Source organism: Panthera tigris, chromosome C1, assembly GCF_018350195.1.
Source record: "Panthera tigris isolate Pti1 chromosome C1, P.tigris_Pti1_mat1.1, whole genome shotgun sequence".
Lineage (NCBI taxonomy): Eukaryota > Metazoa > Chordata > Mammalia > Carnivora > Felidae > Panthera > Panthera tigris.
The window spans coordinates 19,366,638-19,432,719 of NC_056667.1; the positions used below are offsets into that span (position 1 = coordinate 19,366,638).

Here is a 66,082-nt window from a genome sequence, read left to right on the forward strand (position 1 = left end):
TTGGCTTTGAAAAGCAGCCTGTTAATTACCTAGGGTTCCAAGCAGCCTGACTGCTTTGTAAACACTTGCCAAGCTGGCCTGTCGATTAACCCCTTGGCACCCAGGACTGAGGTGGAGGAGTCTGGGTGTGGGTAGCTCTGGGTGTGGGTCGAGGGAATGAGGCAGCTGGGCATGGCTTTGGAGCCTTCAGAGAGGGAATAATTCAAGGGAACCACTCAGGACAGTGGAGGGGCGCCTGGGTGGCTCAGTCCGTTAAGCCTCCAACTTTGGCTTAGGTCACGATCTTGCAATCTTGCAGTTCGTGAGTTCGAGCCCCGTGTTGGGCTCTGTGTTGACAGCTCAGAGCCTGGAGCCTGCTTTGGATTCTGTGTCTCCCTCTCTCTTTCTCAGCCCCTCCCCTGCTCACACTCTGTCTTCTCTCAAAAATAAACATCAAAAAAAAATTTTTTAATAAATAAATAAATAAATAAAAACACTCAGGAGGATGCAATGGAATGACTATGACCAGGGTTTGATATTTCCTTCTCTAGGCCTGTCCAGTCCTGGCCTGCCATCCCCCAGCTCCTACCCCAAGACCCCTGTCTCAGGAATACAAGCCCCAAAGGAGTGGCCAGGGCTGAAAACTCGGCCTGAAGTTTCAGGCAGGGACAGTGTCCTGTTTGTGAGAGGCTGGCCCAGAATGTCTGCTCACCTCAATCCCTTGTGGCTTTCTCCAGCTAATAGACACCCACCCGAGGGAGGGAAGCAGAGACCCACCTCCCAGGAGGCAGAGGACCCAGACCCTGGGCTGTGTCCACGTGTGGCTGGTTAGAAGGTAGCCTTGGCTGATGAATCATTCTGTGAAGCAGGGGTTCAAATCTAGGCTGTTACTCACCAGTTGTGCAGCCTTGGGGCCATCACTTCACCTCTCTGACCTTCACTAACCTCACCTGTTCAATGGGGAGAACAGACGCCCATCCTGGCAGTTTCACTATGAGGCTCCAATGAATTCATGGATCCAAAGAGCTCGGGTAGGGTCTGGCACATGGCAAGCAAATGTACCGGCCCCTCCCTTGAAGTTCCTTGAATTCTTCCCTTGAATTTTACAGAAGAGTAAAATGAAGTTCACTGAGCTACCAAATTAAAGTCTTCCAAGTGCTAAAAAACAAAACGATCCTACCAATGCATAGCGAGTGTGTGTCAAAGTTGTATTTCACTTATTCGTAAGGAAACTATAGGATGAGAGAGCTGGTTCCAGCGACTTACTGAGGATCGGAGATGAAGCACAGAGAATGCTGGAAAAAGATTGCTAGTCAGATTCTAAACTGGCAAATACCCTGCAGGGCATGACTTATAACCTTTGGAATGATCTCTATTGGTCAGAAATCATTTGTTTCGCTATTTGTATTGTATTCGTATCTTACCTGTTTTCTACAACTTAGTGTCTTTGCTATCATGCTTATAAAATGTCTGGGTCCAGGGGCGCCTGGGTGGCTCAGTCGGTTAAGCAGCCAACTTCGGCTCAGGTCACGATCTCGTGGTCCGTGAGTTCAAGCCCCGCGTCGGGCTCTGTGCTGACAGCTCAGAGCCTGGAGCCTGTTTCAGATTCTGTGTCTCCCTCTCTCTGACCCTCCCCTGTTCATGCTCTGTCTCTTCCTGTCTCAAAAATAAATAAAACGTTAAAAAAATTAAAAAAAAAATAAAATGTCTGGGTCCAGAGACATGACCTTTGGGGGCTTCTAGGATGATGTCTCAGGGGAACGATGATGGTTCATGCAGTCTCCTCATTGCCTCAGCTCCAGGTTTTGTATATGTTTCCTTACAAAGTCAAGTGTTCACCGGATGGGAATTCCAAACTGCCAGAATTACTTCTGAATAAGAATTCCAGATCTTTTTGCTCTAAACAGCTAGTCCTATTCCTATGTTAGACTGTTCGGTAAGAAACTGAGGTCCGGGGGCGCCTGGGTGGCTCAGTCATTTAAGCATCCGACTTTAGCTCAGGTCATGGTCTCGCAGTTTGTGAGTTCAAGCCCCACGACGGGCTCTGTGCTGACAGCTTGGAACCTGGAGCCTGCTTCAGATTCTGTGTCTCCCTCTCTCTCTCTGCCCCTCCCCCGCACGCACTCTCTCTCTGTCTGAAAGATAAACAAACACTAAAAAAGATTATACAAAAAATAAATAAAAAAGAAAAAAGAACAAGAAGAAATTGAGGTCCAGGGTATGGACTTGTCCAAGGTCACACAGCTATACCTGGGGGAGTGGCAGAGGCCAGCTCTCACTGACTCCCATCCCCAGGTCCCCTGGGCAGCTTCCCTGGCCCTGCCCCAGGTCTGGGTTCCAGGTCTGAGTTCTCCACGATAGGCAGGAATTGACTGTATGCTGGTGGGGCCTGAGGGGGAAACCCACTTTAGCTGGAGCTGGATGGGTATCATAGAGTCCTGAGGGGATTCACCATGGTTTGGGGGTTATCTGTGCTCAAGCAAGTGAGAGCTGGGACCCTAGAGCCTCTCGTGGCATCCATCCCCCAACACTTGTGAATTTTGCAGTGAGACACCCAGAAAGCTCAAGGCTGGAGGAAAAAACAGCAACAGACAAGAAGCAGCAGATGGGTTGCCATGGTGATCACCTCCTGGAGCTCCAAGTCTCTTTCTTTCTGAACAGAGATGGGGGCGCAGGGGAAGAACATGGGCACAGGAGAGAAAGCCCAAGTCCTGGCCCTGATCCACCCAGGAGGGACAGCTTGGTGTGTGCCCACTCACCTCCCCCTGGGTTGGAGGAGGACGGAGGAGACCATTTGTCAGCTGCCTGCTTTGTGCCAGGCATGGTGTGTGGAAGGTTGTCCATTCATGATCTCATTTAATCCCCTTCCCAGGAAGCCTTTGAGGAGTGTGCTATTATCAGCATTTTATAGAGAGGGAAACAGCAGCACAGGGAGGTGAAGCAACTTACACAGGAACGCACAGCTTGTTAACAGCACCTGAGCCAATGCTCCAGACCCCTTCCTCTTGGAAGACTAGATACATCCCATCTAGAAATTTCAGGTCCGTTCCAGAGAAAGAAAGACGGGAGGGAGGCAGAAGCAGGGGGCAAAGAGGGAATGCTCCAGATCGAACAAGGTGGTGCTAGTCCCCACTTTCTGCCTGGGCACTTGGCCAGTATGTTACCTGGCACCTCGGGCAGGAAGCAAGCCCACGCTCAGGCAGCCCCCAGGCAGCGTGACACCACCATATAGCTACAAAGCAAACACAGCAGTGCTCCAGCTCTGGGATGCCATCCAGAGCTCGCTTCGACTCCAATCCACATCAAGGTCTGCTTCAACCCTGCAGAAAACAAGACTTCTGCCTTCTCCCAGAAGCCTCCCCACGCTGAACCAGAGCGCAGGCCTTCTCCCTCTCCTCCTCCTCACTGCTGTCCCTTCCCTCCTGCCCTGTCTCACCCCCCATCTCCCCAAAGTGTCGGCCACTGTGCCATTGACCAGAGCCCAGCTATGGGACAGGAACTCCTGGTGGCTTCGATGAGCTCTGAAGAGCTTGGTGGAGGCCCCAGAGCTTTTGGAAGAGCCCAGCAGTATATTTTTAGCATGAGCCCAGCTCAGTCCTGCCTGCCAGGATGCCCTGCCTTCTCTTCCTCCATCCAAACTGCAGGGCGACCATGTGAATCGCAGGCCAGACGAGCCCAGGGCCCAGCCAGCCTGCGAGCCTCCCTCGTAGGGCCGAAGGTAGGGGTCAGCTTGCGTGTGTTGGCAAGTGTGGACACAGGCAGAAGCCAGCCAGGGTGCCCGGGCGGGGGGAGCAGGAGCAGTCGTCCCCTACCGAGCCCCGCACCAGCCGGCCCTGACCTCCTAGCCCTGCCAGCTTTGTCCGCCCATCCATTCATTCACTCATTCAACAAGTATTTGTTGGACATTTATTACCTTAGTGCTGGGATGAGGAGCATGAGTGAGGCTAAAGCCTCAGAACTGAACTCCTGACCTTTTCCCCCAGATTGGCTCCCCACTCAGTCTTCCCCATTCCCGTTGAGGGCAGCTCCATCCTGCTCATGGCTCAGGCCAAATCTCATGTCCAGTCCATCACCAAATCTGTCATTTTGCCCTAGCTCGAAATATGCCCAGAATCCAACTACTTCTCACCCCTGCCACCCTGGTTCCTAGCCACCGTCAGGGCTCCCCTGCGTGGCTCACCTGGGCCACCGGGGCTCCCCGCTCCCGTCTCTGTCCCGACGCCAGCTTCTTCCCTGAAGTCTGAGAGGTGTCACAGAGACAAGTCAGACCATGCCTCTCACGTCGCATGTACGCACCCCGCCCCCACCCCAGAACCTGCGCCCTGGCTTCTCTCCTGCTGCTGCAGTGACCTGACCTCGCACACGCTCTCCACTCACTCCCTCACAGATGCCAGCTTTTCAGCCAGCCTTCCCTGTTGGTCCCATGTAACTCTGCAGCCCCTCCCTTTCTCCATATTTGTTGCCAAATAACAGGAGATATTTCTTTTCGTTCATTGCCAATCTCCCCACCCTGGAATGTGAACTCCATGAGGGCAAGATTCCGTCTGCTTTGTTCCCTGCTTCTGGATCCTGCCTGGCCCGCAGCGAGGGCTCCTTAAGTAGTTGTGGAATGAGTGAATGAATGAACCATAAAAAAACCAAAAGTGGTCCCTGCCTCCACTCTTGCCATTTCCTGTCTGTTCCCATAGGGGTAGCCACAGTGGTTTTTCTAAAAAAACATATTTCGTCTGTCAAGTCTTAGGGTAGGAGTCACTGCCTGAGATGACTTCTCTGGCCCCGGCATTTGGCAGCTCCTCTGTGCACTCCCTCAGTCCCCCCTCCCCTCGTTCTGTAATTGCCTGCATCCTGGTATTTCTCAGGGAAGGTGCAGTTCTGCAAGAATGGGGGTGTACCTGTCTCACTCAGGAGACAGGTACAATGGCTAAAGGAATGGACTGACTGGATCCAAAGCCTGGCTAAGATGTGGGAATTTAGGCACGTTACCTAACTGCCCGGGCCTCTGCATTCCCATCTGTAAAACGGGGACAATAGCAGCACCTTCCTCAGAGTCCCCCTAGGAGAGGAGTAAATGAGCTAACACACTTGCACTGAGTTGTGCGAGGCACAAAGTAAGCATAATATGAATGTTAGCCGTTATTGTTCTTTGCCTGGCACAAAACCTGGCCCATGTTTAGTACTCATTAAGTATTTGTTCGATGAATGAATGAATGAATGAATGAGTACGGGGATAGAAGGATGAAAAGCGGCATGAGAGCCTAGAGTAATCAGACCAAGCCCCAGGAAAGTCAGGAGGCTTCCTGCAGGAGGGGAGCCTTTGGCTGATTCCTGTAGGATGAGATGGAGTTAGCTGAGTAAGGTGAATGGCAGGGGCAGCAGAGAGCAAGAGCAAAGGCCTCTCTCCTGTGGCAAAGCCTGATGCGTGCAGGGAAAGTCAGTCCATCCCTAGGGACAGACACTGTGGGCAAAGAGGCCAGGTTTCCCCTGTGCTGGCCATTTTGGGGAGATTCTTGGGTGAATGAACCGTGTTCTTCCCTCAGACCGGCTGCGCATGGTGGCTCTCTGGTCAGATCGGTGGCCCTCTCAGATCAAAGGAAGGCCAGCAAGGAAAGGAGGCTGCCACTTGCGGAGGGACCCCATGGGATAGGCCTGGATTTAACCTGCCAACCATCTCATGGTGAAGATCCTTACTTTCATCTAGAGATAAGGGGACAGAGGCCCCGCCTCATCCAGCTGTTGAGAGGTAGAGGCAGAGTTCACTCCAAGTTGGCCAGTTCCCTGTGGCCTCCCTCCCAGAGGGTCAGCCTGGGGTTCCTGGCAGCCAGGGGTTCCTGGCAGCCAGGGTCTGTGTCTCCCTCTTCGCCTCGGTGATTCTTCAGTGGGTGACATCACCCATTCCTGATTCCCCTTTCAGAGCACAGACGAAGAAACTGAGCAAGGGAACCCCTCAATGGCTGTGGACTAACAGACAGTCAAGTTCAACCTCAGGTAAAACTTACCATATGGACTGGAAGATGAGCACCAAGACCTCTCCTACAGAGCTCTAGACAAAGGCAGACCTGGGCACCTGTGAGAGGTGCCAGGAGTGGGCCCCAAAAGGCTGCAGCTAGATGAGATTGAGAGGTGGTGCTGAAGGAGGAGGGACCGATCCTGGGAATCCTTGAGAGCATCTTACCCAACAACACCCACCCCTCCCATCCTCCCCCTGCCTCCCCCCACCCCTTCCTGCTTCACTTTTCTCATCTGTTGACTTTCTCATCAGCTGATTTATAGACTCCCTGCAAACATACCCCCCAGCTGGGGTGGCCAGGGGGAAGCTCTAAGGAGTAGAGTCAGGAGTTCAGGGTTCAAATCCCTGCTCTGCCACCTCTTAGTTTAGGAAGACACCACTCTCCTCTCTGAGCTTCACTTTTCTTCACCTGTAAAGAATGACAACCTCTTCGACCTCTTCCTTGGAGGGGGGATGTGTGAATTCAGAGACTCAGGCTGTGACAGCCTGAGGCAAACTGTGAGGTGTGGGTCCTGCTGCTGAGGATTATTGGCCATTGAGGAAACCGGGTTGGAAGGGGTTAAGCCGAGACCCTGCCTCCCAGGCAGGAGCGAATCCAGGCTGGCAGGGGAGGAGCCAGGCTGGGAAAGAGATCTAGTCGGGGCCAGATGCAACCCTGAGAGGGACCGGGAAAAGACACCGGCAGGGCTGCTGGGGGGCCATGGAACAGGGGCATGGGGCAGGGTCCCTGGCCTCTGCACCAAGATAGCTCCAAGCCAGAGGGTGCAGGACCGGCTGCTAGGGGTGGGGGAGGAGGAGTCGAGCTCCCTGAGCTGGGGGGGACAGCGGCAGGGTGGGAGAAGACTAGGACCCAGAGCACTCCCGGCCCCCCAGGCAGAGGGCACTGCTTGGGTCGGCCTTGACCTCAGTTGACCCTGATAGCCCACATGGGGCGCAGGGTCTAATTTTAGCTCCAGCCACTAGGCCCACAGCCCAGAAGTGCCCGCCAGTGGGCACAGGGGCGGCCAGGGCTACTCAGGGGCCACTTGGGCAAGGGGAGGATTGGGGAGGCCAGCCTTGCATGCTGGCCAAGCCACCTCCTGTGCGAGCCCCCACGGGTCCCCCATGGCCTGGCAGACTGCCCGCCTCTCCTTTGAGGCCAAGGTCAGGGGGTGCAGCCAGGAGGACAGAAGGACACGGCCTTGCAGTGCGGTCAGGGTTGCATCAGCTGAGCAGTGCCCAGGGGCAGGGGCCCTGCTGAGAGGGCAAAGGCTGCCTTGGCTGTCCGAAGGCCAACGAAGCAGATTCCTGACTGTAGGAAGGCAAGGCCAGAAAGCCGGGTCCTACCTGGGCTCCTTGTGCCTGGCTGGTGACCTGCTGTTTGACCTCACACAGGCAGCCTGCTCTCCACGGGCCTCAGTCTTCCCATCTACAACAATGAAGACGCTGAACTAGAAGGCTGATTCCAGCTCCACCCACAAGCCCCTGCTCCTGATTTCCCCCAGCCCTGGCTGCGGGTGGCCACATGCAGTCGTGGAGAGGCAAGTCCCTCTGGCTGGCACTCTCGGCCTCTTGGCTCCTCGTCCTCCTGAGAGTCTTCCCCCTTCTCCGCCTGGCAGTGCCTGCCAGACCTTGGGCAAGTGCCCCCCAAGGCTGGCCCCGCTGGCTGGATACAGAGCTCCTGCCGAGTTTCTCCCAGCCTGGGGAACTCCCAGAAGATGCCCCTCAACCTCCTCAAGCACCCCGTGGTGGCGGCTGCGACTGGGGGGCTTGCTTTGACGCCTCGAAGTGCAGGACTGGTGGTCTCAAGGTATTCGTGCACCCGGTGGCTGGACCCATCTCCGCCTCTCACCGCAAGATCCTGGCTTCCATTGAGAGCTCCCGCTACCACACGGCCAGCCCTGAGGAGGCCTGCCTCCTCCTCTTCCTCAGCCTGGAAGTCCCAGCTGGAGAGTGCAGCCCAGTGCCCCAGCAATGGAATGGGGGAAGGAACCATCTGGTCCTCGATCTCCACCCAGCCCCCTGCCCCCAGACCTTCCAGCTGGGACGGGCGATGGTGGCCAAGGCCAGCCCCACAGTGGACACCTTCCGGCCTGGCTTTGACGTGGCCCTTCCGCTTCTCCCTGAAGCCCACCCATTGCGAGGTGGGGCACCTGGCCAGCTGCGACAGCACAGCCCCCACCCCGGGGTGCCCCTGCTAGCCCTGGCAGAGGAGAGGGGCGGGTGGCGCACAGCAGGCACTGACCCCTCTACCTGTCCCTGGGATGGGCGCTGTGAGCAGGACCGTGGACCCGAGCAGTAAGTGGACCTTTACCCTTGGGGGCTGGGTGGGAAGGGTCTGCAGTGGGAATGAGCTCAGAGGGCAGGGTGGAGGGCAGGATTGAGATGGGATGGGAGAACCGGACTGGCCTCAGCTGCAACAGGAGGGGATCAGGTTAGACAGAGAGAAAACACCACCAAGAGGGTGCTTTGCCGTAAGGGGTGTCCGAAGTGGATTCTGGAGTCTCCCTTGGGGGAATCTTTAAAAACAAAAACATGACTCACTCCTACTTACTCTTTTTCTCTTACTCCGGTTCCTCCTTCCCTAATATTTTAACATACACATCTATAGCGGTCACTCTGTCCCAAGTTATAAATAACAGTTACAATAAAATAATACTAACTGCTGTCATTTGTTTGTGTACCAGACGCTAAGCTCAGAGAGGTTAAGTAACTTGTCTGAGGCCATCCAGACAACAAGAGCACAGCCAGTGTTTACATCCAGAGTTGCTTATTTCCAAAGCCTGAAGCATTAGAATTCGGAGTTTTAACCAAGAGTTTATGATCAACCCATCAAATGCCTCAGAGCCGTGGAGATTAAGAGCTGGTCACAGATGGAAGTTGTTCCTGTGTCTAATTTGGGGGATTAACCTCTTAAGGAAACAGCTTTGGGTTACAACAAATATGAATGGGGTCATACCTCCAGAAGAACTTGCCACCTGGAGACGTATAAGGGGCATGGTGGCCTATGGGACGTGGAGAGTTGTTCAGAAACTGCTCTCTCCCTGGGCTAGTTGGGGTGACACGCTTCAGGTGATGGGGCAGTTAACCCCTAAGCACCCTACTCCTCCTGCACCCCCAGGAGCCCAGCGGTGTCCAAAAGGCTGGTTGAGCAGGCAGGAACCAGAGCCCTTTGGAGGTTGTCCGGGGCCCCTGGGGCAGAGGGTTCCTTCTGCATCTCTGGGGCAGACCCGATTTGGAACCTGTCAGTCTGGTGTCCTTCTGTCGCTCCCTCCCTCAGGTATCTCCCTGTTCTCTGCTAGAACAACATGGGCTATTTTCAGCTCTACCTCCCTCCTAGGAATTCTTCACGTGGCCAAGCTCCATTTTCGCCTCTGCGTCTCAGGGGGTCTCATGGGAATGCAATCACTCTCCCTCCTGAAGGCACATGGCCTCCAGGGAACCCCACAGCCACCAGTAGGAATGGAATTGCCTTTCTGCCTGGACCCATCCCTAGCAGGCATCCTCAGCAGTGACCTGAAAAGTTGGGGATTCCCCCCCCCCCCCCGCCGCTCCAGGCACCTCAAACTCAGAGCTCAGACAGAGCTTACCTTCCATGAACAAGTTTCTCTTGCTCGCCAGGGCCCTGCCTCACTTTCTGATTAGGCACTTAGCTATTCTTGATTAGAGGAAGTTCTAGCTGACTTTAGTTACTGCTGTATGCAGTTGCTGACTGGTGAATCTGAAAGCTGTTTCAGTCTGAACTGCGTTGAGAAACCGACAGTAAAGGAGCTGCATTCAGTAGGTGAACTGTTGACTCGCTGAATGTTTACCGATTGATCCAAAATTGGCCAGAACTGGTCAAGGCTTCCTAATCAGTGGGGGCCACCCTCTAAGTAGCATTGTTGATGAGCGTGTTCCCAAGGTGTGATGGCTGGCAGCCTCTGACTGCCCTCTGAACTTCCAGAAGTTCTCTCTTTGGCCTCAGCCCACCTGCAGGGGACGGGACTTAGAATCTCCTGAGTAGCTGGAGACTCAGTTTCCCTGAGGTGCCGCGCAGCTGCCTGAACCAGCCAGACAGTATAGGGACGGAATGAGAGAGGGAGGCCACCAGCCACGGGGCAGCCCTCAGAGGGTGGCCTGAATAAACAAGTACTGGCCAGAGAAAGAGGCAATTCATAGTCTCTGCCACCATCCCACGGCCACTGTCCCACATTCACTGGGCGGGGGAGGGGCGGAAGCCAACACGTGGGGAGAGCCTGCTCTGGGCCAGGTGCTGCGCCAGCCACTTTGCACAAGTCGTGCCCACTCAAGTACCCTTCAAGGGAGGTATTATTATTCCCATTTCAGGGAAAAGGAAACTGAGGCTCCGAGAGGGGGGAGGGAGCCAGCCGAGGCTCTTTGGTGACCAGCTCCTCGATTCACCACGGCCTCCCTCAGGTTTCTGATGGGACGGCTACAGCGTCAGCGGCAGCGGTGGAGTCTGGGGTTAAACCGTGCACTTCTGGCCACAAAGCCCACATTTTTCCACCGTCGCTGAACAGTCTTCTGTTCCTTTGGAATAAGCCTCCACCCATTTAAATTGTTACTTATTTATTCTTATGAATAGGGAATTCATTCACATGGTACCAAATTCCAAAGGCACAAAAGGGTATACAGCAAAACTCCCTCCCACCCCTGTCTCTGGCCACCCAGTTTTCCTTCCTGGAGCCAAACACCGTTTCTAATTTCTCAGGTACTCTGTGTGTGCACAAAAAACACGTATATGTGCTCTCCCCCATTTGGTTTTTTTTTTTTTTTTAACATAAATTCAATTCATGTTTTCAAGTCCCCTGGCCTTTCTCCTTTGGATATCGGAGGCGCGGTGCCTAGGGCCCATGACACTTTTAGGGACCCGTGAAAACATTTTCATTTCTTTGAAAATCAGAAGAAAAAAATGCACTTTTAAATAGAAGAACATGTTTTGGGGTGCATGGGTGGCTCAGTCAGTTGAGCATCTGACTCTTGATTTCAACTCAGGTGGCTCAGTCGGTTAAGCGTCCAACTTCAGCTCAGGTCATGATCTCCCAGGTTGTGAGTTCAAGCCCCACGATGGGCTCTGTGCTGCCAGCTCAGAGCCTGGAACCTGCTTTGGATTCTGGGTCTTCCTCTCTCTCTGCCCCTCCCCTACTTGCACTGTGTCTCTCTATCTCTTTCAAAAATAAATAAACACTTAAAAAAAATTAAAAAAAAAAAAAAACAATTCATGTCATGATCCCAGGGTCATGGGATCAAGCCCTGTGTCAGGCTCTGTGCTGAGCGTGGTGCCTGCTTAAGAGTCTCTCTCTCTGCTCATCTCCCCTGCTCATGCTCCCTCCCTCTCTAAAAGAAAAAAGAAAAAAAATAATTTAAACAGAATAAAATGTTTTAATATATAATATTAATATTTCTTTTTTTAATTGTTTTTGAGAGAGAGAGAGCGTGTGGGTGGGCATGCACGCACCAACAAGCAGGGGAGGGGCAGAGGGGGAGAGAGAGAATCTTAATTAAGCAGGTTCCACGCCCAGCAGAGAACACACTGCAGGGTTCAATCTCATGATTGTGAGATCATGACTTCAGCCGAAACCAAGAGTCAGACGCTTAGGGGTGCCTGGGTGACTCAGTAGATTGAGCATCTGACTTCGGCTCAGGTCATGACCTCACAGTTCATGACTTTGAGCCCCCCATCAGGCTCTGTGGGGACAGCTCAGAGCCTGGAGCCTGCTTCGGATTCTGTGTCTCCCTCTCTCTCTGCCCCTCCCCCACTCATGCTCTGTTGCTCTCTCTTTCCCTCAAATATAAACGCAAAATTTTTTTTTAAAAAAGGAGTCAGACGTTTAACTGACTGAGCCACCCAGGTGCCACTTCTCTTTTTAAAATTTATTTTTAAATAATCCCTACACCTGACATGGGCTTGAACATACAACCCCAATATCAAGAGTCACATGTTCCACCAACTGAACCAGCCAGGTACTCTGGTATTTTCATTTTTATACCAACAATGATCAAATGTCATTTATATAGAGAGAGATACAGATATAGATCATGACCTGAGCTGAAGTCAGATGTTTAACTGACTGAGCCACCCCCCCCTTTTTTTTTTAATAGCAGAGGGGCCCCAAAGGCCAAAGTGCCTAGGACACATGGAGGTCACAACGTGGCCCTGGCTATAGCCAGGTCTCAACAGAGCCCAGTGGAGCCATGGGGCCGTGGTGGAGCCACACTGACTCCATCTTGGGCACTGAGACCCTGAGTCTGGGGCAAGTAACTTATATGGTCACAGGACCCTAAGACTTCACTGGCAGTTACCATGAAGCCCCCTCCGTAACACACTCACACACACATTCAGGTGCTGATCCAGATCTGCTTGTTTACCTCTACCAATGGGGATCTCACCATCTCTCAAGGCCACCCACTCACTACTCTGCCAGATCCATTACTAGAACTTGTGCTGAAAATGACCTTTTGGACATTTGGTCCATGGTCCTGCGTCTATCCTTTATTGCACACTGAACGTTCATTCGTTTAGCACCCATTACCTGTCCATTCTCTGCCAGGTGCTCTGCTAGGCCCTGGGGATGCTAAGGTGAGGAAGGCACGGCCCCTGTCCTTAAGTTGTTCGGTCTTATGGGAGAGACAGATAAGTCACTGGTTATGACACACATTGTTAAGCAGAGAGATGCTGTGCCGGCTACCTTGGTGTCTCCTCTACTTCAGAGCTATGTGACCTCTCTAGGCCTCGGTTTCCTCATCTGCAAACAGGGCACTAACAGCATGTACTTCCCATCTCTGAGGGAGTTGCCGTGAGAAGGAAGTGAGTTAATATGTGTAAAGCATGTAGTGCCTGAACAAAGTACATGCTCGGTAAAAGCTGGCATGGCTCATTACCACTGTGGTGCACACAGAAGCCGTGGGGGCAGAGAGGAGGGAGCCATCTCTGGAAAGATCAAGGAGGGCTTCCCAGAGGAGGCGAAGTTTGAGCTTAGACATTTAAGATCGAGTAGGAAGAATTCCTTGGGCTATAAGGCAGAGAGGGGTGTCCCAGGCACTCCCTCAGGAGAAGGATATACAGAGACACAGAGGAGAGGACAGTGGAGGTTTGTGAGGACTGAGGGTACAGTTTATTCAGAAAGCTCTTTGTCTCTGGGTTCTCTGAAGCCGTAAACTTATGGGTTTTCAGCCTCCAAGGGCTTTACTGGGGAGGGGAGGAGGGCTGTGGCTGGCTGGTGCTGTGGCACCAATGAGGTGGAGAATGTCCTGTTGTTTAACGTGTGGCTTCTCCCAGAAGAAGCCTGGTGGCCACCTGAGCAGTGGAGACAGAAGGCAGGAGGCGGAAACCCTGGGAGACCCCCTAAGCAGCAGCAGTGGGGTAGTTCAGATAACCCAGGGGCAGGAGTTAGCATATTTGATTCTAGTTCCAGCTCTGCTCCAACCCTTTCTGAGACCCTCAGCTAGTCCTTGGGTCTCTCTGAGATTCAGTCCCCCCGTCTGTTCAGTGGGGGTTAGTCCAGAAGCTAAGCGCTCCAAGGACTGCTTCTTGAAGGTTCAGACTCAGACCAGATAGGCTGTAGCTGAGGAGGGTCTGGGACCCTTGGGGCCATATTCATCAGTCCCATTCTGAGCAGGCGTGTGAGCCCAGGAGTCCTGCCCCTCCAGGCCCTCCCTGCACCTCCCAGTAGTAGGTCACGGGCACTGCTTCCCTGGGTGGGCAGTTGCAGGGAGGTGGCTCCTGCCCATCCCCCCACAAATACACACAGCCTGAGTGTGGCCCAGGGGGTGGGGGGAGAAGGTGGGAGGAACAGAGGAGGCCTGTCCTCTGGGCAAGGGGGCCTCTGGGCAGCAGCTTCCTGTGCGGTTCCAGGCTGGGGGCCCAGCCCACCTCCTGACAGAGGAGCCTTTCATGGGCCTGGGCTCTCGGGCTAGGGGGAAGGCTGGGCAAGGGGGCCAATCAGGTGAGGGCTGCCCCAGAATCTGCGTGTGGCAGAGCAGTGGGCTGGCAAACGTGTGCCTGCCCAAGTCAGACCAGGCCTTGGAAACAGCTGGTCCCACTACCTCCCGTTTTGCAAATGAGGAAGCCGAGATCCAGAGAAGAGAAGGGGAGAGGTGTAAGACCTCCAAGGGTAGAGGCAGAACTAGAACCCAGGGCTCCTGCCTCCTAGCCCAACCACGAATGAGGGGCAAGTGTGAAGCTTGGTGTGTGTTAGTGTTCAGTGTGTGGCTGTGTGTGTGCATGAGGGTTAATGTATGAAGCACGGATGATGGGCTTGCATGTTCTGAATTTGGGAGTGTTCGTGTGGGGGGTTGGGGAACCATCCAGGGAGCCAGGTGGGGTGAGGGGCCGCTGTCTCAGGCCTCATATGTGTGGGACCCCTTCCTGTACCTCCTTAGGACCCACCCTGGGGGAACGCTACCCAATGCCACCTTCTGCCTCATCCCCGGCCACCGTCCTGATGCCTTGCACTTCCTTCAAGCCCTGCAGGTACAACTCCAACTTAGGCATCCCCTGTCCCTGTCCCCCACACTCCGGAGCTGGCAGGGTACTTCTGGACTCAGGCCAATGGGAAGGGGCAGGGAGCAGCCCATTCCTTTACTCTGGGACTCAGGCGTGCCTACAGCCACACTCACCACACCCTCTGTAGAATAACCCACTTTTCTCTCTTCTTTGCCCCTTGCCCCCAACCAAATCAGCTGCTAATTTGGAACCAAGGGAGGGGGAATGTGTTAGGATATAGGACTGGGCTCCCCAGTGACTCCTGTTTCCCCCAGGCTGGCTGCATCCCTGTGCTTCTCAGCCCTCGGTGGGAGCTGCCCTTCTCCGAGGTCATCGACTGGACCAAGGCGGCCATTGTAGCTGATGAAAGGCTCCCATTTCAGGTAGCTCAGGGCCCTGCCTACAGGATGGGGACTGGCCCCCAGACTGATCTCAGTCCTCATTCCTATCCTCTTATGTGCATATTGATGATTTTGCCCCAAACCCCAAGCCTCTGGGGCTCCCAGAGGATCAGAACTCCTGAGGGTACTAAGAGCAAGTTGTGAGCCTTTTCCAGCCTCAGTTCCCCCATCTGTACAATGGGATAGGTTAGATCAGATGATCTCCATGGGCCCAGCTCCACTGGTCCATGACTGGACTAACTTAAAGGAAAGCCACAGAAAATCCCAAATCTGACTGCCTCCATGGAGGCTGGGGTGGGGAAAACAAAATGCACAGTGACTTTTCCAGCTGATGAAACTAACCTGCCTGGCTCTGGAAAACGTATGCATAAGCCTTGAATTCCCTGAGAAGTGAGAACGGTATGGCAGTTAATAATAATAGCTACCAGTCGCTTAGTCTCTACTACCTGCTAAGCACTTACTGTGTATTATCTCATTTAATCCTCACAATTTACCCTATGAGGCAGGTACTATTACCATCCCCTCTTTACAGATGAGGACAAAGACTCAGAGAGGTTAAGTAGTTTGTCTGCAGTCACACAGTTACTAAGTGGCATTTAGGCCCAGCTCTGTGTGACCCTTGAACTCTTGACTGCTAAGTCACCTGGGACTTGGCCAAGGGTAGCTGCAGCTAACCCACCTGAAAAACCGTGGGGAGAAGGCTTCTGGTTCCCAGACCTCCAACCTGGATTGTCCCCACCCCAGAGTCAGTCAAAGACAAGGCCCCGTGACTTCTCCTTTTCTCTCTCCGTGCTTCAGGTCCTCGCTGCCCTCCAGGAGATGCCCCTCACGCGGGTCCTTGCCCTGCGTCAGCAGACCCAGTTTCTATGGGATGCCTACTTCTCCTCAGTGGAGAAGGTCATGCATACCACTCTGGAGGTGAGGGGCACTTACATGCTGGGGGCCATGGTGCTTGGCTCCTGCCTCTCCCCTGCTCCTTCTCCGCACCCCTCTCTCTGGACACTTCTTCTGCCCCAGTATTTGGACGTCCCCCTTGAAGATGCCTCAGGATGAATCTGAGACTTGACTCTGAGCTCTTGGACAAGTGCCTTCTCCAGTCTTGGCCTCAGTTTCCCCATCTGTAGAAGGACAGCTCTGGTCAATAGATTTCAAAGCACGTGCCACCTTGCCAGGCCAGGTGATGGGCAGTGGCTGCCTGGGGTGCTGGGTTAAAAGGGATTCTGGGTCCACAAAAATGTCACAACTTGCTAGCGATGTCTGCCGTGAGTGAGGAAAGAAAGGGAGGGAGCAAGCACATCGTCATCCGCCAACTCCGGACACCATCACTGAGTGTCCCTACTCTGGATTTCTGCGCCTGAACCCCTTGGTGACGCAGCTGCTGCCCTCCCTGGAGCCTGGAGGGGGAGGGGCGGGGCTCCACCAGGGCCCCGGCCGCACTTCCCCAGACCCCGCCCACAGCCACGCTGGCCACTGCCTCTGCACAGCCCTCTCATTTCACAGATTATTCAGGACCGGATCTTTGGAGCATCTGCTCACGCCTCGCTACTGTGGAACAGCCCCCGGGTGCACTCCTGGCCTTGCCCACTTTTTCCACAAGCCCCTCGGACTTCCCCTTCTACCACCTACAACGGGGTACGCCCTGGGGGTGGGACAATGGGGTACGTCCTGGGGGTGGGACAACTTGAAGTCCCTTCACCAACTCTTTCCCAGTCTGTCCCAGCCTCAACCATACAATCCCGCCAAGCCCTTCCCTGATTCTCCAACAGCTCTCCTGGCTCCCAGAGTCCCCAGCTCAGGTCACTCTTTAGGCGGTCCCGTCCCCTCCTACCCTAACAACCGTGTCTCATTCCCTCAGGCTCGCGCCCTGTGGGCAGGTTCAGCGCCCTGATCTGGGTGGGGGCCCCAGGTCAGCCCCCTCTGAAGCTCATCCAGGCGGTGGCAGGCTCCCAGAACTGTGCCCAGGTCTGTCCCCTTGCCCGCTGGGGTCTTGGGATCCAGGGTGGGGGGCCGGGACAAGGTCAGGGCCCTTGAAGACCATCTAGACCCCAAGCATAACCACACATTTTGCGGGGAGGCACATCCCTGCCCTCCTATTTAAGTCCCAAGTTTCTTGTTCCTTTCCTCCCTCCTTCCCTCATGGAAATTGACAAAATCATCTAAGAAGCAGGTGCCCCTTGGGGAGGCTGGAGAAGTAAACATACATTCATGTGTTAACCCATCAGTCATTCTCTGAGTGTCCGGCCATGGGCTTGATGCTGGGGATGCAGAGAAAAAGCAGGAAAGGATTCTGCCCTGGATTCAGATTCAGTCAGCATTCCCTTCCCTGGCACACACTGTCAAATCTCACTTCCAGAGAAGCCACGTAGACTTGAGAGGATTCACAGGGGAGGGAAGCACTTAACTCAGCCAGCAACAGAGCAGATCCACAGATGTGACATTTGAGCTGGGCTGAGAACGATAAAGGAGCGGAAGAGAATGAAAGCCTTTTGAGAGAAGATGGGGATGGGACATGGGGTCAGGGCCCAGGCTAGGGGCTACCACAACTGACTCTCCTTTTTTAAATGTTTATTTCGTTTTGAGAAAGAGATAGAGCATGCGCAGGGGAGGGGCAGAGAGAAAGGGAGACACAGAATCTGAAGCAGCCTCCGGGCTCTGAGCTGTCAGTCAGCACAGAGCCCAACATGGGGCTCAAACTCATGAACTGCGAGATCAGGACCTGAGCCGAAGCCAGACGCTTAACCGACAGCCATCCAGGTGTCCCGACAACTGACTCTCTTCAGTTCTAGTGCTATAGGTAACTGCCTTCGCGTCACTGGAATTTCTGCCTTCCAGAACCCCAGAGGCAAAAACAGGGCAGCACTGAAAGATCTTGGCTCCAACTAAACTCTTGCCCAAACTCACAAACACAGCTGCTCTCCCTTCAGGAACACCCCCCTTTCCTCCTAGATCTTGGTTCTCTGGAGCAGTGAGAAACCACCCCCATCCAGGTGGCCTGAGACAGCAGTGCCCTTGACAGTCATGGATGGGCAGAGGAAGGTGAGGAGAGGAGCAGAGGGGGGCACAGGAAGGAGGGATTCTGCCCCTGCATGCTGGGAACTGGGGAGGGCACACACAGAGGACTCTTTTTGGGCCTGAGCCAAATCTGGACTTCAAGTTAGACCTGAAGCTGGTGAGGAAGTCCTCCCTTACTCCTCACTTAAGTATCTCTCCAGGCAGACTTTGTTCTCGTGCTGTGGCAGAGCTTCCTGGAGCTGATGGTCTGACGTGGGTTTCAGTGGCAGAACTAATAGAAATGATTCTCTTCCATCCCTGGCCCTTCTGAATTGTGCTTCCAGAGAACGGGGGTTTTATGTGATGAAAGGAGGCAGAGGGGGTAATGTCGGCCGTCTTGGATGAGCTAGAGGAGAAACCTGGGACCTTAAGGAAATGGGGAGAGATGGCAGCAAATTGGGCCAGAGGAGGGTGGCTTCTAAGAACCCCGGATGCTGTGAGCCACCTCTGTGCTATGTGCTTCTGGGCGAGGCCCTTCATCTCTCCGGACCCGTTTCTTTCAAATGAAGGATGTCTGACTACCCCTCGCAGGGTTGGGGTAAACATGCAATGTGACAAGAGAGGAATCTTGAGGTGTTGAAACCGGAAGGGCCCCTAGATACCAACTGCCCCATTTTACCAAAGGAGAGGTTGAAGTGCAGAGACGTCGAGTGAGTTCCAGGTCCCAAGTCCAGGAAGCCTTGCTGTTTGCACTGCCCTTCCTTCTACAGCACCGTCCGCAGGGGCTCCTGCTTAGCAGATACGCAGACAGTCACCGTGGGAGCCTGGGGACGGTTCCCACGGCTGAGGTGGCCTCACCTCCCTCCCACTGCAGGTCAGTGACCGCTTCTTCCCGCACAGAGCCATCAGCACGGATGCCATCCTCAGTCTCGATGCGCACAGCAGTGTTACCACAAGTGAGGTGAGGGCTGGGCCCAAGAGGAGCCCAGTGCATAGCGGGGACAGAGCCTGAGGGCCCCGGAAGCCCCTCAGATTCCTGGAAGGGGGAGGAGCAGAGGACCAGAGCAGAGGTAAACCCTCCCACTTTTGACACGATCCCAGGGAGCCAATCACCCTCGTGCTCCACAGACTCTTGAAAACAATTTTCACCTCCCAAATGAAAAAGCATTGTTTCCAGCTCCCAGTTGGGACACCCCACCCCCACCCCCAAGCACTCCTGGAGAATTTTATGCTCGCATCTCCTCTCCCCTGAGTCCCCCCAGCTAGGCCGGCCTTGCCTCCATATCTCTGGATGTTCCCAGCCGGTCGGAAAGTCCCTCCTCAGACCTCACTTAACTATCTCCCCAGGTGGACTTTGCTTTTCTGGTATGGCAGAGCTTCCCCGAGCGGATGGTGGGCTTTCTGACGTGGAACCACTTCTGGGATGAGGCCCAGGGTGGCTGGGGCTACACTGCTGAGAGGGCCAACGAGTTCTCCATGGTTCTCATGTCAGCTGCCTTCTACCACAGGTAAAGATGGAGGCCCTGGCCCTGGGAGCAGAGGGCCAGAGACCCCCCTCTCTGAACCACAAGCAGGGTGGTGTGGGAGTGAACACAGCAGTCACTATGTGACCCTGGAGTTCCAGGGTCAAGGCCCAGATCTGCCACATCCCAGTTGTGTGATGGGCAAGTCTCCTCACCTCTTGTAAGGCTCAGTTTTGTTATCCGGAAAATGTCTTCTCCTCACAGGGCTGATGTGAAAATCAGGTAAGAAAGCCCTATGAAGGCCTTGGCACACAGATGGTCAACAAATGGTAGCTAGTGTTGTTTTAAGTAGAGCTAAGTAGAGGGTATAGACAGTGTTTGGGTTTGGTGATGGTGGCGACAAGAGAAGGATCCTGAAGCTTTATAAATGTGTGTGTGATGGGTTGGGGACTGTCCCAGACCTTCGAGAAGTTGACCGAAGCACCTGTCTTTGGGGCAGGGACTGAATTCTAGAAGGCCCCTTTAGAGGGGTTCCTTAGACATGTTTAAACCAAGTATGTGTAACCTGGAACCTCTAGTAGATTCTGCAGGGAATTCTCAGCAGAGTGAAGAATACCCCTAAGGTCTGCAGGGTGGGCCTAGGTTGTCCTGTAGGAGGACTGTGTGAAGCAAGGCTCACCCAGAGCAACATCAGCCTGGTTAATCCACAGCCTTCCCAAAGCTGGTCTTTGGAGCTGCCATATTTAATGGCCTTGGAACCAGCTGATCCCCCACCTCATTCTGGCTGAGTTCAGACTTCAGAGCCCAGAGGTGGGGGCCCTAAGGAGCTGTAAGGGAGAAGGCAAGGAGTACACCATCTGCTGAGCACAGATGTCAGAACCACAGAGCACAGAACAGTAGAGAGAGGTTTGTATTTCTGGTGTGAGCTCTCTGAGATGGCCAGGGCTCAAAGAGGGGGGCAGAGGGTTCTAAAGAGCCTTGGGGATTGAAGTCAAAGGGAGAGTGATGTCAGGAGGGAGGAGAATGGAGCCCGGTGGGGAGGGGTGGTGTGTGAATTTGGCTGCAGCCTCTGCCTGTCATTCCCCTTTGTCCAGGTATTACCACACCCTCTTCACCCACTCCCTGCCCAAGGCTCTGAGAACCCTGGCCGATGAAACACCCACCTGTGTGGACATCCTGATGAACTTCCTGGTAGCAGCAGTCACCAAGCTGCCCCCTATCAAGGTCCCCTATGGGAAGCAGCATCTTGAGGCCACACCTCCACTGGTGAGGAACAAGGGGGACAGGTTGGCACTGGGAGGGCACTGGCTGGGGAAGGGATTCCCTCTCACTGTCTAACTCAAATCCTCTTTGCTTCAGGGTTCGGGGGCTTTGGGGGGGGGTGGTTCGGAAGGACAGAGGAGACCTCCAACGCGTTTCTCCTCCCCTTTAGGTGCCTGGGGGTCCGGAGCCACAGCCGACAGCCCGAGACTGCATCAACCAGATGGCTGCGGGTTTCGGCTACATGCCCCTGGTTTCCTCTCGCCTGCGTCTGGACCCAGTGCTTTTCAAGGACCCGGTGTCCGTGCTGCGCAAGAAGTATCGCAGCCTGGAGAAGCCCTAGGAGCGGTCAGAGGAGCCCCCAGCCCTGCTCCCACCGGGCGCCGCACCTGCTCGGGGCGGGGGAGGCGGTGCATCAGCTCCCTCCCTTGGAACAACGGGAGACCCAATCAAGGCAGCCAGTTAGCTAACACGTCAGATCTCTCTTGGCCAATCACAGCCCTAGCGTCCCAAGGCGCGGGGCCCCGCCCCACCCTCCAGCCCGGCTGCGAGTGGCAGGCCCCAGGTGCAAGGCGCCTGCCCTGCTGCGGCGCCTCTGCCATCGCTGACCCCTTGCCTGGAATGCCTTTCTCGGCTTCTGCGGAACTGACTTCTACTTGTCTTTCAGATCTTCGCCTTCTCCATGGATTTGACTGACCCCCATCCCTGACCCGGATCCTCTGAGCTTTCACAGCCGGGTGTTTCCCACACTGTTCGCGCGGCTTTGCAAGGTACACGGTCAGGCCCCAGGACTAGCCTGGGAGCCCCGGCCATGTCCTCTTCTCTCTGGCTTGGCAAGTGTTACACCAATATTTGACGAACAGATAAAAGAGACATCAACTGCGTGCCCGGCCCTGTGCCGTAGTCGGGAGTATGGACAGTGTGTTGAGTGAGACCAAACTCCGTCTCCTTCCCCCCCCCCCCCGCCCGCCCCTCCACCCGGCCCACGGGGTTCCCAGTCCGGCAGGAAGGCAGCTACCCGCAGATGCCTGTGTTGCCAGGCACGATCTTCGCACCCCAGCAGTGGAGCAAAGAGGAGCTGAGAAGCTAGTTTCGGGGCTTTCTTCCCGACCTGGCGGAGCATGGGGCCGGGGAGAAAGGGGCTGAGAACGCAGGAGGTCCGTCCCAACCGAGCCCGGGGGTGGCGGGGGGCAGTGGTACCCTCAGCTCAGGCCTGGCCGTGGCTCTGCACTACCAGCCATGACCACTAGAGGGCAGCGCCACACCGCGCTCCCTCTGGGAAAGGGCCCGGAGTTTTATCGCCCCTTGGGTCAGGGGACGTTGAGAGTTGGTGCAGTGCAGCCCAGGATCTGAAAACTGGGGGGGGTGTTGAATTTGAAAAAAGAGACCCACTCCTTTGGCCCACACACTCAGGACTGAGAAGGAGCCATTTCTAGGTGGGCTGGGTGGGAGATGGGATTATCCCGAGCACCCTGGCCGTGACAGTGGAGTGGGGGAAGGGGCACTGGTTTCTCCAGGGTTCATCCACCTGGAACTGGACTTATCACTTCCGAAATAAAGCGCGTGTCCTTGCCCCCTCATGCTCGGGCTATAAATACCCCTCCAGCAGCTGCGCGGGGGAGGGGGACTCAGGGCTCGCCTGGGACTGGGGCGACTGTAGAGAGGTGGGGGTGGCTGGTCCAGCCCAGGTCCAGGGTGTCAGGTGTTTTCCTGCTCTGATGGCCTCACAGCTTTGGAAACTCTCGTGATCAGCTCACCCTGGCCAGCGAGAACATGCTGTCCAAGGCTTCCCACCCCCATTCTCCAGTTTGACCTCTGGCCCTTGGATGATTCAGGTCCTCCCTGGAACCAGTCACAGCTGGGGTGCAGAGAGGGCTCTCCCTTGGGAGGCATGGGGCTGCCAGAGTATTGGGGGGGGGGGCTGGGAGTTGAGGAGGGAAGGCATTCTGGCCCAGGATCAAGAACAGTTGAAGGTGGGTGAGGGAGCACACAGCTGTGGCCCAGGCAGCCTTCCCAGGGCAGGGAGGGCTCTGAGTGCCAGGCCCAGCCAAGGGAAAGAGGCATCTTTCCCCTCCCCACTCACAGCTACAGCACCCAGACACTGAACTGGCTTGGCACAGCCTTACCCATGGAGGGCACTGCCAGGCCCAAGGGCTCACACTGTACCAACATGCAGCCCAGAACAGGCTTTCAGCTCCTGCTGTAAAGGGAGGCCGGGGTGACTGAGGTAGAAACCCCAGACCTGCTTTACACTGGCCATGGGCCTTTAGGCAAGTGACTCCACCTCTCTAGCTTTGGTTTTCCTTCCCATCTGTACAAGTGTAATACCACAAATACCCTCTCTTGAGAGGGCTGTAAGGATTTGACACCCAGTAGAGGTCAAGATCCAGGTTCCTGGGGCCTGCAGTGGCTGCAGGGGAGAGAGGGTTTGCTTCTCCAGAGATTGGAGTAGAATAGAACACAGCCATCCGCAGTACCCCCCCCACACACACACACACACTTCCGAGCCACATGACTTCCCACGGATTTTGAGGGGCTGAAGAACCTACTGACCTAGATCACAGGTAAGCCCGGATGGCCATACCTGAAAGGCACAAAGAGGTTATTTCACAGAGGGGAAGAAAGAGGTTCACGGGGGAAGGCGGGTGACCAACCCCTCCTCTTCCAGTCCTGAATCCGGGCAGAGTCAAGATCAAGTCAGTGCTGCCCCTGGGCAGCCCACCTGGCTCCCCGGCGAGTCAGCCTCATGCTGCACCTTTCCAGCCTGATGATCAAAGTAACCGCTCTTCCAGGAACACCACAGGCTTAAAAGGCTTTGGCTCCAGTCCTGGCAACAACCCTGTGATGTAGGTTCATTCGTAGTCTCTTATTCTCGGATGAGGGCACTGGCTTGTAAAACCCAGGGCCACCATATGACTGGGTGTTCTGCCTTCCCTGGGAGACTGGGCACAGGTCTCCCCTCTTCGTCTCGGAAGCACAAGCTGCCCCTGACTTGGGAGTCTGCATACACCTCAGGAAGCCACCATCTCCCCATCTGTTGTCGTCCATGCTCAAGTTCTGAGCAGGGTAGGCTGGGCCAGCTTCAGAGCTGGCCCAGGGGCTGTGGGGCTGTTAGGGCAGGACCCAAGCTGAAGCCCCTGCTGCCCCCCCCCCACCAGTGGCAAAGGCACCATTGTGTTGGCACACGTGCCCGAGCTGGAGGAATAAGGAAAGAAGAAAGCAGCCAGGCCCCTACCTGGTCAGAAGCCTCCTCCCTCCAGGAAAGAGACACATTTGGCTCACAGCTGAAGTGACGAAGGCACAGACAGGCCTCAGTTTCCCCCCCCCCGGTTTCCCCTTCTCAGGGGGGACATGTGTAAGCGTGTGGGGTGCTCTCAACTCCCAACCCCCAAGGTCTCCTTAAACCATATCGTTATAGGCAGAGGGACAGACTGTCCCGGGGCTTCTGCATAGATCCATAAGGCAAAGGCCAGACAGACTGAAGGGGGGAATAAGACAGTGGGCAAGGGGACATTGAGGCCAGTCTCCCCTCTGTCACTCCTCACTGTGCCTCACCACCTTTCCTGAGGCTGGTGGTAGGAAAGCTTTAGCTGAGGATTAGGCCCAGACCCAGCCCTGTCAGGCACCAATCCAGAAGCTGGAAGGGCTGGGTCATAGTAGCTTTACACTTGCCATCTTCATCCTTAAACTGGCTATAGTCAGATGGGGGAGGCAGGAAACAGTTCCTCCACGCTGAACAGAGCAGAGGTCAGGAGAGGGACCTGCTTTATAACACAGCCAGGATAGGCAGCGTTCTGGCTGGGCCTGGGGGACACTCCGCCCCACCACCTGCAGGTCCTGGCCATGGCTCCGTTGGCACCTGGCCAGGCAGTCAGTCCGAGGGGCCTTGGCACGCCTGACAGTCCTTCATGTCCTCAGAGTAGTCTTCAATCTGGATGGTCATAGTGTGGAAGTGGAACTTGCCCTGCAGGCAGGTGCTGGCTGCCTTCAGCACGACCTGGGCGTCTGCATTCTGAGCTGGGGGCCAAGAGGACACCCCAGGGGAGGGACCAGAGAACATTTACTCACTCTTGGGCCCTTAGGAGCAATCGGGAGGCTATCACATTCCCTACCCCCAGCAGCACAGGAGACAGGCATCAAGAAACGCCCAGAGGCCACTCCTGCATCAGGCAACCTCCCGGTCCCCATACCTGGCGCAATCCTGCAAGAGCAGGGAAAGCACTGGCTTTATTTAAGGCTAAGAGTCCTTTCTCTGCCACCTGTTAGCTGTAAAAGCCCGGACAAGTGACTTGACCACCCACCCCAGCCCCAGCCCCAGCCTCCTCATCTATAAATGGGGTTGTGATGATCAAATGAAATCATGTCTATAAAGTACTCAGCATGGGGCCAGGTTCAATGCACACCAGCAAACATCTGAGGTCGTTGGCTGCTTCGGGGATGGCCCCAGACCTCTGGCAGCCTCTCGCTCACCCTGCCCTGGGTATCCTGACCACTCACCGATGGCGATGTGGACAGACAGCACGGGCTGGGACACGGTCAGTGCCCAAATATGCAGGCTGTGCAAGGCTTCCACCCCCTCCACGGACAGCAGCAGATCCCGTACAGCTGTGAAGTCCACACCCTTGGGGGTCCCTGAGGGTGGCAGGGACAGGGGCTGAAGGAAACTGCTCCCCCACCCCCACCCCCAGTGCTGTTTTCTGCTGTTCACATGTTGTCTCCTCAGAGACAACCGCTTTGGCCAGCAGATCTGGTGTTGCCCCGCCTCCCAAATGATCTCCATCATATCATCCTTTTGTATTTTCTCTTCACACTTGACTCTGTCCGCAATTATTTGTTCGTTTCCTGCCTGTGCCCCACTCTAAAATGGAAACTCCATGAGAGCAGGACAGTCGGTTTTATTTACCACCATGTCCTCAGTGCCTAGAACAGTGCCTGGCCCATAACAGGTGCCCAGTGAAAACTTTTTTTTGGAATGGAAGGAAGAAAGACAGAAGGCAAACTGGGGACCCCTACACCCACATGAGGCATCAGCATTATCACTCGTATCTGGGTCAGTCACATTCTTGGAGAAAATGCTCTGACCCGTAGCCAGATAACTCGTGCTGACTCCAAACCAGCATCCAACTTCAGACTGACCCTGGCCACACTGAGCCCCATGACCCAAGACCCTGGGGCACAAGAAAGCTGGTGAATGTGGAAACTCGGGGCAGACCATCGGTCAGCGCTAAGGAAGCCCTTAGAGCCCGGCCATCCACTCCCGAGGCAGAGGCCTCAGAAAGGAAGGCACTAAGCTGGAGTGGATTTGGTAGGCTTGTCCAACACCCACCACTTTTTTTTCTCAGCCTCAGTCAGTGTGCCTCCTCTGCAATGGAAGCAGAATCCTCGCCCCTTTCTCTGCCGCGGGGAAGGTCAATGACTGAGGAGGGGCCTGAGGGAAGGCTGCGGAGCACCAAGTGCTACTTAGAAGTTACCTGATTAGGCAGGGAGGACACATCCCAGCAGGGAGGGGACACCATGGGGCTAGAGGGAAGGAAAGCACGGTCTGGTCCCAGGGACGTTTCTAGGAACAGCCACACCTGAGGGCTCAGCTCGATGCCAAGACTGGCCTGGGGCCCCAGGAGGTGTTCCAGCCTGTGCCAGGCTCCAGACCCTGGCTCCCTGCCAATGTGCTGGGACTCCCCTGCCCTCTCCCCCCAAACCTGTTAGAGCTGGAGAGCCAAGAACAAAAGGGGAGCCCCACGCCCAGGTTACCTTCCATCAGCACCAGGATCACATCTCTCAGGATGGTCAAGGTTGTCCCCAAGACCAGGATGGAGAAGAGGAAGGTGCAGATGGGGTCTACATACTTGTACTCTGGCTACAGAAAAAGGGGAAGGCGGAGCTTGGGCTCATCACTCAACACCTCAGCCTCCCTCTCCCTTCCCACCCAGTGCTGAGTCAGGGAGAGGGGTGCTCTCTGCGTGGTGGGCACAAGCCTCACCCTGGCTCTGCCTCCCAGTTCTCCACCTTTTATCCTGTGTCCAGAAGAAGGGACAGGACAGATCACAGCTCAGGATAAGGCACGGTCCCTTCCCATACTTCCTTACCCAAGGGACTGAGATGTGGACGGAACTAAAAGGAATCTTGATGCCAATGGCCCAACATCTCATTTTATAGATGGAAAAATTGAAGATCAGTTAGAGCAAAGGACTACATCACCCGGCGAGCAAAGGGTGGAGCCAGGCTTCAACCCCAATGCCTGGCTCTTTCCACTACATCACTCGGCCGCTATGTGATGGACAATGCCCAGGCATTGGCAGCACGCAGGCCTGGGTTTGAATCTGGCTCCACAATTTCCCGGCTGTGTGACACCATCCAAGTCACTGAACCTTTCCGAGCTGCCGAAAACACCACCACCCGCTCTTCGGGATTGTTGTGAAGATCACTGACGCTTGGAAGGCATTTGGGTGAATGTTCCTTCCCTCTCCCCACACAGCTGGGAGGGAGCTAGAACCTGGAAAGGGCCACGTGTAGACAGGAGCCCCCGGATAACTTACACTCCCCTGCCCACCCCAACCCCCCGGCCCACCTCCCTCTGTCCCCAGCTCTGACCTTGAAGTATAAAATATAGGCTGCCACCAAGATGCCTAAGCTCTGCAGAAAATCTCCAACCACATGGATAAAGGCAGCTCGGACACTGGGGTTCTCCTGTTGCTGGCTGGTGTCGTGGCTGTGCCCGTGGCCAGACTGGTGAAGAGTCAGCCCCATTCTACAGAAGCAGAGACAAAGCCGAGGGGCTCGCTGACCTAGCAGGTAGAGGCCACTCATAGGGCTGGCCTTCCTGTGGGACAAAAATCCTCACCCCCAGACTGCTTGCTCCTTTTGCCTTGTGAGGAGCCCAACCCACTTGCCTTGGTCCAGAGCACCACAGGAGAATGGGCTCAGCTCCAGTGCCAGGCTGGATCTGGGCACAAAGATGCCAAATCTTGGAACCCAAGGACACCATGGAGGTCATCTAGTTCCCCCCACCCATGTCACAGATGGGGAAGTTGAGGCCCAGAGAGGGAAGTGGCTTGCCCAAGACCACTGAGCAACGGAGAGAAAGCCCAAACAAGACCCCCGTGCTCCACACACCCTGCTTCTCACCGAGACCAACTTCAGGCACACCAGCTTCGAAAAAGGACTTGGACCCCTAAGGGCCCTTAGGAAAATGTGCTCCTATAAGAACTAGACTCACCTTCCCCATTTCAGACATGAAGGTTCCCAGTTTATTCACTCACACATATGGGGGGAGGGGTTAGTGGTGGAGTTGATGCAGCCCCAGACTCAGAGCCCTCAGTGGCCTCAGCCTTGGCCTAAGGCAGGACCAAGGTGTCCCAGCTGCCAGAGCTCGGACCACCTGAGAAGTTCTGGTCCTGTGGCCCATCCGTGGCCTCCTTCCACTGAGAGCAGGCATGCAGATGTGTGCGTGAAAAGCACGAGGACGGGGGACTCATAGGGAACCGAGGTCACACTCACATGATATTCACAGCCACAGCACAGCCCGATGTGATCAGCATGGTGCCCCCCTCGACCTCATAGTCCCCAGAGATCAGTCGCTCCACTGCCAGGAACACCAGCACTCCAGTCACGACCCAGATGGATAGTACAGACAGCAGGGCTCCCAGGATCTCTGAGAAAGAACCCAAACCCCAACACCAATCTTAGCATGCGGCCCTAAGACTGAGGAGGCCTCCCCATCCCTCCATGATCCACCAGCCCCCTCCCTACAAAGTCAGGGCCTGGGTCCACCGGGACTCCGCTAAAGGTATGGCTGGCATGGTTGTACCTTACCTCACCACTCATACATCAGAGGATGCCAGAGCTAGAAGGACCTTAAGAAGTCATCTGGGTCAACCCCTTTTGTTTTACATGTAAAGAAACTGACTTACTACAATAGGTACCCATTGCTCAGCTGACAAACTGAGGCTTCTGAGGACAGACTAGGCCATCTCCCACCAAGAGGAGAATGACAGTGCAGCCCAGAGATGGACTAAAGGGGGTTTAAAGCCTCTGTCTTCCAGAAGGCTTTGAGGACCTTTCCCTCCCCCGAGAGTTGACCCATGGAATTATGTGCAGCGTTAAGGCCATGGTCATTTGTTCTTGAAGTGTGACCATTTCATTTCTTAGGAAGGTGAGCTCTCCTTCCCTGCAGACTAGAAGTTCCAAGAGGACAGGGAACCAGGGCTCCCCCATTGGACCGGGAGCTACCAAAGGATAGAAGCCGAGACTGACATCCCCAACCCGTCACCTTCTTGGCCTCGCGCAGGGACCCACCCTACTGCAGCCACCAAAGAACCCACGTCTTGACCGGCTTCCTCTTGCAACCCCGACCAGGGTCCTCACCAGCTCGCTGCCAGCCGAAGTTCATGGTCTTGGTGGCCGGTCGGGAGGACATCCAGAGAGAAAAGAGGCTGACGAGCATGCTGGCAAAGTCAGTGAGCAAGTGGGCTGCGTCGGTCATGACTGCCAAGCTATGTGCTAGATACCCACCTGCAAGGGCAGGACCAGGGACATGGGGGGGTCCTTATCAGCTCCCCCATGAAGTCACCTTCCCAGACTGTGTGTGCAGCAGGGAAACCATGGACTCTGGAGAAAGACCGTGGATTTGGGACCTCTCCACCCGTTAGCTGTTGAACCATAGGCAAGGGACTTACTTTCTCTGAGCTTCAACTTCTATCTGTGAAATGGGACGGACACAATCTACTTAGAGGGTGACTGTGAAAATCAAGTTCAAATATGCCCTGGAAAGCATAGTAGGCACTCGGTAAATGCTCTTTCCTTCTAGGCATTCAGGCCATCCCTTACACACAAGTTGTGCATGATCTTGGGCAAATTACTCAACCCTAATGTGCCTCAGTTTCATCATCTGTAAAATAAGAATATTAACACCCACGTGACAGTACAAAGTTGCGAGGACTGGATGAGATAACGTGTATATAAAAGACTCAGCATTATGAACATTCAATAAATGGGGCTATTCGGTTTGGGGTTTTTTTTGTTTTGTTTTTTGTTTTTTTTTAATTAAGTAGGCCCCACAGCCAACATGAGGCTTGAACTTGAGACCCTGAGACTCCAGCCAGGGCTACCCTGGGGCCCTCCAGCTGCCGCTCTGGCTGCTCCAGCCCATCTGTGCCTTTGCATGTTCTACCAACTGAGCCAGCCAGCGCCCTGGGGCTATTAGTATTAATATTACTAGGAACATCCAGGAGAAAAGCTTTTTGGATCATCCAGACTATCCATGCTCCCAATTTCATTTAATTAGCACAAAAGTCCTTACCAATGACTTCCCCAATCATGAACACCAGGCAGATGGCAGAGGCCACATAAAGCTGTCGCCGGGCCTGCTCCTTCTTGGAGTCAAAGTGACTGTCAGGACCCTTCTGGGCATGACAGTAATGGTTGCTCTCAGCGGCTAGCTCAATAGCCTGCAAGTCCAGGCCAGGTGTGGGCAGAGGGATCCAGCCGGCCCCCTCCTGCCACAGAGATCCAGTGTAAGACCTGGCCAAGGAAGAAAAGAGAGGGGAGACTCAGCTCTGAGATGGGGGCAAGGAGGGCTGACTCCAGTCCTTGGCGTTCCCATGTGTCCAATTAAAAGAATAGTTATGGACACTCCAAACTCGACAGTCTCTGAGGAGTAACCAGAAACTCGTGTTTGGAGTGGGGTGCTGGGGAAATGACCAGTCCAGGAGTCTTGGGGTCTTGGTCCACTGTGTTCCCTCCTCCCCCACCTCTCTCAGCGCCTGGAGGCGGCAAAGACCTTGGGAACTGGCCAAGGGGCGGGGCCGGTGCAATCAAGCACGGAGAAGGAAGGCAGTTCAGGCTCTGGAGAAGGGCAGACCCTCCTCTTGCACACTTGGGGACACAGGGCCTCCCAGGGCGGGGCTGCCCGGGGGCAAAGTGTCGGGCCAGGGGCGGGGCTCCAGGCTTGCCACCGCACACTAACGGGCGAGGGGTCAGGATCTGTGCTCAGCGGTGAGGGAGGGATGATCTCGTGCCCACGCTCGGTTTTCCCTTCCCTCGCTTCCCCCAACCTCCCGTCCCTTCTGTGTGGTCCCGTTTCAAGCCTTCCGCAAAACCATTCACTGGAAACTGCAAACCGGGAGATGCGTCCGATGCCGCTCAAATCCCCGCTCCTCCCCAGGCTCTCGCCTTACCGGGCTCCGGGCCTGGCGTCCATCAGATGCTGCCTCTCCGTGGGCTCCATGCGGCCCCGCGCGCCCTGCGCTGGGTCCGGGAAGCCGCGCGCGGCCTCGGGGCCCAGGGCGCCCTGGAAGTTGCGCGCGGGACGCTGCGCAGCGCGCACCCACCTGCCGGGAGGGCCCCGCGCGCCGCTCCCGGGGCCCCTGCGCCCGCGCCTCTCGGCCGCCCGCTGCTTGGCGCGGCAGCTCCCGCCCGGGCCGCCCTGGGGCCGTCCGGCTGCAGCTCCGGCCGCTCCAGCCCGTCCGCGCCCGCCGCTGCGCCCCGCGCCCGCCCGCTTTATCCGGCCCCGGCCACCCCGTGTGAAGCGGCCCGCGGCGCGTCGTGTGCAAAAGCCTGCGGGGAAGGGGGAGGGGTGACCGGCTGCAAAGAGTGCCCCGGCGCTGCCCCAGAGCACCCCGTCCCCGGCGCCCCTGGGGCCCGAGGAGCCGACAGGGCCTGACTCAGGACTGGGCGAAGGCTGCGCGCACTCTTCCCCGCGCGCAGCTGGCCGCATCCCGCCGAGAAGTTCTCGGACCTCGTTTCGTGGAAATCTGCTTTGGGTCCCCTGAGAGCCAGAACGTGGCTCCTGAGGCTTGGTGTGTCTTCCCTCGGACTGGAGACTCCTGCGGTCGGCTGCGTTCTTCCGCTCAGACTAGGGGTCTCCTGGGGGCCGGATATGCCTGCCCTGGGGCTGGGACAGGAGCCCTTCTTAGGACTGGCTGTGACTGACTGATCGGCCCATCCTAGCCAACGAAGCAGCGCCAGTTCCTGCCCTCCCGCGCACCCCGATTAGAATCTGCAGTGGCTTTATCCCCACCCCTACGTAGAGCACTGTGGCCCTTCAGCAGCGGTCACCATGTGCGCTGAGTGGACACCACCACCATCCTCCCTTCCCTGCCCTGCAACAGTTCACAGGAGCGCCAGGAAGGTGCCCCAGGAAAGGTGCCGTGCTAATGTCCTGCCTGAGAAGCCGGCCTGTTGGCTTGGTGCCTCGCCCACTTTAAGCGGTTCCTGGGGGGTAGGGACCTTATGGCCTGGCCTTATGGCTGGACTCTGATAGGGGCCCATTATATAGAAAGAACTTTGGACTGGTGATCTCCCTGGCCAGTCACTCCATCATCCCCAGTGCCTTCAGTCTAGAGGACCATAGCTTGGCTATGTCCCTTCTCAGAGACAAGAGTCTAGGGTGCAAACCTCCTGCCCATACCACTGGGAACAAAGACGGGTTCCTTCAGTCTCTCCTCGACAAGAGTAATATTATTTGGGGGCTAAGTGAAGGGAGTGAGGGTGGCAGGACCATGCCTGCCTAGATCAGGTCCCCGCTGAGTGCCTTTCTACCTTCTCTGGACTCTGAGTGAGAAAAACCTTTACCTTAACTTCCTAGCTTTCCTGGTATAGTCCAAGAACCAGCAGGCCCAGCATTACCTGGAAAAGGTGTTAAAATGCAGGTTCAAATCAACTCAATCTGAATCTTATAACTTATTTGCTGGCAAAATGTTTACGCTTAAAAAGCATATTTTTAGGGGCACCTGGGTGGCGCAGTTGGTTAAATGTCAACTTCGGCTCAGGTCATGATCTCGTGGTTGGTGGGTTTGAGCCCCATGTGAGGCTCTGTGCTGACAGCTCAGAGCCTGGAGCCTGCTTTGGATTCTGTGTCTCCCTCTCTCTGCCCCTCCCCTGCTCATGCTCGCTCTCTCTCTCTCAAAAGGAAATAAATAAACTTTTAAAAAAATTTAAAAACACATTTTTAAACATCCCTCTTGTTCCCTTCAGTGCAGAGCACATTGTAAATTTTCAATAAATGCAGATTTACAGATTGGACCCAGATGAATATATTCATTTTATTTAAAAAAAATATGCCATATTTCTTTTATTTTTTCTTTTTTCCATTTTGTTTTTGAGAGAGTGTACACAGGGCAGAGGGAGGGGGGAAAGAGAGAGAGAGAGAGAGAGAGAGAGAGAGAGAGAGAGAGAGAAAGAGAATCTTAAGCAGGCTCCGTGTTCAGTGCTCAGAGCAAAGCCCAACTCAAGGCTTGATCCCAGGATTCTGGGATCATGACCTGAGCCGAAATCAAGAGTCGGAAGCCCAACCAACTGAGCTATCCAGGCTTCCCTGCCAGATTTCCTTTCAATTAAAACTTTCCAAGGGGCACCTGAGTGGCTCAGTTGGTTAAGGATCTGACTTCCGCTCAGGTCACGATCTCACGGTTCATAGGTTCGAGCCTCATGTTGGGCTCTGTGCTGATAGCTCAGAGCCTGGAGCCTGCTTCGGATTCTGTGTCTCATTCTCTCTCTGCCCCTCCCCCACTTGTGCTCTGTCTCTCAAAAATAAATAAATGTAAAAAAAAAATTTTTTAATTAAAACTTCCCAAGATGCATTTTAATTGATTTGCAGAAGTTTGACCAGTCAAGACTTTGATATACTGCAGAAGCACTAGGCCCATTTGTATTATATACCTGGCTCCAGAAATCGCCAAGAAGGCCTATGTGAATGACATAGCAGTTCTCATACCTCAACCTGAGGAATGTTGTTTCAAAAATGTGGACTCCAGGGGTGCCTGGGTGGCTCAGTCGGTTAAGCGGCCGACTTTGGCTCAGGTCATGATCTCGCAGTTCGTGAGTTCGAGCCCCGCATCGGGCTCTGTGCCGACAGCTCAGAGCCTGGAGCCTGTTTCAGATTCTGTGTCTCCCTCTCTCTGACCCTCCCCCGTTCATGCTCTGTCTCTGTCTCAAAAATAAACGTTAAAAAAAATTTTTTTTTTTTATTAAAAATAAATAAATAAATAAATAAATGTAGACTCCAGGGGTGCCTGCGTGGCTCAGTCAGTTAAATGTCTAACTTGGTCCCAGCTTAGGTCTCGATCTCAGGGTCATGAGTTCAAGCCCCACGTTGGGCTCCACCCTAGGCGTGGAGCCTAGTTAATTTAAAAAAATGATATATACACGGGGCGCCTGGGTGGCTCAGTCGGTTAAGCGCCTGACTTTGGCTCAGGTCATGATCTCACAGTTAGTGGGTTCAAGCCCCTCATCAGGGTCTGTGCTGACAACTCAAAGCCTGGAGCCTGCTTAGGATTCTGTGTCTCCCTCTCTCTCTCTGCCCCTCCCCCACCTGCACTGTCTCTCCCTCTCTCTCAAAAATAAATAAACATTAAAAAAATTTTTTTAAATTATATATATATATATATATATATATATATATAGGGCTCCATGTTGGACTCTGTGCTAATGGCACAGACCTTGGTTGAAGTTCTCTCTCTCCCTCTCTCTCTGCCCCTCCCAGTGCTCATGCTCACTCAAGCCCACTCGAGTATGCTTGCACACTCTCTCTCTCTGTCTCAAAATAAACTTAACATATATATATATATATATATATATATATATATATATATATATATATGTTCCCACATTCCACAGCGAGTCTGACTGTAGGTCTGGGGAGGAATCTGAGAATCTATATGTTTAAAACCTCAGTGTTCGATGCTGTTGTGAAATTATTGTTCATTTTTTATGGTGTAGTCATTTGATTTTTTAAAGAACCTTTATCTAAACTATTGAAGGATAAAATGATACAATATCTGGGATTTGCCCCAAATAACACCAGTGTAGGGAGTGGGTAATGATAGAGAAGAAACAAATGTCAATAACTGTCGAAACTGACCGATGGGTAGGTGATACTATTCCCTCTACTTTTCCATGTTTGAAATTTTCCAGAATTAGAGGTTTAGGGAAAAATAAACCTCTTCTGGTGGTTCTAATGCAGCAGCCTATGGAACCGTGTTGAAGATTCATTGGAATAACCCCTCAGAAGACTGTTTCCTCTCTTACAGTCTGATCTTAAAGGAATCTTTTGATCAAGAACCCTTTTTACCACCCTTAAGTGTTCTGGTTTGGAAGGATAAGCAGAGCACTTTGTGTGGCAAGGTAGAGATCTTCTCATTTGCAATCAAGAGATACCTCCCTAGAATTTAAACTTTAACTGACTACTAGCCTTGACTGCCTTCCCTCCTCTCTCTGATAAATGATGAGATAGTGAACTGATATGCCTGTTTCTCACGTTATCAGTAACCTGGAGAAGAAACCTGGGGGCAGAATATGGACAGGTTGTAATACTGATTCTTGTGATTTCAAAATGATGAAAACCTCTCTCTTTCTGGTTTCACATTCCTTTGGTCTTTTATAGGAAGACACTTTAGGACTATAAAGAAAAGCAAGTGTGACTATCAAAAAGACAGGAGAGAGGCACCTGGATGACTCAGTCGATTGAGCAACTGACTTCAGCTCAGGTCATGATCTCGCCATTCCTGAGTTCGAGCCCCGTGTATGGCTGTGTGCTGGCACCTTGGAGCCTGGAGCCTGTTTTGGAATCTGTGTCTCCTCTCTCTCTCTGGTCCTCCTCCACTTGCGCTATGTTTCTCTCTCTCTCTCTCTCTCTTTCTCTCTCTCTGTCTCAAAAATAAATAAAGATAAAAAAAAAAAAAAGACAAGATCATGGCTACCTCCAAGGAGGGGGCCACATGAGGGCTTCTATGGGCTGGCAGTGTTCTTTTTCTTGACTTGAACAGTAACCACACAAGATTTCATTATGGGATAGTTTATTAAACTCTACAGCTTGTTTTGTTTAGTTGTGCATAATATGTTACACCGTGTGTCTAGAGGCTGCCTTTAGGCAAACAGGTTTGAGTGACAGAATGTAGAAAGGGCCATGGCAACCACCTGGCTGAATACAGACAGGTCCATCAGGTGACCCACCTCAAATATCCATAGGCCCTAACCTGACCAATGAGCTACTTACAACTAGGCACGGCTATCAAAAAAGGGGAAGATTCCATATGTCACCATACCTCCTTACTTTTCCCCTTTAAAAACAGCCCCCACCCACTGCCTCCTTAAAGACAGCCTGTCCTCTGCTGTCCTAGCCACCACTTCCTTGCAGGTGTATTCAATAAACTTCTATGACCTTTGTTCTGCCTCAGGTGAATTCTTGTCACCTTGTGGGCCACTGACATCCACCCAATCAGTAACCCCACATTTGGGGACCCTCATCTGATCAGGAAAGACACCCCCATTTGGACACCACATTTGGTGGCTCGTACGGGGAGATTTTGTAGCGCCCTCGCACACATTTGGGGGAACACTGCACAAGGAGACTTTGCCAGTCTGAAACTCTCCCCAGATTCTCCAGGAATTTGTCGGGACTTTCCCTTGGTGGATCAACTCTAGCACTCCTTGGGGAACTGATGGACCTGGGCAGGGGTTACTGCTTGGTGAGGATCCGAAGCTGGGAGACAGAACCGGCTGGACTGCCCTTGTCTGAAAATGTGAGGGATTTCCCCCTCAGATCTTTGGAGGGACCCTTCCCTCCCTTTCCTTTCTCTTTTCAGCCGTTGTAGCCTAACCCCAGTACCTCCCAGACAACCGAAGCCCTCTGGTTAGGGTGGCTTCCAGGTGTGTTCTGAAGGTGTGAGAGTGAACAGATCAGACTGCTCGTGTTGGTAAAGGCTAAGGACCCCTTTCCAATGCCTTCTCACTTTGTCCTCAAGGCCTGTTCCCAAAGTCAGGTGCAACTGGCTGCTCACTCAGAGCGAGTCCACACACCTTATGGACTCAGGTGGGACCTTTCCCGACACTGGCTGACTCTCAGCCACCTCACTTCTCTCAGCCTGTGCCCCTTTTCCTGTGTTCCCACAGATCCAGCATCATCTTGATCTGAAGGCAAACATGCTCCTAGTCCAAGTGGTGAGTCCTCCCCCTCCTTTTTTCCACTCAGTCTGGACAAAACCGTGTCTGGCTCTACTTGTTACCAGGGGACACCCCAAAAGGAAGTGCCATGCTGTTTGCTTCAACCCCTTTCCATGGTGGGACACCACCAGAAAGGTCAGTCCTCCTGTTATAGGTCCAGTCTGTTTCCAGGTCAGCAGGATGCCCTGAATGAAACTGAGACCACGCATGGGAGCTCCATTCCCTCCAGCAGGTCACTCCTTTGAGAATTGGCAGCCAGTCTTTCCCACTATGCAACCTCCTCTCTTTCTTTGGACTCACCCTTGGGCTGTGTTCTGAAAAGCTGGAACAAATTTGACAAACTCCCAGATCAAGAGGTATAGCCCTCTGACAGAACTGTTTCTTCTGATACTATTCCCCAGCTTGACCTCCTTTGCTGGAGCTCCAAATGGTCGGGAGTTCCATTTGGGTCTTGCTCGGTTTCATGGCCCTAAATCGGGACCTTGACCTAAGAGCCTCTTGCAGAATATGTTTGGCTGCTAACCAGTCACCTCTTGAGATACTGGCTACTGACTCTCACTGTTCCTCCTTCCCATAGACCCAGGTTATTCTGGCTGTATGTGGGGGCTTTTCCCTCATTCGTTTCCTGGGTTAACAGCTATGATAATTACAGCCAACTGTGGTTAGTCTACTTAGGGAAGAGGACCCTAAGGAATATTCCCAAGCAGCTGCCGAAACTCCTTTTGTTTCAGGGAAGCTCCCTGTCCTCTCTGGCCTGAGAGGAACTGCCTATTCCTTCTTGTTGGTGAAAAAACATGGCGTCTGTTCATCTATCTGACCTTATCTGCTCATCTGGCAAGCTTTAGAACGGGGAACCCTCTTTCTCTCCCCTCTGGCAGCACTTTCACCTCTTCTTCCCTCTCCTCCTCCTGTTCCTGCACCACTGTGGGTGCAGCCTGAACAACTGGTTCGTATACCATTTTTGGTGCTTATGGTGCCTTTGGCTCTTCCTTCAACCCTTGCTGTCAAGGAGCAAAGAGCACCCCCTTGGACTTACACCCCTCACTTCAGATTTCCCCACCAGTGCCCCGGGTAAAAACTGGCAATGGAGAGGGGCGCCTGGGTGGCGCAGTCGGTTAAGCGTCCGACTTCAGCCAGGTCACGATCTCGCGGTCCGTGAGTTGGAGCCCCGCGTCAGGCTCTGGGCTGATGGCTCGGAGCCTGGAGCCTGTTTCCGATTCTGTGTCTCCCTCTCTCTCTGCCCCTCCCCCGTTCATGCTCTGTCTCTCTCTGTCCCAAAAATAAATAAAAAACGTTGAAAAAAAAAATTAAAAAAAAAAAACTGGCAATGGAGAACAAACGGCTTAACTTTTAAGTGGACCAAAGTGGAACACAATTCAACATTTAAACTAATTGAAACTTATTCTACCAAGGTTTGCTGAAGATCAAATAAGCTCATGTTAACTCTGTTGCAGTTTGTCAGCAAAACGATGGCTTGTCTCTTTCAAAGTTTTCATGGGGAATTGTTAAAATCGTTTTTGGTAACCTGAAACTTTAAAGTTTTGCTTGGATGATAGATTGGATTGAATTCATTGGACATCTAGGTCTTTTCCTAATAGAATGGAGTGCTAAAGCATTGATTACTGAAAGTAGGCTTGTGTTTTTCACTTCTTATTGCAAAGGAACTAAGGATATTTGAGCGTGTTGAAAAACATGCTTTGTGCTGAATTGATTCATAAATTTTCCATCTAAACAATTCTGGTGTAACAATTCACCATTGGTCACTACTTAGTTTTCACTGGAGACTAAGGTTCTTTTTTTTTTTTTAAATATGAAATTTGTTGTCAAATTGGTTTCCATAAGACTAAGGTTCTCTTAGTTCAAAATTCTGCTAAATGTATTTAAGACTGATGGAAATAAGGGGGGAAGAAACTATGTCGGAAAGTAAGAAATGTGTAAGAAAGATTAGGGAACGGGAATATATTTTTGTTGAAAGAAAAGAAAGTAATTTTGTCATAAAATGAGACTGGTTGTTTGGAGAGAAATGGCTTGGGACAAAATCTGAATGCAAAAGAAAGTTGCACAGGGTTTGTGAAGGGAAATCTTTGGAACGGAATTTTACGTGTGGTCAGGATGGACTAAGATAAAAATGAGTGAATTTTAAAGGGGCACCTGGGTGGCTCAATCAGTTTAGTGTTCGACTCTTGATTTGAGCTCAGGTCATGATCTCACTGTTCCTGGGATCACGTCCTGCATCAGGCTCTGTGCTGACAGCCTGGAGCCTGCTTGGGATTCTCTCTCTCCTTCTCTCTCTGCCCCTACCTTGCTCACACACTCTCTCAAAATAAATAAATAAACATTTAAAAAAATAAAGTACACTGGTATAAGACTGAAATTCTGCTTTTGCTCTGTTAAAAAGACAGTTTTCAGGGTGCCCGGGTGGCTCAGTCATTTAAGCACCTGACTCTTGATTTCAGCTCAAATCACTATCTCATGGTTCATGAGTTTGAGCCCCACATCAGGCTCCACACTGGCGGTGAGGAGACTGCTTGGGATTTTCTCCCTCTACCCTTCCCCTGCTCTCTTTCTCTCTCTCAAAAATATATAAATAAACTCAAAAACATAAAAAGACAAAGTTTTCTTGGATTGTTATCTGCTCTTGATAAGAAAATGTGAACAAAGTTGTTTTTTCTTTTCTTTGCCCAGAAAAACCAGTTTCTATGTTTTGTCTTTATCAGGTCTTTGATGATCTGTAATCCTATTTAGGCATGTGCTTTAAAACTTTCTAAGGTTTTTAACAACCCAGAGATTCAATGTGTCACAGAAATAACTGAATTTCCTTGTCAATTCCATCATAATAAACTCTCGTATCAGATTGTTAACAATGTCCATTTTGGAGTTCCTTGTATTTATAGTTATTGTTCTGATGCTCTTGAGAACCATGTTTCATCTTCAAGGAGATTCATAAGGATGTTGACAAATATAGGTATTTGGTATCTTTAAGTTCATAAAATTTAAATGGTTAAGAACTTCCAGAACTAACTAAAAAGCTTCATTCAAACTGAACAAAAATTAGTAGCATGGAACTAAATGAACTGAGGAAAATGATTATGGTTTTTGTGACTCTTGCTTAAAATATTGCTGGCTCTCTAATGTTTTCTCTTCCAGATTAAGGAAACTTTCTCATGAGATATCTATGACTCACAGAAATATGATAAAGTATTCATTTGTAAAACAATTGAAGCCTTTAATTTTTCTGTCTCTACCTGAGCCCTCTGAAATTCAAAAAGTCTCAGTAAGTATTCTTTCATTCATGACAAGCATAGTTATTTACATAAGTTCAATAAGAATCTTTTCTCCTTATAACAGGACACCATTGGAAACATTGGTTATTTTACAAAGGCTTTGACTAGAATTTCATATTTGAGAGAGACATACATAGTTCAGATATGACCAGACAGCTTTAAGGAACTAAGATTGACTTTATTGAAACATGAATCCAATAAAGCCCCTTGGAACTAGGTTCTTTTTTTTTTTAATGTTTATTTATTTTTGAGAGAGAGAGAGAGAGAGAGAGAGAGAGTAGGGTAAGAGAGAGAGGGAGACACAGAATACAAAGAGGCTCCAGGCTCCGAGCTGTCAGCACAGAGCCTGATGCAGGGCTCCAACTCACGAGCCATGAGATCATGACCTGAGCCGAAGTCAGCCGCTTAACTGAGCCACCCAGGTGCCCCTGGAGGCTTAATAAAGCCCTTTGGAAATGTTGGCCTGATACCTTGCTTACAGATTTCCCAGGAGCCTTTAGCAGGTGAGTAAAGAATGTCACTTCTGGCAGGTGCAGGAAGTTTGGGATATTTGGGGGACCTAGAGAAGAGGAATTCACCCAAATCTACAGGTATTGCAGGCATGTCTGATGGCAAGTATTTGGCTTGGCTTCTGGCCTAGAAAGGCTACTAAGAGTTCAATTGAGATTCCTTATGAAAAGTTCCAGCAAAGCAAATTTTGAAAGATCTTTATGATCAATCACTATTCTTGTTGAGTTTATGTAAATAATTAGGCCAAGTCTGTTAAAATTGGACTTGTTTTTTGGACAAACTAGTCTTGATTTGGCTATCTCAAGAAATAAGGGTGACTTTATTTTTTTCAAGTTTACTTTGAGAGAGAGAGAGTGAAAGTGGAGGAGGGACAGAGGGACAGGAGGAGAGGCAGAGAGAGAATCCTTGCTGTCCAGCACAGAGCCCGATGCAGGGCTCAGTATCATGAACTCTGAGATCATGACCTGAGCCAAAACCAAGAGTTGGAAGCTTAACTGACCGAGCTGCCCAGGCACCCAAGGGTGATTTTAGAAAGAAAAATTACGTTTCAATAACACACCTTTATGGATGCTAAATTCTAGTTCTGATTGTCTTTGAACTTTTGTGTTTGTTGTTTGCCTAAGCTAGACAGCTTGAGGTAAACTTCAGAGAGAAATTGCCACAATAGCTCATGATTAGACAGACTTCGTGCTTGGTATTCTGTGGGGATTACAACAAGACCCCATGGGCATATGATTTTTTTTTTAAGTTTATTTATTTTGAGAGAGAGAGTGTGTGCACATGAGCACAAGCAGGAGAGGGGGAGAGAGGGGAGAGAGAACCCCAACAGGCTCCACGCTGCCAGCTTGGAGCCCGACATAGGGCTCAATCTTGTGACTCTGGGATCATGACCTGAGCTGAAATCAAAAGTCCGACACCTAACCAGCTGAGCCACTGGGGTGCCCTGACACATGATTATTTGAACAGCTGGAAAATGGAATGGCTTCCCCGACAACTGTGTAACTCACGTAGCACCTTGACCGATGCTGTGTGGCTGGAATGACAAAATCCCTCCTTAAAAGCCAGAGCATACCCACGGCATGGGGTTAACTATGGACTTATGAAGATAATGGATGGCCCCACTTTCTTTACGATTGGATTGGATGATGCACTTGGGGAAGCCCATACCCCCAGATGAGCCTTCCCCCACTTGCCAGTGATTCCTCGTAATTAGGATATTGTTAAGGCTAGACCTCAAACAAAGAGCTCTTCTTGATGGTTTTATCCCTTAGCCATATTTGTCCCGGGAACTACCTCTATTGATAGAAAATTGCAAATAGAACTTTAGCCAAGCATACAATGGCCATCTTTAACCAAGCCCAACTCACAGTTATCCACAAATTCAAAAGGTAGCCCTCCAAAACCGATGATCCTTGATATCCTAACTGCAGCTCAAGGAGGAACCTATGCTTTATTAAAACACAGTGTTATGTATGTGCTCCAGATTACCGCAAAAGTATGACAGGGTTACTAACCGACATAAATACTCACATTGGCATTTTAAACGATCTCTCTCTCTCTCTCTCTCTTTCTCTCTCTCCTTTAATGATTGGTTAAACTCCTGGGCTGGAGGTTATTCTAATTACACAGTATGTTATATCCCTAGGGCAAACTGTCCCCACCATTAATGACCATCAAAACCATTACAACCCAAAACCTGATCCCTCTTTCTCACATAACATACATCCAAAACTTACATCCAGGGATTGAGTGTATCGTGACTCTTTGCAGGACAAAAAGCTACTCGCACCTGTCAGGACTGGACCCTGTTGAGTCCTCCTAAACACTCCAACAGTGGAAAAACTTCACGGCTTCTCCGCGTGGATCCATCTTTCTAGAATCGAGGCTGCTCTAGCCCCAGATGAGGAACCCTTGGCTAAGTACAGCTCTAAGCTGGTTGGAGATCTACACCTGTTATTCAAACCAGACTCGGGTGATACACACCCAGAGGCCTAGAAGCCCATGAATCCAGCCTATCGCCTCATTCAATCTCTCTCATTCAATCATTCTATATTGTCCTTAGAAAAACTCCCTAAATACTTTCCTCCCAAAACTCTCACATGATTTCTCCTTCCCAATTCCAAGACTTCATTCTCAACCGTTTCTTTCAGGGTGTCCTTTCCAAATCTACTTGATCAGAAATCATAACTTACCTGGAGTTTCCCCCCAGCCTTGATGTCCTGCTCTCACAATACAATCCTCATCCCCTTTGGGGGCTAATTTTTGTCTTTCTTATCATAACCTTTTGGTTTCCACCTTCGGGGCCATGCATCCTAAGGATGGTTTTCCTGGAAAGAAATCTGTTCATGGCTATCCTAACTCCTTCCCTTCTTAGGGCCCCTGGCCTCAATATTCCTACTCCAATTACTGGTCCCCCTCTCTTTAATCTCTTTATTAAATTTGTCTCTTCTAGAATCCAACAATTCCATATACAAATAATGCCTCGGAGCACCTGGGTGGCTTAGTCGGTTGAGCGTCCGCTCTCGATTTTAGCTCAGGTCATGATACCAGGGTTGTGGGATAGAGCTCCGTGCTGACTGTGGGGTCTGCTTGGGATTCTCTCTCTTTTCTCTGCCCCTCTCCTGCCCACTCATGCACTCGTTCGCTCTCAGATAAAATATTTTAAGTAATAATAATAAAAATAAAAATAAAATACTTTCTGTAAAGTGAGCTCCCCAGGACACTAGTTCTGGAGGATGTCACATGAATAAGTTGGAAAATGCTGTGTTAGGTATTTAATTTACAAAAAAAAAAAAGAAAGAAAAAATGAAGAGGCAGTATTTCAAACACCATGAATCAGATGGACCAATCATCGTCTAGAGTTATAGTTTCCTTTATGGCAGGACTGCTCAGAGCCTTTACTTTGCTGCTGTGTTCTGAATGTCGTAAAAATGGGACATCCTCGACAGCGTTCCTCAGATTTATAAGTTTGCAGGGCTTCAGACCCAATTAATGTGTCTCCTCAGATCCGCTCAGCTTCACCTCTCTCCTAGCCCTTGGGCCCCTCCGGCGGCGGGGGTGGGGGTGGCTACTTTGGCCTTGGTCATTACCTCATCCCCTAGCACTGGTGGCTGGCTGCCTTGGCCTTCCCCGGATGAAGTCTGGTGGGCTCCAGCAGAGCCACTGTTGTGCCCACTGCGGTGGGACCAGCACCCGTGTCCAACCCGACTGGACCGCTGGGGCTCTGCTTACTCCACCACCTGTAGGCCCAGGGGTACCCGGCCTCCCCCGAAGCTGCCCCAAGGGGTCAAGTGGTGAAACCTGGAAGTTCAAGGGAATTAACCCTCTGGCAGGCCACTTCGATTCTAAGAGACAAAATTCCCTCGTTCTTCCCTCTGATGAACTGCTTTGAGCCGTATTGTGTTATGACCTGCTAGAAACATCTCACATGACTGAGCAAGGGGCGGGGGTGGGTGGGGGGTCCTCTTGGTGGAGCTGTGGGCAGCTCAGCTATGTGACACTCTGTATTTGCTTCCCTCCTTTCCTGCCTCATTTCTACTGGTTCTCATTCTGGCTGCCCTGGGATCGCTCCTAGACTAAAGCATTTTTTTCTAATGTTTGTTTATTTATTTTTGAGAGAGAGAGAGCAAGCGGGAGAGGGGCAGAGAGGGAGAGGGAGAGAACCCTAAGCAGACTCCGCGCCATCAGCACAGAGACTGATGCGGGCCTCGAACTCGCAAACCGTGAGATCATGACCTGAGCCGAAATCAAGAGTCAGACGCTTAACCGAATGAGCCACCCAGGCGCCCCTAAAGCATCGAAGCTTTCTTTGCTTCAGTCTCTGAAGAACCAGAGGACAAAGCATTGAACCTGTTTCTCCGAGCGGATTTTCCACGAAGCTCCCGTTGGGAAATGCTAATTTAGAGAATTCCTTCTTTGTCGGGATGGATATCTAGCCTGGCCCTTACTGTCTGCCTCCTGCTGCACATTTTCCATCCGTTCGTTTGTCCAGCCTCTCCGCGCTCCCCTCTCGGGAACGAGGCGAATGAAACCCCAGCTCTTACGGTAATAACAGAAAGAGAGTGCTGTGCGTTTATTGAAACGACATATAACACAAACTCAGTTGCCGTCCCCTGTGTCAGGGACAGGCATCGACACCTGTACAGTACAGTATCCCTTTCTAGGCCTGGGAGTGCCACCCAGCCCTCCCTCGGAGGAAAGGAAGAGGGCAGCTGTGTCAGCCCGGCTCCCCTCCCCTCTTCCTAACAACAGCCAGGCCCGCGATGACCCGGCATTATCATACAAAAGTTCCTTTACAAAAAGCACCAATTGGCATACATATACAAGTATATACAAAAATCACATTTAAAAAATGTACAAAATACTCCATTTTGCACCAACGTGGAAAAGTGTCCCGTGTGGTTGTTTCAAGCACGTTTCCAATTCTGGTTCAGTGGCTGCTGGACACCGTGGTGGGGGTCCTACTGCCAGTCCCTGCTCTCTGAGCAGAGAGAAGATACACCTTCCCATTGCCCCTCCAGGGGCCCCGACCCCTCCCACCCTGGGCCTGTCACCAAGGCAGCTGGGCCCATCCCCACCCTCCCCAGTCTCTCTGCATCTAGAAGGTCTCTCCCTCATCCAGCTCCTTACTGGTGTCCTGAAAGAAAAAGACCGGGAAACACAAGGTGAGACAGGGCACAGGGGGATCCGGGGCTTCCCAAGGCGCGGTGACAAAATGATCAGACTCCAATTCCGGCCTGGCCTCTTCTTTTTAAACCCAAACAGAATTTAGTTGTCAAAACACCGTGGATAGCCCATCCAATGCAAAACTCCAGAAGAGTATCCCATATTGTTCAACTGGATTGGAATTTAGTTCCAATAGTAAATTGGCTTGAAAAATAATTTTAGCACATATGTGCTAATTAGCAAACGTGTCCCCTTCTAGCTGCCAGACATTGTGTTAAATGATCATCTAATTTACTCTCCACCATAACCTTTTGAGGTCAGTAGTATTTTGTCCCCATGTACAGATGAGTAGCCCAAGACTCAGAACGTTGGGAACAGGTCAGGATTATACTGCCAGTATGGGGCGCCCGGGTGGCTCAGTCGGTTGAGCGGCTGACTTGGGCTCAGGTCATGATCTCGCAGTTCCCAAGCTCAAGCCCCGTGTCATGCTCTGTGCTGACACCTCGGATTCTGTGTCTTCCCCTCTCTCTGCCCCTCCCCTGCTCACGCTCAGTCTCGCTCGCTCTCTCTCTCAGAAAGAAATATTTTAAAAAATTTTTTAAAATTTCAGCATTCTGCTGGTCAAACAAAACACCTCAGTGCCAAGCCTGGGTCTGTTACACTGTATTGCTCTCCACTCAGGAAGGTCATTTAGATATAAAATGGGAGCTTTTTATTATGATTAGGTTTTTTTCTTTCCTCTCTCTAAGATTAAAGGGAACAGGACTTTGCCTTTACAAAGGCGTCAAACACGTATTGGCATCATCGCCCTATATTGGCATCATTCCCAGGGTCCCGCGTGGCGTTTTACACACCATCAGGACTTCATGTTGTTGAATGAATGAATGAATGAATGAACGAATGAATGAAGGCAGATGGATGTCTTACCTTCTTCCTTTCCCTCTGTGGACTCTTCCTCTTCCTGATCTTCTTCATCAATGAACTCTTCCTCTTCCTCATCTGTACGTGACAAAGGACAATCGTATTAGGGTGAGGCCGGTTCCTCAGAGAAGCCGCTCGAAGGGGCACCAGGCAGGAGACCGCACTTCTCCAAACCCCTCCCCATGCCCCCCCTCCCCCATTAGGGCCACGTGGCCATGCAGCGACATCAGTGGCCCCTGAGGTGAGGAGCCCGCCAAGCCTAAGCTGCAGAGAGCCCTGCTTCCTTCCTCCTTCCCCCGGCCTCCTCCTCCTCCTCCTCGCTTCCCACAGCCCTCCAAGGGAGAGGGTTCAAGACGCTCCTTTGCTCCCGTAGCAACAGCGGCTCCTATCACTTGACCTACCAGTGACCAGAGGGGACTTTGGGAAAGCACACCTTGTGCTTGGGCACATCTCTCAGTTAGACAGGTACGTATCACCTGGAGAGAATGGACAAAAAACTCGAATTCTCGGGGATCAGAGTCCTTGTCTTGAAGGAATTTGCTCAGCCTTTGAAATCTGCTTGCCTAGCACTCCCTGTCCGGGTTTCCTCATTCCACAGCCTACAGAGGGGTGGCTGTGTTGGTGGGGGACACTCCTGGGGCCATCCGCTCCAAAGCTCTCTGGAGCGAGCCCCAGACGGGCGGTGACTGAGCCGCAAAACCTGTGTCCTCACCTTCCCATTGCAGGACATTGCCTCCAAGCTCCACTAATAGGGGACGTTTCTGTTCTCTACCCCCCTCGCCCGAGCCACTTCCTCGATGCTTTGGGGCCCTGAGGGGATCACCGGAGAGCCAGAGCATATGTCCAGAGTGTGTAGGGAGAGGTTTGAAAGAGTTCATGCCTCCACAACAAGGTCAGCCCAATTTCCAGCTCGTAGCTGGGGGTCTGTGCATAACCCAGGGGTTTCTGTTGGTTTTGCTGTTTAATTATCACAATGTAACTACTCTTAGCAGCCTGTGCTGGGCGCATATTACGTGCCAAGTGCCATGTCAAGCCTAGATGCATTGTCTCAGAGAATCCTCACCAGGGTCTTGGGAGCCAGATGGCCCTTGGTGGAGTCCACAGGGCTACTTACTAGCCGTGTGGACTCCAGCAAATTACCGACCCTCCCTTGGCTTTATTTCCTTAACCACAAATGGAGATGACAACAGAAACTACCTCATGAAGTTCAATGACAGAATTTAGGTCACAGGCTTAGTGCCTGGGACATAGAAAGTGCTCGATAAATGCACTCCCCCATTTATATACCCTCAGTATGAAAGACCTGAGCCTCGGGGCGATCGTGGAAGGCAGCGTGGGTCCCACAGTGTCGTGCTGTTCACACAGTGCGATCCACTCGTGACTGTCTTAGCTTAAGGAGGGCAAGAGTGGAGCAGACGATCCACAGTCATGGACATGCCCAAGTCCCTTGGCATCTCAGCTTCGGGACGCACTTAGTCCTTACCCGTGAACGTGGTATTTTGGGGTTCTGAGCACAGATTCAACACCAGATTCTACAAGCTTGTGGGAGAGGTGCCAGCTCTGTCTTTCTCAGGTGGTCAGCGGAGCATCACCTCTCAAATCAGTACGACATTCAGCAAAATTGGATCCACTCTCTTTCTCTGTTGCTAAATAGCTACCTTGCAGCTGTGTGACCTTGAGCAAATTATTAAATCTTTGCTCTTTATCTGGTTTCCTCATTTTCCCTTATTATTTCTCCCTTATTATTGTTACGATGATGCTGCTACAATTATTATAGATACTCTATGACAGAGTAATTACAAACAGAAATGAGGATATAATACAGGTAAATTAAGGTGTGTGAGTATCAGAGATGTAGCATTAAGAAGCTGAAGCGAAGACCAGCTTTAGGCAATCACTAGGACATGTCTAGTATCTGACAAGCTGCTCTGTGTTAATATCTTATTTGTTGCAACAGCACCATGATGTGGTCACTATTAGCAGGTCCGTGGCTTTTTTTTTTTTTTTTTAAGTAGGCTCCATGCCCAACATGGGGCTTAAAGTCACAACCTTGAGATCAAGAGTCCCATGCTCCTCCAATTGAACCACCCAGGTGCCCCTCATAGGCCCATGTTCAACCTCATTTTGAAGTTAGAAAATGCAGCTCAGGGGCACCTGGCTGACTCAATGAGAGGAGCATGCAACTCTTGATGTCGGGGTCATGAGTTTGAGCCCCACGTTAGGTGTAGAGATTACTTAAAATAAAAATTTAAAAAGAAAGAAAGAAAGAAAGAAAGAAAGAAAGAAAGAAAGAAAGAAAGAAAGAGAAAAACTAAGAAAAGAAAAAAGAAACTAAGAAAGAAAATGCAGCTCAGAGAGGTAGGGGGGGCTCACCAAAGGTCACACAGATAACAAGTGGTAGAACCAGGATTTGAGGGACACCTGGGTGGCTCAGTCGGTTAAGCATCCGACTTCGGCTCAGGTCATGATCTCACGGTCCGTGAGTTCGAGCCCCGCGTCAGGCTCTGTGGTGGCAGCTCAGAGCCTGGAGCCTGCTTCCGATTCTGTGTCTCCCTCTCTCTCTGCCCCTCCCCCGTTCATGCTCTGTCTCTCTCTGTCTCAAAAATAAATAAACATTAAAAAAAAATTAAAAAAAAAAAAAAAAAAGAACCAGGATTTGAACTTAATCTGCCAGACTGCAGTTGCCATGCTCTTTCTACTGCCCCATGCCTCCGTGCAGTGGATCCAGACATAATTTATCGAGCACCAATTATGTACCAGGCACTGTGCTAGGCTCTGGGCTCATCCAGAAGTTAGCTATATGAGTTTGAGAGTTTGCTCGTGTATCTGCCTGCACACGGGGCTCAGTAGAAGGGAAGCAAGTTTCCAGGGGTCCAGCGGGAAAGTGCGTGCATGGCACAGCCACCTCCTTTACCTGTCCCAAAGTCGATGGCCCTCAGGGTGTCTGCTATGTGCTCTAAGTCCAAGGTAAAGTAGTCCATGTTTTCAAAGCCCTGTTCTGTCTTCCCCAGCTGGCAACCCTTGGAAGCTTCCACAATGCTGTGAGGGAGGAAGAGAGAAACGGGGCGGGGGCACAGGGTAAGATTTCTGGGCCTCAGTGAAAGAAGAGGGTGTCTCAGCTCCAACCCGCACCTGTGCACATACTTGTGCCCACACCCAGGCCTTGCACCTAAAGGCTCCCCCTGGAGGGTGGAGTGTTTCCTCTCCAGTCACAAGCAGAATGGGTGGTCCGAGAAGACAGGGGATGCAAAGACCAGGGAAGCTAGCCCGAGGTAGACCCTCCCAGTAGACCTAATGCAAAGGGGGAGACCCACTGGACAGAAGTGAGAGGCCCTGGTGGGAGCTAGGAGCTAGGCGGGAGTTAGGATCAGAGCTCTAGAGAGACACTGACCTTTTGATGAGTTGCTTAGCACTCTGTGGGAGGAAAGAGAGAGAGCAAAGGTTAGGACTGCAGAAGAAGTAGCCCCAAGAAGTCAGCAAAACCAGTCACGGTGCCACAGATGGGCACTTGGTGCCAGTCCCTAGCCCCCTTGTGACCTGCTCCCTGCCCCGAGTTGAACGGAGCTTGTACCTCTTCCCTCGGTTCATGGTCCGCACAGGTGTTGGTCATCACCCTAGGACCCATCCACTGTCGTGGCAGGAAGCTTGGATTTTAAGGGTATCATTCGAAACACTCTTAAACCCCCAAACCTCCAAGATGAGAATCATACCCTAGTCACCTTTTTATACCCAATGTCTTGTTTTCTACAGAAAAATTTCCTGTATTTCCTAAGCACATACTGTGGACCGGGCTTTGTGCCTTATAAGCTGATCCTTTTCTGTCTCCCCCAACAAGCTGTTCTTAGGGCAGGGCTGTGTCTCAGTCCTCTCTGCGGCTGGCCTACAGTTGGTGCTCAACAAATGGCCTCCACATGAATACCACATTTTGTAGCTTACAAAGCCATTTCACAAATACCCTCCTATTTGATCCTTATAAAAATCAGCTAAGAGGAAGGAAGGTAGGAATTGTTGCAGGCCCGTTTTACAGACGAGGACACTGAGGCTTAGAGCTTTAAGTGGTTTGCCCCGGGGCACGTGGGTGACCAGTGATGGAGCGTGGCTCACACCTTAGACAGAACTGGTGGGTTGAAGCGACTTGCCCACACCCTCCTAGTCCTGCTCACCAAGAGAAAGATGGCCCCACCAGGCTCGTCCAGGGACTGGATGGCTGTCTCCACCAGCTTAGTGGATTTGTCCAGTTGCTCCCGGTACTGCTGGATGAGGGCCTCGATGAAGCTGAGCTTCTCCTCCTGCTCCCGCGTGATCCGCTGCAGTAACTCGCTCTTCTTCTCGTCCAAGATGGCGTACAGTACGTCAAACTTCTGGCTCAGCTCTTCCTTCACCTGGTGACTGTTGTCCTGGGGACAGAAACCTCAGAGTCACATCCTGTGGGGTCCTCCTCTCTATCCCCAGCACTTCCCTCCTGGGACGGGTGCGCTAGGAATAACAGGTCCGTGGCTGGAAGACAGAAGACAAGCTGAAGGCCTAGCCGAGGCGTCATAGCTACTTAGCGCACCAGTGACGTTTGGAGGCTGGTGTCACGGAGAAAGCTAGCCCCTTCCTCAAAAATAGACTCCAGGGTCAAGTGGGATGATGGATTCTGGGCTTCCTGTGTGCTCCCAAGCCACTCTCCTCCCACTCCCCCTCCCCCCATTTTACAACCAAGACTGGATTTGGGAAGCTCTACATCTGCAGGGGCAAACAGTTCTTCCTCTAGTGGCCTCCTCATTGAGGCTCCCTGCTCTCCGACATAGATGTTATTACATCTTAGTTTCCTTACCTGTAAAATGGGTATAATCATAGTATCTCATAAGAATGGGGGCTCTAGCATCCTCTATCAGACTGGGAGCACCTCGTGAGTAGTAACGATGTCTCCCTCCTTCCTTTGAGGCCATCCTTCACACAGCTCTTCCTCCCCTAGGAGTATGATGATCCATTCCCCCCCTTCTCATCCCCAGGCCCCACATCAAGTGGAGTGGAAAGTCACGGATGCTTTTACAGGGATAGAAAAGTGTCCTTCTGCCTCTACAGTGTCGCTACTCACTGTGTTGTGGTCCATGGACCAGCAACTGGGGCACAAAGAAATGCAGAATCTCGTGCCTCCTTCCAGACCTACTGAATCAGAACTTGAACTTTAATAGGATTCCAGGGTGGATTTGAATGCACTTTCAAGTCTGAGAAGCTTTAGTCTACAGCATATCAAAGACAAGGCTCTGAAACCTACAAGTGCTGAATAAATACTGAGAATTATTGTTGGGATGCTCCTGAAGTCAGGGACCAGGTCTGTCTTGTTCACCACCCCGTCCCCAGTGCCTTTGGCAGGGCCTGACACAATGTTCCAGAAGCATTTGGTAAATGAGTGGATGAATGGATTAGTCGGTCCCTCCTCCACCATCCCTGCCTCCAGGCCCCAACCATTAGCCACAACCCACAGGGGAGCCTTCACCCCAGAGACCAGGCTGCACCAGGAGGCTTCAGACCCCCAGAGTCTGAAGTTCTTCTTCCCCTCACCTTGGTTACTCGGCAGGAGTCCTCCAGCTGAGTGATGATGGTCTGTACTCGGTCATTCCCCGCCACCAGCATGGAGATACAGTTACTCAGCTCCGTCTAGATGGGGGGAGGTGATGGGGGATCAGGGGAGGAGAGACAAAAATAGTCTCAGGGTCTGTCTTCTTGGGGGTGGCACCCTCACTCCCCTCTCTGCTAGAAAGAGCCTCTTGCTGAGGTGCAGCTCAGGGCCAGAGCAGAGAGCATCGGAGAAACACCGCATCCCTTATTTTGCAGATGAGGCCCAGAAAGGGGAAATGAGGAAAAAGCACAGCAACATTCTGGCAGAGGAAGGGCTTGTTTCTGGGAAAGAAGGGATGCAGGAAAGAAACGGAGTTGGAGAGTTCTAGAAGGGAGAGATCAAGAGAAGGGTGGGAGGCAGGGAAGAAGTGTCCGGAAAGAGGGGCCACAGCTTACTGCATGGACAGGATGATAGGGCTCCCACGGGCCCGGAGGCCAAGGGAGAGGGCTCCCAGCCACCCCCTGCTTAGGAGAGGTCACCAGCACAGGAAGAGGTATCTGGGCCCAAAGCACACCGGGATGTAAAGGTCGTGGCCTGAGAGGACCCTGGTGGCCTGGCCCAGGGGTCCGGTCTCTCCCCTGTGGCCACACCCAGATGCTCTCAAGTGGCTCTAAGTATAACCCATGAGCTCAGCCACCTCTCCCAGGAAGGCAGGAGCTGCTGTCCCTGTGGCCTGGGAAGTCCCTCCAGAGGGACTATTCCTGAAAGGCCAGCTCAGCAGATCTACAGGGATCACATCCACATCCTGAATCATCTGGCCATGCCTGGCAGACCCAGGCTGGGGGTAGAAGTGGCACCAGCCAGTACCTTTTGTCCCTGGAAGACGCTCTGCAGCGGGGCCACCTCACAGGCCTTGTGAGCCCCAAACACCTTGCACATGGAGCACGTGGGCATCTCGCACGTGAGACAGTAGATGTTGATTTTCTCATCTTCGTGCTCCTTGCACATGGGGTGGTTGCCCTTCTGTAGGGGCCGACTGCAGCGGAGAAGAGTCGCAAGTCACACGGTGAGCGTTCCGAGTCCCTGCCTCCTCCCCAGCTCCAGGGGGCCACCCCCAGATCTATGGCCTGAGCTCTCACTCATTGGCTGTTCCCAACCCTTTTCATTTTCTGGGGACCCAGAACCAGGAAAGCCGGGGACACCAAGTCTGTCCTCAGATCCTTGGCCCCAAACTCTGGGTGATGGAATTGCCATAGGACCCTGCCAGTGCAGGACATGGGAAACGCTGTAGAATCCCAGAGTCAGAACCGGGGACATTTTTGAGAAGAGGAAACTGAACCCCAGAAAGGTGCATTGACTTGCCCAAGGTCACCCATCAAGTCAGGGCAGGGGAGGCAAGAGTGCATTAATCTAATTGTAGTCCCCGTAGCTCTTGGTTACTACAGGCCTGACCTGAACAAAGCAATTTATACTCACGGCCTCACTGAATTCTATATTTAATCCACCAGACTGTAACCTCCACCACAGCAGGGAAACCTGTCTATTCTCTTCACCCCGGAATTTGCAGGGTACGGTACATGTCTTGGAGGAGGTGGTAATTCAACAGGTGGAGAGAATCTATCAGTAAGTATGCCGTGAGGGTGTCATCAGGCTCAGAGGAAGAAGAAATGTGTGCACCCCAAGTCACACAACCAGAAAAAGGGCAGCCCGGGGATGACCAACAGCCCAGCCTGAGCCTTGGCTTACGATCCAGAAAGTCTCTCCAGCGTCTAGTTTTCTCCTTCCCAAACACACATTCTTTCTCCCTTGGTCGTTTTCTTTACTTAGGGACTCTGGCATCTTATTTGTGCTTCTCTTGGGGTATCGGTTACTTCCTACCTGAGGTTCAGTTTTTTGGGGTCTAGCTCCTATTTCCCCAGCTAGACTACACTCATTTAGAGCCAACACCGTGTCTACACCACCTCTGCTTTCCCAGCCCCTACCACAGCAAGCATCTCATAAATGTCAAATGGCGACTGTCCCCCATCCCTGCCAGTGCCTCACCCCTGAACAGCTTTGGACAACTGATCACACCCCCAGACATTATTGTCTCCGCTGGTTCTTAAATCAACCCCTCTCCAGACTTGTCTTTTTCCGTCTTTTAACCCAGCGCCCTCCCCACCCAATGCCGGCAGGGGTCACTCTCTACCCACCCACCCAGGGAATCGAGCTCTGGAATGGCTGTAGCGACAGAAGTGAGGGAAGACCTTGAGGGTCTGGTGCCTGTGCCCACTGCCATCCCAGATGCCCATTCTTCCAACCCCAGGCATCAGCATCTGGGTTCAAATCCCGACTGTTCCTCCATTCACTCATTTTGTGACCTTGGGCAAGTGATTTCACCTCTCTGAAGCTTGGTCTTATCCCAGAGCCACTGGGATCATGGCAGTTGTCTGCAATGAGCGTATAGAGCCTGGCACAGAGCAGACCCCCCCAAAAAGGGCGGCTATCATTGCCATTCAACGATGTGGAAAGGCCTTGAAGGGTTCAAACATAACATGTTCTTCATAGGTCGACACTGGGGGGCGGGGAGGCTACTGTTTAGATGCAATATTGATTTCGTTATCATGATAATGATCAGTAATGTATATGCACTTTTGCAGTGCTGAACTCCAGCAACACGAGAGGCAACAGCAGTCAGGAGTGTTCACCATGGAGTCAGACAGGCTCTCTCTCCGCTTCACACTTGCTGAGGAGCCTTAGACAAACCTCTGACCCTCTCTGAGCTTCCATTTCCTCATTGGAAAATGCGGCTAAGAATGCCGTATGGATTACTGTGAGAATTAAATAGGGATCGTGCATGGAAGATGCTTAGTACCGTGCCTGGACACGGGAGGTGCTCAATAAATATTTGATATTTTTAACATTTCCCATCAAAGCCCTATTTGACAGCCACAGTAACAAACCTCACTGTCCCCTTCTGCAGACAGGGGAAATGAAGGCTCAAAGACTCACCGGAGATTCCCACAGTAGATTAGTGACAGAGTCAGACTAGCAGACAGTTCCCCTGGGCAGGGCTTTTTCTCACTGACATTGGTCTGTCACCTCTCCTTAGGCAGGACACTGCCAGCAGGCGGGCACCTGGTGACGGTTTAGGACCAAAGGATGCGAGGGCAGCAGCCTGGGAGTCTTGTCAGGTGTCTGGATTTGTAAAGATCTCCCTGGTGGCCGTCTCTCTCTGTCTCTCTGTCTCTGTCTCCCTGTCTCTGTCTCTCTCTGCCTGAGACAGAGCTGCTGTTTTACAAACAGGGAGACCTGGGGCCAGATCTGCAGGGCCCGTTCCCAGCCCATTCCACTCCCCAGCTGGGAAAAAGCTTAGGTAATTGACTTCGCCTCTTTGAGCCTCAGCTTCCTCATCCGTGGAATGGGGATGATAAAAACCATGCCTGATCCACGGGATTATTGTGCAGCAGCAGGAGGAAGCATCCCCGGGGCCTGGGATGGTAGCTGTTGCCTTCACTATGGAGAAACTGGCCGCGTTCTCTCTGGGCCCTTTTCTCTGCCTGTCACAGCCACTAGCTGGCCCCAGGGTCTTCCTCTCCCTCTCACAACTCAGCCTTCCCCTGGTTCCTGTCTCAGTCTCTCCCAGGAGGGCAGCCTGGTGTCTGGGCCCCTTCCCATTCACTGAGTGACACCGAGAGCCAGTGTTGGAGATGGGAATGAGCCACTGTTCTGCCTGAGGAAGCCGGACATGGCTCTCTGGACTGACCAGTGTGTCTCTTCCAGCCAGGGCACTGGATCCTGGGCCAATGGGAAGGAGCCTGGGAGAGCTGGGCACTGGCCATCTGGGGAGGAAAGACGGGCCCCCGGCAGCAAAGCACACTGACCTGGAACACTCCTGCTTGTAGATATCAATGATGTTCTCCACCAGCAGATTTCTCTGCAGGCCATACACTCCATGACGATCCATGATCACCTCGTGGCGGCAGGAGGGGCAGCGGAAACGGCCCCCAGACATGGACACAGACCCGACCCGATTGGTCCAGAAGGGATTTGCGGCCTGCGGGCGGCAAGGGCAGAGGTGAGGCCTGGGACGATCTCCCATCGTCCTTCTTCCTGCTTCCCTCAACCATTCTGGTCAAACCATTCGACCTGGAGCTCCCCATCCTGAGAGGAGAGCCAGCCCACTTACACGGGGAACACTCGAGAAGGAACATAGCAGTCAGCGAGTTTGGGAGTCAGCAGACCTAGGTTCAAGCCACGGGTATCCTCTGAATGACTTTGGGCAAGCAACCTTCTCACTCTTAAGCTTCCGTTTACCCATTCATGCAGTGGGCATTATCTCTACAGCCAACTATGTAGGCCTCTACTTGAAAGATAGAAGAGTAAGAGAACATTTTGTAAAGGGCTGCTTCCCAGCCAGGACGCCCCTCCCATTCCTTTGTTAAGAAGATGGATCCCTTCCAGCCCCTTATTACCGGCAACAGACTTGAAAGGGAAGGTGCCTCTATTGCCCAGTGCCTCCTGGCCACCCTCCTCCTAAAGCTCTGGGCCCCCTGCCACCAGGGAGCTGGCTCCAGCCTCAGGGGTCTGGTTTCTCTCTCCTGCCTCTCCCACTTATCGCTTGAGGCATTTGACTCCTGATTGGAGAGTCAACTGCGGGCTCAGGGCAGCGGTGGGGGCTGCGGGCAGGGTGGGGAGGGGAAACACGCGTCATGGAGAAGGAATGGGGCAGCCAGAGCCGCCTCCGAGCCCCCCGCCCCCAGCCCAGAGGCCTCTGCAGGGGCTTCGCTCTAGACGGGAGAAAACCAGCCCTGGTTTAGAAGTCCTAGACTAAGAGAGAACGGCTTTCACCACAGGAACACCGAGCGGCCACCTGGGGCCCCAGGACAGGGCCGTGCCCAAGCACTGACCTGGAAGATGTCATTGGCACACTTCCGGCAGAGGTTGTGCTGACACGGCAAGATGACCACCGGCTTGGTAAACATCTCCAGGCAGATGGGACAGATCAGCTGCTTCTCCAGGTTCTCCATGGGGTTCCCATCCTGGATCAGGCTTGACTTATAATCCATATTGTCAGGAGGTTTGGGGGTTCACCTGGCTGCCTCCGTCACCTGCCTCACTCTAAGTAGACCTGGGGTCTTGCCTTTGTCACAAAGTACCCAGCCAGAGCCTCTTTGCCTTCTTCTCCTGGCGCCCGAATTCTGTCTTGGTCTGCGGCCCCTCTGATATTTATAGCTGGGTCCTGGTCACATGAGCCCCAGGAGGGGACCAGCTGAACATTCCGATGCCAAGTGGCTGGCTGGGGCTTGAGTTTCCTCCAGGCCTGAAAGACCGGCCCTCTCAAATCACATGTAGGGATGAGCAATCACTGTTCTCCTGGGAGGAGGGTCGTAAACAAGAACAGCCTGTTCATGGGCAGGCGTGGGGGGAGGAGTGGGTACCAGAATTTCCTGCAGAAACTAGTCTTCCTCCCATACCAGCCTGGTAAGCCAGCTATGGGACCCAAGGAGTGGGCTACTGGGATTTGCAGGGTTAATAGCCGGTGATCCCTCACTGCCCTAAATCCCCTCCTCTAGAGTACTGACCAGCTCCCAAGTACTCAAGAAGAGGAGTCTGGGCAGTCCCTCTCTCTGACCCCATCCCTGAGCACAGCATGTTGCTAGAGACCTTCAGACCCCACCCCAGCTAGCCCATCCCTCCTGCGTCCACTGACCACTGAGTTCACTTAAATGATGAAAGGGCTTCCTTGAGACACAGTGCAGAACCCTTGTTTTATAGATTTTGACACTGAGGTCTAGGGAAAGAAAGGGCCTTATTCAAAGTCACTTCGAAAGTCAGTGGCAAAGCCACGAATCCTTTTCATTCATCAGACATTTTTCTGAGTACCAACTATACAGCAGACACCAGGGTGACAGATTTTTTTTTTTTTTTTTAAGAATCTTTTTTTAAGTAATCTCTACAGCCATCGTGAGGCTCAAACTCCCAACTCCGAGATCAAGAGTCACGCTTTCCACCTACTGAGCCAGCCAGGCACCCCATGAGGCCGGAGAATTTTAAGGAGAGGGTGGTCCCCTCCCCAAAATATGAACGGCTAGCTTTTGCTGAGCACTTGCCAAGTGCCAGGCACTGTGTCAAGCACTTCGCATGCGTTGTTTCATTTCAGCACCCCAACAGCCAACGACGTAAGAACTGTTCTATTCCCATTCCGCAGATAAGGAAACTCCAGGACAAACAATAAAATAACTGACATGAAGTAACGCAGATTGGGAGAAAGGGCTCTAGGATATGAATCCAGATGTGCTTGACTCTACTGAACTGCAGGTCAACACTGCCAAGTCAGCTATTGGTTGGAAGAAGGGGGAGGGTTGAAAAGAGGCCATCTCTCCTTCCTTGCTCACACAGCCTTGTTCAGACATCAGCACTGTTCTCCAGGGAGGTGGACTTCTCCAAGGCCCCAGGAGACTAAGCCTTAAACCTGTCAACATAATCCCATTCTCCTTTGCCTAAGTGACACAGTTATGGCCTCGGAGACCCAAGAACTCACGGAAGTGGGCTAAAGATGAAGGATCCTCCCCTCCCCCCCCCAGATGAAAAGTGAAATTCCAAAGGAAAGCTTCATTCTTGCCTTGAATGGGGCTGTAAGAGGGTAAGGCAGCTATCCTGCAACCAAGATGGTGGGCAAATCTCAGGAAGACATCCACTCCCTGAAAACAGCAAAAAGGTACTATAGATAACGCCCTGGCCATTGATGACATCACTGTGCTACCAGTTTACCTGCCCCTGGAGCTGCCCCCCACCCCTGACTATTTAGGATGTGAGATAACAAAGGGCATCATCGTGTAATTACTCTTGTTACTTGCAGCAGAGATCACTCTATATACATTCAAGACTCCATCTCGATGTGCCAATGATCCTCAGATCTCTAATTCCAGTTCAGATCTCTCTCTCCCTTAAGCTGAAGATTTGTTGGAGATCTCTGCTGTGATGTTCCAATAGCACCTCAAACTCATCAGACACCCAAGCAGAGCACCTAGCTCCTCCTTATGTTTTCCTAGTCTCATGTCTCTGGGAACACCACCACCGTTCACCTATTTGTGCAGACCAGAAAGCTGAGAGCTATCCTTGGGCTCCCCTGCCCCCCACTGCACACCTCGTCAATCTCTGCATCAAGCATGGTCGATCTTTGCACCCCACTTGTTATCTTACCATTATATGCTTGTGAGTATGATTCTCCCTCTGGACCTTGAAGACTTTGAGGATAAAGACTGTCTCTGTGGATTCTGTACCCCCAGTGACACAGTAGGTACTCAACAAATATTTCTTAAATGGGTGGACTAGTGAATGAATGAGTTAAATTTTTTTCTAATGTTTATCTATTTTTGAGAGAGAGAGAAAGAGACAGAGTGTGAGTTAGGAAGTGGCAGAGAGAGAGGGAGACACAGAGTCTGAAGCAGGCTCCAGGCTCCAAGCTGTCAGCCCAGAGCCGGATTCGGGGCTCAAACTCACCAACCATGAGATCGTGAGCTGAGCTGAAGTCAGATACTTAACCAACTGAGCCACCCACTGAATGAGTGAGTTAAGTAAGGGAACAACAGGATCGCTGTTAGACTTGGGAAAGATTAAGGTATTTGAGCATTTCTTGTTTGTTTTTGACGGACACATTGGAAAGAAAGTACTGGAAGATTGGGAGGAGGGTGACTGAGCAAATGCTACAGGCTTGGAAGAGAAGTACACGCTTTGTCTTTAGTTGGGAGGATAGGAAAGAGGAGAGGATGAAACTGAGAATCCGGTACTGGGAAGTGGAGAGAAAGGTGCTCATATTGATGACCTCAGTCAAGAGGGAGTTGAGATCCACTTCCGAGGGGGAAGCAGGGGGAAGGGTAGCACGAGTGGGTGGCCCAGCCAGTGCGAAGCACAAGAGGAAGTCCCCCAGAGAGGGATAGAAGGGCTGTGCAAGGGCAGAAGAGCCTCGCTGGTGTTTCATAACCCGGCTCTGCTATTTGCGAGGAGCCATTCACATGGTTCTGTTGACTTTCCCCAGCCACAGTTGGCAGTCCAGGTGCAAAAACCACGCAAACGGACAGTGGGATCGACTCCAGCCTGGGCCTTGGCCAGGCCAGCACTGCTGAAAGTCAAGGGGTGAGGAAGGGGAATTCCCACGTGGGCCATGCTGGGCATCAAAACACATCTTGCCATTTAATCCTCACAACAGATCTGCAAGGGAGGTATTATGATCCTCGTTCTCCCAGGAGGAAACAAGATTCAGAGAATTAATTGGCTTGGCCAAAGTCACACAGCCACAAGTGGCACAGCAGAGCTGGGTTCACATCCAAGGTAGCCTGACTCCTAAACCTGTGCTCCTCACACCAAAGCATTTATTGAGTGCTTACTGCATGCCAGGCATGCCAAGCCCTTCCCATCCACGCTCCCTTGTTCAGTCCTCAAAATAACTCAGTGAGGCACTGATCATGATTTTCCCAAAAGCAGCTGAGCAAAGAGACTCAGAGAGGTTAAGTCACTTGGCAAAGTACCCCAGCTAGTGAGTGGCAGAGCCAGGATCAGAACCAGGAAGTTATAAACCAGTACCATTACCAGTTACTGGAACATACTAGAAAGCTATGGCCTGACAGATGAAAAGACAAACACAGAATACCAGTGGTGCATCTGAGCCCAGAGCTTTTGACGACTACATTTTCCTGCTTCCCTCCCTTCATGTCTCCTTGCTTATTTATTTTTACTTTTTACTGTTTGATTCATTGATTGATTGGTTTTTTCACACCCAACATGAAGCCCAACATGGGGCCTGAACTCACAACCCAGAGATCAAGACCTGAGCTGCGATGAAGAGTTGGACACCCAACCAACTAAGCCACCCAGGTGCCTCTGTTTATGCTTTTATTTTTTATTTTTACTGTTTATTAATGAAATTTTTAAACACACAGAAGTAGAGAGAATAGCATAATGAACTCATATAACCAAACTCAGTTTCAACTGTTACCAACAGTTCCCCAATCTTACTTCATCTAATACCCCACACACTTCTTTTGTCTGAAATATTTTAAAGCAGACCTTAGACATCAAGCAATTTTATCCATAAGTACTTCAGTAAGCATTTCTAACCGCTAAGGATTTTCTTGGTACATAATCACAATGCCATCATCACATCTAACAAAAATAACAAGAATTCCTTACTATTATCTAGTTTCCAAACCATCTTCCGAGGATGCTGATTGTCTCAAACGTCTTTTTACAGTTAGTTTTACAAATGAGATCCAAATAAGGTCTTCCACATGATAATTCACTGTTTTCATCTCATCAATGGCTTTTAATCTATAGCAAGTGCCTTCTCTGCCATTCTTCTGTGCCATTGATTTGTCAGAGAATGATTCAGGGTATTATGATCCTCATTTTGACATATCAGAAACTGAAGTTCAGAGAAGTTAAGTAACTTGCTGAACATCACCCAGCTAAGAGACAGACTTATCTGGGACTGCCCCCAAAGTCTGTTACTAGTGGGAGGAGCTTAGTACCCAAGGGGGTCCCAGCTGGGTGGGGGTTAGGCAAAGCAGCAGGGGCAATGGTCTGGACCTGACAATAAAAAGAGGTGATGGGAAGTAATAATAATTATTACACTATTTTTTAAATTTTATTTTTAATTTTTTTAAATTTACATCCAACTTAGTTAGCATACAGTGCAACAGTGATCTCAGGAGCAGATTCCTTAATGCCCTTTCCCCATTTAGCCCATCCCCCCTCCCACAACCCCTCCAGTAACCGTCAGTTTGTTCTCCATATTTATGAGTCTCTTCTGTTTGGCCCCCCTCCCTGTTTTTATATTATTTTTGTTTTCCTTCCCTTATGTTCATCTGTTTTGTCTCTTAAAGTCCTCAGATGAGTGAAGTCATATGGTTTTTGTCTTTCTCTAACTGACTAATTTCACTTAGCATAATACCCTCCAGTTCCATCCACGTAGTTGCAAATGGCAAGATTTCATTCTTTTTGATTGCCGAGTAATACCCCATTGTATATATATACCACATCTTCTTTATCTATTCATCCATCGATGGACATTTGGGCTCTTTCCATACTTTGGCTATTGTTGATAGTGCTGCTATAAACATGGGGGTGCATGTGTCCCTTCAAAACAGCGCACCTGTATCCCATGGATAAATGCCTAGTAGTGCAATTGCTGGGTCATAGGGTAGTTCTCTTTTCAGTTTTTTGAGGAACCTCCATACTGTTTTCCAGAGTGGCTGCACCAGCTTGCATTCCCAATTATTACACTATTTTTGATTTATATACTGCTTGCAAGAGTCTGGGCATCTGCTAAAAGCTTCATGGTACTATTTCATTCAGTCCTCACAACAACCATGAGTAGGTCATACTTACCCCCATTTTACAGATGAGGAAACTGAGGCACAGATTGATTATGGAGTTTCCCTAAGTCCCACAGTTAGTGTAGGCAGAGCTGAAAGGACGATTTAACCCCAAAGTCTGTGCTGTTTTTGACTATCACTAGAGAGGGAACTTTCTGGAAACCTGAGATTTTGAGACCTCTTGGTTGGAGGAGAAAACTGCCAGAGACCAGCAATGTGATTGATGCCCAGCCAGCCACACCCACCTTCAGTTACTTGTTTGCCAAATGGAGCAACCATTAAGAAATGATCCCCGAGGGTCCCCATGTCCTCAGTGGCCTGGTTCTCAGAGGAAGACTTCCAGGGGTGGGTGACTGGTTGACACAGGCCTGGGGGTGACGATGCTGGAGAGGAAGCAATCCTCCGTTTTCCCTTTCATTTCCACATAGCTTGGGTTTGCTTAAACGTTTCCTTGGTACACCATGGATCCCTTCCATGCATGTACTGTTCTTGCCCTGGCCCCTATGACTGTCCCAGAGGGTGGATCTGCCCTGCCTCTTCCTCTGGATTTCCCCTGGAGCCTCTGTGGTGCCTGAACATCCTCAGAAGTCGCGGGTGGGGGGTGGGGGTGGGGGACGAAGACTGTTTTTCTTACAGCTTGAGCTCTCTGTCACATGCTTCAGTGTCATCCTCAACAAAGAGTCATCCCAAATCACAGGATCAAACCAATAGGTCCTTTATCCAGAAGCTAAAGACCAAACAGTTGGCAGAGGCAGATCAGTGGGATCTGGGGTTGTGATGCAACGACCCAGGTGCCAGGGTAAAGCCCACGTGCCATGGAAGAAGAGCAGAGTGTTTTCAGGATCTCACCACTCAGGGCCGGGAGCCCCACAGGCCTCTTCCTGTTGTTTCCAGGTCCAGACAGCCATTGTGGGCAGCTATAAGGGCTCTGGGGAGTGGGTGACCTTTAGAGAAATAGACTGCCCTAGGGATATGGATACCAATAGGGTCTGGAGGGGGCTCTGCATTGATGATCCCAAAATAAAATACTGAAAGGGCTTTATAAACTGTAAGATGCAATGGCCCCTTATTAGAAGGCAGAGTAACAACAAAGGGGCTGCCCAGGTACCAGTGGATCTGGGTTCTGGTTCAGGCTCTTCTATATCAGCTCCGATACCTACGGTGGGTTACACGACCTCTGTGTCTCAGTTTGCTCACATTGAAAATGAGAGTTGGGTTGAGTAACGATAGCTCTGGGTCTTTCAACCCCAAGAGTCTGGGATTTGGGGTGACTGTCTGCCCCCAACACTCTAGGCCTTGCTGAAAATTGATGGCACAGAGATAGGAGTCCATATGCCCAGCATATGGCACATACTTGGCACGTGACAGACGCTTGAAAAACACCGTGGCTAAGATTTTCACAGTCAAGGGAATAACACCGGCTGGCATTTACTGAACAGTTACTATGAATAACCCCATGGTCTGTGTATTCTTTATGGCTACACAACAGGTTTTCCCAAAACTTAGCAGCTTAAAACAATAGTAAACATTGATTATCTCATATAGTTTTCTGTGGGTCAGGAATTCGGGAGCAGCTAAGCAGAGTGGTTCCAGCTCAGTGCCTCTAAGGAGGTTGCAGTAAAGATGTTGGCTGGGGCTGCAGTGCAGCTTATATCTTAAGACTTGACTGGAGCTGGAGGATCCACTTCCAAGATGGCCGACCCACATGGTCGGCAAGTTGGTGGGCAGCCTCAGTTCCTTAGCACGTGTACCTCTCCACAGGGTTGCTTGAGTATCCTCGGAGCATGGTGGCTGATTTCCCCCAGATGGAGTGATCCAACAGAGCGAAGGTTCTCTAATGACCTAGCCTCAGACACGACACAATATTATTTCCACTATACTCTATTGGTCACACAGACCAACCATGATACAGTGTGGGAGGGGACCACAGATGGGCATGAATACCAGGAAGCAAGAAACTTTGACAGCTATCTTGAACAGCTATCACGGTCTGTTCTAAGTGTTTTATAGCTATTAATTTCTTTATTAATTCATGAGGTTGACACTGCTATCATCCCCATTTTACAGATAAGGAAATTGGGTCCCACAGAGATTAGGTAACTTGCCTAAGGTTACACCTCTAGGAAATGGCTTGGGGCATTGTTTGTGTCTCTCCAAAATCATATGTCAAAGTACTAAACACCAGTGTGATCATATTTGGTGATGGGGCCTTTGGGAGGTAAGGACTAGTGGCCTTAGAGACACAAAAGAGCCTGCTCTCGCTCTCTCTCTCTCTTCTCACACACATGCACTGAGGGAAGGCCATGTGAACATACAGCAAGATGGCAGCCATCTACAAGCCAAGAGAAGAGGCCTCAGAATGGAGCCCACCTTGCCTGTGCCTTCGTCTAGGATTCCCAGCCTCCAGAGCCGTGAGAAGTAAATTTCTGGTGTTTAAGCCACCCAGCCTGTGGTATTTTGTTATGGCAGCCTGAGCAGAAGACAGGACTTGAACTCAGAGAGGCGGGCTGCTTACCCTTGCTCTCAAACTTGCCCTCCCTCTATGGCCCAGTTAACACTGGCCCTGGGCTGTGCAGAGAGACTCCCCTGACAGTGGGGTCCAGATGGCATTTGGAAGGCTTGCAGCAAACTCAAGGTTCCCGGGGGCTCAGTGCTGACCCGAATGTTCAGGTACTTGTACTCCAGAGAGACGGTCTTGGGGGCCACCTGCCCACCCCACCTGGCCTGCTGCTCTCCCCCCACCAGCTTGAACCTGGGGTTTGCCACACACACCCTCAGGGTGATCCAGATCATAAACAGTAAGCAGGAGGAAAACAAACTATATTTAAACTGGCAGTTGCTCCATAAACAAAGCTAAAAGACAAGTGACCGTTGGGAACAGTAGAAACACACGTAAAGACCAAGTGTCAATACCCATAATACGTTAAAGTTTTAAAAATAAGCAAAGGATACAAAAAGGCAATGCACAAGAGAATAAATGACAATGCCCCTTCGCCCAAAACAAAAACAAGCAAGAGGCTTCTCCTCACTAATTTTCAAAATCTCATTAAAACCACAATAAAATCTAATTTTCCCCCTACCAGACTGGCAAAACTATTAAAAATTAATAATATACAACTTTGGTGAAAGTGTAGGGCAATAGACACTGCCACTACCCTTGACCTTGGGGCGGGGGTACGATTTTACAAAATCAAACTGTAAAGTATTTATACATGTGACTCAGCAGTTCTATTCTGAGGCATCTATCTTATCAAAATCCTAGAAAGATAATGACAGAAAGATATATTTAGCCAACTAGAGACAGTTAAATAGATAATCAGATCCATAGATCCATTTAAATACAAGAAGTTTTTTGCAGTGTTGCTTGTAGTGGCAAAACTTTGGAAACGACTCCAATGTCCATCAGTGGAACGAACAAATAAATTGTTGTGTGGTCACACAGTGAATGCTATACAGCAGTGAGAATGAACAAATATTGCCACGGGCAACAACATAGATGAATCTCAAAGAATGTTGAACAAAAGAGTACGTACATCATTCTGTCTTTATAAAGTTCAAAAAAGCCCTAACTAATCTAAGCTGTTAGAAATCAAGAGAGTGCTGCCCTTGGTGCAGGGGCCGGAAGGGGTCACAAGCCAGACTCTGGAGCACTGGTCATGATCTGGTTCTTGATCTCAGTTTGAGCTATTCAGGTACACTCCCTTTGTGAGGGTGCTTTGAACTGTATCCTTGTGAATTGTGCACTTTTCTGAATGTATGTTATACTTCAAGGAAAAGTTTACTTAAAAATAAAACAAAGCATACCCCAATAAGAATTCCGACTGCCCATGCATAAAGTACATATATACATAAGTATTTCTCTAATTTTAAAAAGTGACCTTGAGCTTCCTATATTGAATACCAGTGTCAAAAGATGTCGGCAATATATTGTTAGCCACAAGCAGAAAGACAGACGTCGTTTGTATGTAATCTGATTCTTTTCTGTTAAGATTATATCTATGTTTATGTAAAGAAGCGTAGAAATCAGAAATGTTGTACAGGCATAGAAAATGGCTGGAAAGAAATCCCACTTTTTAAAAAGTCACCGTTCCTATGGATTAAGTCTCAAAGAGCTGGGGCTTCTTGCTGAGGTCCAGCAGGAAATCTGAGCTGCAACTGAGGAAGCTGGGCCGTCACCTCTGTCAGAGCTGGGCCCTGGCCAACAGGCCAGAGGGGACTTAGGAGTAGGGTTTCTGGAAGCACTGTGAGAGGTGAGCAGCCTAGGACCCCTGGAACACCCAGGTCAAGGCCTT

General features: G+C 51.5%; 3 protein-coding genes across 3 annotated transcripts; 1 reads left to right on the forward strand and 2 right to left on the reverse strand.

Moving 5' to 3' along the window:
- The first annotated feature begins 7,228 nt into the window (after positions 1-7,228).
- On the forward strand, positions 7,229-21,292 carry EXTL1 (exostosin like glycosyltransferase 1). The gene is given in 13 exon segments (XM_007078159.3): positions 7,229-8,263; positions 14,351-14,441; positions 14,729-14,836; positions 15,653-15,772; positions 16,355-16,406; positions 16,409-16,486; positions 16,710-16,816; positions 17,801-17,890; positions 18,720-18,806; positions 19,193-19,353; positions 20,403-20,574; positions 20,741-20,916; positions 21,236-21,292. Coding segments are annotated over 12 exon segments (2,010 nt in total). The 5' UTR covers positions 7,229-7,490; the 3' UTR covers positions 20,912-20,916; positions 21,236-21,292.
- A 3,043-nt stretch (positions 21,293-24,335) lies between these two features.
- Positions 24,336-31,282, reverse strand: SLC30A2 (solute carrier family 30 member 2). Its single transcript, XM_042997773.1, has 8 exons — positions 30,744-31,282; positions 29,867-30,087; positions 28,933-29,079; positions 28,066-28,219; positions 27,160-27,316; positions 26,320-26,425; positions 25,066-25,200; positions 24,336-24,585 (listed from the first exon to the last, which is right to left on the reverse strand). The coding sequence occupies exons 1-8, from the start codon at positions 31,280-31,282 to the stop codon at positions 24,440-24,442; spliced, it is 1,605 nt and encodes a 534-aa protein (XP_042853707.1). The 3' UTR covers positions 24,336-24,439.
- Positions 31,283-44,347: 13,065 nt separating this feature from the next.
- TRIM63 (tripartite motif containing 63) lies at positions 44,348-56,676 on the reverse strand. Its single transcript, XM_007078157.3, has 9 exons — positions 56,325-56,676; positions 55,299-55,471; positions 52,303-52,471; positions 51,438-51,533; positions 50,051-50,284; positions 49,279-49,301; positions 48,802-48,926; positions 45,894-45,965; positions 44,348-44,937 (listed from the first exon to the last, which is right to left on the reverse strand). Exons 1-9 carry the CDS (start codon positions 56,481-56,483, stop codon positions 44,927-44,929), a joined length of 1,062 nt encoding a protein of 353 aa, XP_007078219.1. The 5' UTR covers positions 56,484-56,676; the 3' UTR covers positions 44,348-44,926.
- Between the last annotated feature and the right edge of the window lie 9,406 nt (positions 56,677-66,082).

Coding starts and splice junctions, on each gene's coding strand:
- TRIM63 (XM_007078157.3), bottom strand. CDS start 56,483: ATGGATTATAAGTCAAGCCTGATCCAGGATGGGAACCCCATGGAGAAC. Junction 48,927..49,278: donor GCTAAGCAACTCATCAAAAG/GTCAGTGTCTCT, acceptor CCTCCCTCACAG/CATTGTGGAAGCTTCCAAGG. Junction 45,966..48,801: donor GGCCATCGACTTTGGGACAG/GTAAAGGAGGTG, acceptor TGTCACGTACAG/ATGAGGAAGAGGAAGAGTTC.
- SLC30A2 (XM_042997773.1), bottom strand. CDS start 31,282: ATGCGGCCAGCTGCGCGCGGGGAAGAGTGCGCGCAGCCTTCGCCCAGT. Junction 29,080..29,866: donor CATGATTGGGGAAGTCATTG/GTAAGGACTTTT, acceptor CTGCCCTTGCAG/GTGGGTATCTAGCACATAGC. Junction 25,201..26,319: donor GATCCTGGTGCTGATGGAAG/GTAACCTGGGCG, acceptor TGCCACCCTCAG/GGACCCCCAAGGGTGTGGAC.